The 59,189-nt window shown below is 45.4% G+C and overlaps 1 protein-coding gene across 1 annotated transcript; it reads left to right on the top strand.

The window, feature by feature from the left end:
* Positions 1–203: 203 nt before the first annotated feature.
* ACTR5 (actin related protein 5) lies at positions 204–26,386 on the top strand. The gene is made up of 9 exons (XM_012455022.3): positions 204–597; positions 1,707–1,936; positions 4,141–4,310; positions 7,210–7,427; positions 8,086–8,268; positions 19,142–19,258; positions 19,982–20,121; positions 21,276–21,408; positions 25,751–26,386. The coding sequence occupies exons 1-9, from the start codon at positions 223–225 to the stop codon at positions 26,006–26,008; spliced, it is 1,824 nt and encodes a 607-aa protein (XP_012310445.1). The 5' UTR covers positions 204–222; the 3' UTR covers positions 26,009–26,386.
* Positions 26,387–59,189: the final 32,803 nt, after the last annotated feature.

The raw sequence follows: 59,189 nt of genomic DNA on the forward strand, positions 1-59,189 counted from the left end.
AACCATAGAATTTCGCAGCCAGAATGGGTGGGTCTCAGCGATCCTTAAAGCAGCCTGGACAGCCAGAGGCCAGTCAGGTGGAAAGGTTGGCCGGGCTTCGGGAAGGGAGGCGGGATCGAGGCACTTGAGGGCCTGAGCCGCGCGGCGTGACGTCGGGGGCGCGGTTTTGTGGCGTTTGGGCTGACGCTACGCCGAGGGGCGGCGCTGGGCGCGCGCTCCAAAATGGCGGCGAACGTGTTCCCGTTCCGCGACGCCCGGGCGGCACCCGACCCGGTGCTGGAGGCCGGCCCGGTGGCACACGGGCCACTGCCGGTACCGCTGGTGCTGGATAACGGGTCGTTCCAAGTCCGCGCTGGCTGGGCGTGTCCTGGGCAGGACCCAGGTCCCGAGCCGCGCCTGCAGTTCCGCGCGGTGTGCGCCCGCGGTCGTGGAGGGGCACGGGGCGGGGCGGGCCCGCAGGTGGGCAACGCCCTGGGCAGCCTGGAGCCACTGCGCTGGATGCTGCGCTCGCCCTTCGACCGCAACGTGCCAGTCAACCTGGAGCTTCAGGAGCTGCTGCTGGACTACAGTTTCCAGCACCTGGGTGTCTCCTCACAGGTGAAGGGCGGAGTGGGCTGGGTTGGGCTTGAGGTAACAGTCACTTCAGTAGTTCCGATTGTCTTTTAGTGGATCGGATACTAGGCGCTGGAGGTATAGCAGCGAATAAAAGGCTGCTCCTTGTATCTTGGAGCATACATTTGGGCATATATGCTCGTTTAAGAAGCTCGTTTATTAACAAATATGTATTGAGCACTTACTTTGTGTCAGGCACTTTTTAGGCATTTGGAGTACATCTGTGAACACACAAAACTTCCTGTGCTTATGGAGCGATTAATATTATGGAAAGATATTCTAGTATGAAAACGCAGACAGTAAACAGAATTAAGTAGTAGATTCTATGCTAAGATAGGACAGGAGGGGGTTACATTTTTTTCGATAAAATGGTCTGAGTAGGACTCATGGCGAAGGTGATGTTTGAGCAAGGACTTAAAGGACGTGATTCAGGTAGCAAGCCATGTGAATATCTGAAGGAAAAGCAGTCCAGGCAGAGGTAACAGCCAGTGAATAGGTCCTGAGGCAGGAGTGTGCCCTAATCCTAATTGCAAGGCTGCCTGTGTGAGGGAGAGAGTACTACCTAGAAGAGGATGTCAGAGAGGAAGTGGAGAGGCAAGTCACACACCCTATAGGCTTTTACTCTGAGTGAAATGGGGAGCCATGGCAGGGCATTGAGCTGAGAAAAGACCTGAATTATGTTTCAGAAGGCTCACTATGACTGCTGTATGCAGAATGAACTGTCATGGGTCATGGGGTGGAAACAGGGACAAGTTAGGAGGCTATTGCGATAACCCAGGTGAGGGATGATGGTGACTTAAACGAGGCAGGTAGCAGGGAATGTGGTTAGAAGCAGTTGGATTCGAGAGATACTTGGAAGATGGAGCCAACGTGATTTGCTGACAGTTTGGATGGGACCTTGACTTAATAATTTAAATTGACTCTACTTTTGTATTTTCCAGTAAAAATGAGATGAGAGTTTTACAGTTGCCTCTGATCAGGTTTTTGATTAAGAGAACAAAAGCAAATTCAGCCCTGCAATAAGGATTTTGAGTTCTTTTATGCTTCAAAAAGAGTATTCTGTTACCCCTTATCTATTTGTCCTTTCAAAGTAGGGCTGCGTTGATCATCCCATAGTTTTGACAGAAGCTGTGTGCAACCCACTGTATTCACGGCAAATGATGTCCGAGCTTCTTTTTGAGTGCTACAGGATTCCCAAGGTTGCCTATGGAATAGACAGTCTGTTCAGTTTCTACTACAATAAGCCAAGGAACTCGATGTGCAGTGGGCTCATCATTTCATCTGGATACCAGTGTACGCATATTTTACCCATCTTAGAGGGGAGGTGAGTTGCATTTGTGGCATTTGAGTGCTATTTTGAGAAGCATTCAGGAAACATTTATTTAGTGTGTGCTTTAATGGCAGAGTAGAAAGAGCAAGTCCTAGCCTATGAACTGAGCCGTTGGGCTTAGCTTTCAACTACCTCACTGTGTGACTATGGGTAAGTCCCTTTGCCCCTATTTCTGTCCTTTGTGACCTTCTGGAGGGAGTTGGGGTGGATAATCTCTTAGTTCCACATCCATAATTCTATAATTTTATAATTGTGACTTATGGGGAGATAGCTAACATGGTATCTGCAGGTGGTAGGCATTCAATAGAAGTGTTTTGAATAACTTTTTTTTTTCTGAGACATTCTCACTCTGTTGCCCAGGCTGGAGTACAGTGTCTCGTTCTCAGCTCACTGCAGCCCCTGCCTCTGGATTCAAGTGATTCTACTGCCTCAGCCTCCTGAATAGCTGGGACTACAGGCATGTAGTCCAGCTAATTTTTGTATTTTTAGTACAGACGAGGTTTCACTGTGTTGATCAGGGTGGTCTCAATTGTCTGATCTTGTGATCCACCCACTTCAGCCTCCCAAAGTATGGGGATTACAGGTGTGAACCACTGCCCCTGGCCTTGAATAACTTTAAATGAAAAACATCTTTGTGTTCTGGAGTCACTTCTTTTTTTTTTTTTTTTTTGAGACAGAGTCTTGCTCTGTCACCCAGGCTGGAGTGCAGTGGCATGATCTCGGCTCACTGCAACCTCTGCTTCCTGGATTGAATCAATTCTCCTGCCTCAGCCTCCCGAGTAGCTGGGACTACAGGCACTCACCACCATGCCTGGCTAATTTTTTTTTGTATTTTTAGTAGAGATGGGGTTTCACCATGTTGGTCAGGCTGGTCTCAAACTCCTGACCTCAAGTGATCTGCCCTCCTTGGCCTCTGCAAGTGCTGGGATTACAGGGGTGAGCCACTGCACCCAGCCAATTTAAAGGTCTTTAATCACTGTTGTTTAGAACTTTGAGGTACAGTGCCTGGCACATAATGGGCCCTTATTAAATATTTTCAAGTTGAATACAAGGCAAGGGTAGTTTATGTTATATTTAAAAGTTTGTTCCCACTTTATCGTAGAGCTTTCACTGTCTGCTAAGAGCCTAGGCCAGCACTGTGCTTTCCTGAGAAGGTTTCTCACATGTCATAGAGACCTAGCCTTTGGAGCTGAATGCCTGGGTTTGCAGCTCTGCTGCTACTTAACTTCCTCACTTCATTTCCTGACGTGTAAAATTGGGAAAAACTGATTTCTCAGGGTTACCCTGAGAATGAAATGAGATAAGGTAGGTAATAGCACTTTGTAAACTGTAAAGCAGACTGAACATATAAAGACAAATCCCATTGAATGTCTTATGAAGTTTCTGTGAAAATCTGTGAAGGAAACAGTAATTCTTAGGCATTACCAAACACTCCTGATGTATGGAGTTCTCTATTTTATGTAAACATAATATGCAGAAATAAAAAGTAACATGTTATTTTTATGTTACACTGAGAGAAAATTATTTTACCTGAAGGCTGGGAAATTTTCAGTGAATCATATCCTGTTGTATGCCGGCATCTGCTGGTGAGGTATGATACAGCAGCCATATTTTAGTTCCCTCCAGCCGGTGCCTAGTGCTCTGCCACTCTTAATTTCTCACATTAGAAAAGTAAAATTACGCTGGTTTTTTTACAATATACCAGGATGCGTTTGGTTACTTAATGTGTTTGCATCAGTAGATATGGAGTGTTTAGGAGAGGGCTTCTGAAACTCTGGCCCATGCCAGTCACCTAGGGAGCTTGTTAAAATGCAGATTCCTAGGCCCATGCCAGAGCAGTTGTGTCCTGTGAATTGGCATGTTCAACATTTCCCCCCAGCTGATTCTGGGATACTTGGTCCCAGGACTACAGTTTGAGAAATATGTGATGAGACTCATTAAGATCCGACTTTGGAGTGCATCTTCTTCCTATTAGATGGCCACGTGACTATGGTGAACTGGGAATTCCTGCCTAGATAAGAGGTTGCACCAAGGGAACGTTAACGTCCCTTCTTTCCAACTGTCAGGTTTTGTGTTTCTCCTGCTGGTCTCTTTCTTCTCTTTCTGCCTTAAATTATCTTGTTTCTCTCAAAATGCTCCGTACTCTGTCCTTCACATTGCCAGAAATTTCAGTGCTGTTTTCTACTGCTTGGTTATAGATTAGATGCTAAAAACTGCAAGCGCATCAATCTTGGAGGAAGCCAAACAGCTGGTTACCTCCAGCGTCTCCTCCAGCTGAAGTATCCTGGGCACCTGGCAGCCATCACCCTCAGCCGCATGGAGGAGATTCTGCATGAGCACAGCTACATCGCTGAGGATTATGTAGAAGGTAACGAAGAGGATGTCTACCTGCAGCTTTTGGGTTGTCTACTTTGGGGTATTCCTTAAATTACTGCCAGCATGATTCTTTGCCTGTCCACTTTTTAAGCACCCCTTCCCTTTTTGTATTTCTTTTCTTAAACTACTCAGTAAACTGAATAGCTTAGTTATATAGGTTCCCTTCACAAATGGTAGCTTTTATAACTTGCCTGTAATATACATCTTGGGATTGTACAACTTTCAACTTTTTCCAGATAGTAAACATTTAAGTTTTAAGAGTGAGCAGAACATATCAGACTAAAAATATATATATATATATTTTTTGAGACGGAGTTTCACTCCTGTTACCCAGGGAGTGCAATGGCGCGATCTCGGCTCACCGCAACCTCCGCCTCCTGGGTTCAGGCAATTCTCCTGCGTCAGCCTCCTGAGTAGCTGGGATTACAGGCACACGCCACCATGTCCAGCTAATTTTTTGTATTTTTAGTAGAGATGGGGTTTCACCTTGTTGACCAGGATGGTCTTGATCTCTTGACCTCGTGATCCACCCGCCTCGGCCTCCCAAAGTGCTGGGATTACAGGCGTGAGCCACTGCGCCCGGCTTAAAAATATTTTAAATTAGAAAACAATTGAAATTGTTTTATTATACAATTAGCATAACAGCTGTGCCCCAGAAACACCTCTTTCTGTTTTCAAGCTTGTCTTGAACTTTTGGTTGTGTTTTACTTCAAATTAAAGTATGAGTTTTAGTTACTATTGTCTTGTCACATGAATGTGATGAAAATATCTTCCTCATGAATTTTAATAGTTCCTATAAAACCAAAGGACTGTGGACAATGTCACTGTGAATACAACTCTGTTCCAAGAATGGATTTGCTTGTTGTCATTGAAGGTGCTGACTCTAGCTGACCAATAATGAACTCCTGAAGGGCAAAAGCTGCATCTTTTTTTTTTTTTTTTAATTGTGGTGAAAACCACATAACAGCTGGGTGCAGTGGCTCATGCCTGTAGTCCCAGCAGTTTGGGAGGCTGAGGTGGGTGGATCATGAGGTCAGGAGATCGAGACCATCCTGGCCAACATTGTGAAACCCCATCTGTATTAATAATACAAAAATTTGCTGGATGTGGTGGCATGTGCCTGTAATCCCAGCTACTTGGTAGGCTGAGGCAGGAGAATCGCTTGAACCAGGGAGTTGGAGGTTGCAGAGAGCGGAGATTGCGCCACTGTACTCCAGCCTGGCGACGGAGTGAGACTCCATCTCAAAAAAAAAAAAGAAAGAAAGCCACGTAAAATAATTTGCCATTTTAACCATTTTTAAGTATACATTTCATATGTTAAGAGCTGTGTCTTAATTAACTTTAAAAAGCATTTATTAGGCACCTGTTATTCCTGGGATAAAAAGAAGTTGAGGAGACAGATACAGAAATAAATAATTGATAAGAACACTTAGTCCCGAGAATTAGAGGCCAGAAGACACAGCTGAAGCACACAGCTCTCCGTGCTCTCACTTCCTTGTTCTCCAGGTGCTATGGTATTGACTCTTTTGTCAGTCAACTTTTTCTTGTAAAATTCTATGAATTTTAACAAATATACATCTATGTAACCAACACCACAATCAGGATACAGAACGGTTCCATTATCCCCCCAAATTTCCTCATGCTGTCTCTTTATAATCATATTCTGTCTCCATCCCAAGCCCAGGCAGTCTTCCCCTCACTTCTTTTATAGTTTTATCTTTTCAAAATGTCACGTAAATGGAATCAAACAGTATGTACCTTTTGAAAGTTTTCCATTTTACTCAACATCATGCCTTTGAGATTCATCCAAGTTGTTGAGTGTGTCAGTAGTTTGTTCCTGTTTACTGGGGAGATTGTGTTCATTGAATGGATGTGCTGCAGCTTGTTTATCCATTCGCCATTAAGGATCATTTGGGTTGTTCCCAGTTTTTGGTGGTTGTACGTAGAGCTACTGTAAGTGTTCATGTATAAGCATTTGGGTGAACTTGTTTTCATTTCTCCAGAGTAAATAGATTGCTGGGTCACGTGCTTGCATGGCATATCTTTCTGTCCTTTTACTTTTAACCTACCTATATCATTATATCAAAGTGAGTTTCTTAGTAGTTGTATCATTTAAAAAAAAATCTATTCAGTCAACCTCTTGTTTAATTGTTAAGTTAAACCCATTTATAATGCACTTAATTATTTGTATGCTTGGGTTTAGGTTCACAATTTTATTATTCATTTTTGTTCCTTCTGTTTATTGTTCCTCTGTTTCTCTCTGCTGCCTCCTTTTAGGTTATTTGAGGTTTTTTTTTCTTTTTTTAAGTATTTTATCTGTTGTGTTTTTTACTGTACCTTTTTACTGTAGTTTTTAGTGGTTGCTCTAGAGCTTACAATAAACACAACTTTTCATAGTCTACTTAGAATCTGTATTTACCACTTGAAGGGGAACGTGGCAATGGGGTTAGCACTGTACAGGCTCCTTTATTTTGCCCTGTTTATCTTAGAGTTGTCTTATTTATTTCATCTATATACATTGGAAACACATCAGACAGTGTCGTGATTTTTACTTTCAGTTGCCAAATGGGTTTTAAAGAACTCGTAAGGAGATTAGTCTGTTATGTTTAACCAGATTTTGATCATTTCTGTTGCTCTTCCTTCATTCCTGATGTTCCAGGCTTCCTTCTGGTGTTGTTTCTATCTGAAGAACTTTACTTAGCAGTTCTTTTAGAATGGGCCTGCTGGCGTTATGTCCAAGTTAGACAGCTGCTTTTAGTTGATTGAGTGGATTCAGGGATTGGGTGGAGTGTATTTTCTCCATTTGGCCTATATCTGGAGTGCTGGTATTGACTTTAATTGTTGTGTTAATAGTGTTTCCATTTCCTAACTTTCAAATTGTTTCTTTGAAGAATTACACAAATGGCGGTGTCCTGATTATTATGAGAATAATGTCCACAAGATGCAGCTCCCATTTTCCAGCAAGCTCCTGGGCAGCACTCTGACCTCTGAGGAGAAACAAGAAAGGCGGCAGCAGCAATTGCGGCGGCTGCAGGAGCTCAATGCCCGGAGGCGAGAGGAGAAGCTGCAGCTGGATCAGGAGCGGCTGGACCGACTGCTGTACGTGCAGGTAATAGCAGACACCCAGCTGTGTCAACGAGATGGTCTCAGTAGACTCTCGTGTATTTTTCCTTGGCCTTAAGATGCTTTGACTGTTTGTCACCTTTGGGGTCAGGAAGGAGTCCAGGGAAATCATCAGCATAGAATACAGTTTAGAAGCAGCTGTTTCTGAAAGAGCTGTGGACTCCAGCGTTATTTATTTTCACCTTATAAACTCCATTTTTTTTAAAACTTTTTAATTTTAGTGTAGCATACATGATGCAAAATGCACAAATCTTTATGTTTCATCTTGATGGATTTTCAAAGTGAAACTCACCCATGTGTCTGCTGTCAGGTCGAGAAACAGCATTATCAGCATCCCAGAAGCCTCCTTTTATGTCTCCTCTTAGTAACTTTCCTATTTTCTTCCACATGCCCCCCCCCCCCCTAAAAAAAGGTAACAACCTTTTAGACATCCATCACCACCTAATCAGTTTTACTTAATCAGATGTTGCTGGAACTGTGATGCAGTGCTAGCCTAGAGAAGGCTGTGGGAAACTGGAGGGAGCTGGAGGTGTGACCCTGTGCAGGGTAGGCCAGGGGAGCTCTGGAAGCCCTCTCCAGCTGTAGTTTTCTCTGTTTGGCTTTGAAGCTACTTTCCTTCCTGTTTGTGACTGCTCCGTTTTCAGGAACTTCTAGAGGATGGCCAGATGGATCAGTTTCACAAAGCTCTGATAGAGCTGAATATGGACTCCCCAGAAGAACTGCAGTCCTACATACAGAAGCTCAGTGCCGCAGTGGAACAGGCTAAGCAGAAAATCCTCCAAGCAGAAGTCAACCTCGAGGTGGATGTGGTAGACAGCAAGCCAGAGGTAACTGAGGGCCTTGGAAGGAGCAGCCCTCCTTGAGGGAAGGAGTGTCCTGAAGAAGGCTGACATCAAAGGGGTTGTGCCCAGAGTCAGGAGGAGAAGAGAGCAGAGGGGACATGGTGGTGGCAGAGATGGCACTGACCTTGTACCCACTGAAGTTTTACCAGAAGGGATTTCACCCTGTAGATCCCCGACCCCTGAGAGCAGAAAGTGCATTTAACATAGAAAGAACATTCACCCACCAAACCTGTGGTGCTGTCTTGAACCTAAACCAGCTCCACTGATAGTCAGTGGCAGTGATACACATCCTTTAATTTTCTTCTCGTGTTTTATTAAATATATTATGGTTGATTGTTCACTTACCTCCTTTCCATCTTGATTTTCCCTAAGTACAGGGATCATGTTTTCATACATGATTTATGAATTTTTTACAGCAGCTGGTAGTTATACTCAGTAATACATTTATAGATTGCCTTAAGATCAGCCTTTTATTAGTTCCTAAGACCCTTTGAATAAGCTCTTTGATTTTCTCCTTGTCTCTCTTCTGTTTCCTCACCAGTGCACTGTTAAGAAGTGTTTTTGAAGCCGGTCATGTCGGTTCATGCTTGTAATCCCAGCACTTTGGGAGGCCGAGGTGGGTGGATCACCTGAGGTCAGGAGTTTGAGACCAGCCTGGCCAACATGGCGAAACCTTGTCTCTACTAAAAATACAAAATTAGCCAGGTGTGGTGGCACATGCCTATAATCCCAGCTACTTGGGAGGCTAAGGCAGGAGAATTGCTTGAAGCCGGGAGGTAGAGGTTGCAGTGACCTGAGATCACGCCACTGCACACTGGTCTGGGTAACAAGAGTGAAACTCTGTCTCAAAAAATAATAATAATAAGTGTTTTTGTTTGTTTGAGACGGGGTCTCACTTTGTTGCCCAGTTGACATGCAGTTACATGATCATAGCTCAGTGTAACTCAAATTCCTGGGCTTAAGTGGATCCTCCCATCTCAGCCTCCTACGTAGCTAGGACTACAGGTGAGCACCACCATGCCCAAGTCATTTTTAAAATTTTTTGTAGAGGTGGGGTCTTAACATGTTATCCAGGCTGGTCTCAATCTCCTGGCCTCAAGTGAACCTTTCACCTCAGCCTCCCAAAGCACTGGGATTACAGGTTTGAACCACCATACTGGCTGTTAATAAGTGTCAATCTGGCCAAAAGAGCTGAGACCCTAGCAAAGAGCTTAGAGCGCTAAGCTAGCGCCTGTATGGTAGAGGGGCAGCCTGAGGGTCACTCCTCAGTCCAGAAGTCACCAGTTGAGTCTCCTTCCTTTCGAACTGGAACAAAAAGTTAGTAAGTGTACATACTGTTTCTAGATCAGTCATGCCTAGGATTCCAAAACAAGGTAACTTATTCATTGCCTTGAGACATGTTTTAGGCAGGATAAACCAGATTATCCTCTTGTTTTTTTGTTTTTGTTTTTAAATCAACTTTGATTCAGCTGTTGATTACCTATCCTTTTAGAAAAAAACGATACTTTGGAAAAACCCAAGTCAGTGCCATTTGATGCTGGGTGTAGCATGGTGCTCATCAGTGATATCAGAGCTGCCTTTGGCTCAGAAGGAAGCTTGCTTTTGCAATGATGGGCTACCAGCTGGAGGCTCGCTCATAGTTTCTGCTCTCACCATTGCATTCTCTACGTCTCATTGACAGGCTATAGATTATGTGAGTACAGTACATGAGTGTATGCTCTATAGAGTAGATCCTGAGATAGGCTTATGAGATACACCTTGCTGGATCACTAAGATCTTGTGTAGAAGGGGCCTTTACCATCTTCTTCCAACATGGCATCCTCAGTTGAATCAGTGTGCCTTTTCCATTTTGCTACTCTTGGTTTTCAGGTCTTTATTTCAGATTTGAGCTTTTGTTTACTGAAATTCAGAACCATGCTGTTTGTTATTTATTCATCCATATTTAGTTTTTATCATGCATGACATGTTAGCAGGACATACTCTTCTTTATACCAAAGCAGTACCACTAAGCCACATGCAGGCGAGGGATTTCAGATTTCAGAAGAGAAAAAAAAATAAAAAGCGGCTGTGAAGATATGATTCTTCAGCAGTGGGAAACTAGTTTTTCCTTTTCTTTGTTCATTTGTCTGCATTTGTTACATGCTGTGATTCACCACCCATTCCTCCATTCTTGCAGCAGATACTTAGTAGGCACCTACTTCATTTTAGGCTCTGGCACACACATTTAAATCTCCTTGAGTTGGGGGATTTTGAAATGTTGGACTTCAAAAGATTTTTCTATATGCACAAATTTGATGATCAGTCGGGCTAGGCACGGCGGCTCACACCTGTAATCCCAGCATTTTGGGAGACTGAGGTGGGCAGATCATCTGAGGTCAGGAATTCTAGACCAGCCTGGCCAATATGGTGAAACCCTGTCTCTACTAAAAATACAAAAATGAGCCAGGTGTGATGACAGGCGCCTATAGTCCCAGCTACTCAGGAGGCTGAGGCAGGAGAATTGCTTGAACCGGGGAGGTGGATGTTGTAGTGAGCTGGGATTGCACCATTGTACTCCAGCCTGGGTGACAGAGTGAGACTCCGTCTCCGAAAAAAAAAAAAATGATGATCAGTCACCAAAGCGTTAATGGTTAGTCAGCATTTTAGGGTCATTCTTAATGATTAAAGTCAATTACGGTCACATTTATGGGATAGATTTGACCATGACCCTGGCTAGCCAGTTCTACCTTTCAAAAAGTATTTTCTAACAATGTAATTCATTTAGAATGAATTGAATGGATATATGTGAACCAAAATTCATATTGAAATTCCACTTAAGCAATAATGGCTGAATTGAATTAATACAGCTGGAATTTTACTTATAGTGGTACCAAAAATCTATTTTTTCTTATAGGCCAATCTATTCTGGCCCTTGTTATTCTGCAGTTATTCCTGTGAGTATGTTGTGAAGGAGCAGGTTTTGTTAGCATTCAAATGAAGCATTTAAACCAGAAGATGCTTGCTTTTCATAGCTACAAGCACAGCATAAGAGGGTAGGAGGGGGAGAACACAGTGTTTGAGCATCGTCATTTGTTGGAAAACACAATGGGTCAAATATAGAAAGTTCTCTGGCTTTATTAGCCAAGATCAGGGTTGGCCTCTGCTGCTTCTTATTCCGCTCAAGGCTGTTTTAGGGAACCATGCTACATCTTCTGTGATAGGCCTTGGCAAACTGTCATTCCATGCACTTCCAAAAGAACAGTCATAATAGTACTTCTGAACACCACATAAGACTTGGAGACCCTGGCAAACTCTAGCGGAGGAGAAGCCAGCTGTGGCAGAGAAAGCTATTCTCTGTTGGATGCCTGTTCTCTGTGTTGAAATTAACAGCTTCGTTCCTCTCTGTGAATCATATGAATTGGGATAAGTAAATATCCTTTTAATAATTTTTGTGAAGCTAAGAAGTTACCTTAAGATGGTATGCTTTGGAATGAAGCTAGGTGAAGGTGAATATTGATTTTTTTTTTTTTTTGGCAGCTGAAGACACCTCTTGGAACCCAAAACTTTACAATCATCTCTATTCCAGGGAAATTTGAGGGTATATCCCAGGGGCCCACACTCAGTGCCAGGCATAGTATACCAGGGATGCAGAGGTGATTAAGATACAATTCCTGCCTTCCTGGGTACCTCAAAAACAAAAAACGAGGGCTATAGCACCATGCTTAGCTGGTGTGGTGGTAAATGTGTGTGAGAATACACATTTGGTATTTTGGAGAAAGGATAATGTTTCAGATGGCCCTTTAAAGATTATTTGGGCGGGGCAAAAGATTATTTGGGCTGGGCACAGTGGCTCACATCTGTAATCCCAACACTGAGAGGCTAAGGAGGGAGAATCACTTAAACCCAGGAGTTTGAGACCAACCCCTGAGCCACATAGACTCCCATCTCTAAAAAAATTTTTTTTTAATTAACTGGGCATGCATCTGTAGTTCCAGCTGCTTGAGAGGAGTTCGAGGCTGCAGTGAGCCATGGTTGTGCCACTGCATTCCAGCCTGGGCAACAGAATGAGACCCTGTCTTAAAAAAAAAAAAGGAAGATTATTTGATTTCAGTAGGTAGCAAAGGAGGAGGGAAGGACATTTTAGGTGGAAAGAACCACACATGCCGGTATATGGAGTGTGAACAAGAAAGGCTGTGGTGGGCGATGAAGTGGAGGTGACTATTAAGATCTTTACTCATCAGGCTTATGAGCCTGCATATCATCCTTCAGACACCCAGAGCCTTCCAGGGATGTTGAGCAAGGGTAACAAGACGATGAGGTTTTGTTTTGGGAAACTAATTGGCAGCAGTTAGCATGATGGGTTGAAGGGGGAGCGGGGAGGCTGCAGGTGGGAAAACAAAACAAAAAGTGTTGTTTTTACAGAAGAGAGCCAGTGTGGACCTGAAATGTGTCAGCAGCCGTGGGGATGGAGGGTGGAGAAGGAGACACTTGAGATGTAGGATCCCAAGATCTTGCTGCTATTTACAAGCCAAGGTGACAAGAGTAGCAGTGACTGTTGATGATAGAGCATGTGGCATGTGCCGACCCCTTGCTGAGCACTTACACAGGTGTCCTTCTGGTTAGGGTTAGGGTAGGTATACAAGTCAGCATGTATCTGCTATTGTTATCCCCCTTTTACAGACAAGGAAGGATTTGGAGTGAGGTCACGTAACTAGAAGTAGTGCTGGTCAGATTCAAACACAAGCCGTTCAATTCCAGATTCCACTCTTGCAACTCTTAGGCTGTATTGAAAGGCAGTAGGTAGATGGTAGTGCCTTTGACCAAGTTTGGGAAGATAAAATTAGCTCAGTTTTGCACACCATTTTTTTTTTTAAGAGATTGGATCTTGGCCGGGCGCGGTGGCTCAAGCCTGTAATCCCAGCACTTTGGGAGGCCGAGGCGGGTGGATCACGAGGTCAAGAGATCGAGACCATCCTGGTCAACATGGTGAAACCCCGTCTCTACTAAAACAAAAAATTAGCTGGGCACAGTGGCGCGTGCCTGTAATCCCAGCTACTCAGGAGGCTGAGGCAGGAGAATTGCCTGAACCCAGGAAGCGGAGATTGCGGTGAGCCGAGATCGCGCCATTGCGCTCCAGCCTGGGTATCAAGAGCGAAACTCCGTCTCAAAAAAAAAAAAAAAAAAAAAAAAAAAAAGAGAGATTGGATCTTGCCGGGCACAGTGGTGCATGCCTGTAGTCCCAGCTACTCAGGAGGCTGAGGTGGGAGGATCGCTTGAGCCCAGGAGTTCTGGGCTGTAGTGCGCTATGCCAGCTGGGTGTCTGCACTAAGTTCGGCATCAGTGTGGTGACCTCCCAGGAGTGGGGGACCACCAGATTGCCTAAGGAGGGGTGAACCAGCCCAGGTCGGAAACGGAGCAGGTCAAAACTCCTGTGCTGATCAGTAGTGGGATCGCGCCTGTGAATAACAACTGCGCTCCAGCCTGGGCAAAATAGCGAGACCCCGTCTCAAAAAAAAAAAAAAAGGAGAGAGATTGGATCTTACTCTTGCCCAGGATAGAGTCCATGGTGCGATGATGGCTCACCATAACTTCAAACTCCTGGGCTCAATTTATCCTCCCACCTCAACCTCCCTAGTAGCTAGGACTACAGGTATGCACCACCATGCCCAGCTAATTTTTTTTTTTTTTTTTTTGAGACAGAGTTTTGCTCTTGTTGCCCAGGCTGGATTGCAATGGCTTGATCTCGGCTCACTGCAACCTCTGCCTCCTGGGTTCAAGCGATTCTCCTGCCTCAGCCTCCCAAGTGGCTGGGATTGTAGGTGCCCACCACCATGCCCTACTAATTTCTTAAATAGTTTTAGTAGAGACAGGGTTTCACTGTGTTGGCCAGCTGGTCTCAATCTCTTGGCCTCAAGTGATCTGCCTGCCTCAGCCTCCCAAAGTGCTGGGATTACAAGCATGAGCCACTGTACCCAGCTTAATTTTTTGCTTTTTAATTTGTTATAGAGACAGGGCTCCTTGTGTTGCCCAGGCTGTTCTTGAACTGGCTTCAAGCAAGCCTCCCACTTTTGCCTTTCAGAGTGCAGGGATTACAGGCACGAGTCACTGTGCCTGGCCCTGAGCCCCTTATCTTTAAAATCTCTGTGGGACATCAGTTGGAGTTTTTCAGGACTCTAGGGGACATCAGGTGGAGCTATGCGAGGACAGAGTCAATGGGGAGGGAGAAAAGAAAAATGCCTGGAGAATGCCACCACTTGAGAGTTAGGTGACAGAAGAAAAGCCAGGACAGAGATTGAGAAAAAGCAGTTGAGATAAAGGAGGCCAAAAGAATTGATGGGAGAGCTAAGAGCTTGAATGGTCAGCTTAACCTAGGATGACAGATTATTTTTTGAAACAAGGAAGGCTTGAAAGGATAAGAAAAGACCAGGTGTGGTGGCTCACTCCTGTAATCCCAGCACTTTGGGAGGCCAAGGTGAGCAACTCACGAGGTCAGGAGTTCGAGACCAGCCTGACCAACATGGTGAAACCCCATCTCTACTAAAAATACAAAAATTAGTTGGGTGTGGTGGCGCGCTTCTGTAATCCTAGATATTCAGGAGACTGAGGCAGGAGAATCGCTTGAACTTGGGAGGCAGAGGTTGCAGTGAGCTGAGGTCATGCCACTGCATTCTAGCCTGGGCGACCGAGCGAGACTCTGTCTCAAAAAAAAAGAAAGGATAAGAAAATAGGACATGAGGGTGATCTGGCTGTGATGATTGGCAGGGTTGATTCAACTGATCTGTCTGGCTAGGCAGGTGTCCCCTTCTGTCCTCACCACTTCATGTGCATCCCTCCCAAAACTGCACACTTGATCAAAGAGAATGACCATCGCCAATAGAGGAGGACCACTCTTTGGTCAAGGGCATGCGAGTAGCTGCGCTCCCCTGCTAGAACCTTGAAACATGCTCTCAAGGACAAGAAAATAGATAAGGAAGTAGAATGAAGAATTAAGAGGGAAGTTCAGTTTTTGAAGCAACTGAGGTGATCTTTTAAGATTTCCAGGGTTGGTATTAGAAAGGGGATTGTGGAAAGGGACTGTGGGAAAGGGCAGGCACAAAGAAGCTGAAAAGTAACCACAGAATTGCCTAAATAGCACCTGGGGCTTTCTGCACTCCTGCCCCCCTGGAGCGTATTTAACTTTTCTATTGCTACAAAAACCACTCCAAACTTAGCAGCATAAAACAACCACCATTTTATTGTGCTCACAGGTTTCATAGGAGAGGAATTTAGAGAGGATACAGCAGGGATCTCTGCTTCAAGGTGCCTGGAGCCACTGCTGGGAAGACTTAAAACAGTGAGGGACTGGAATCAGGTGGAGGTTTTTTCACTTACCTGTCTGGTATCTGGGCTGGGAGGACTCAAGGGCTGGGTTTATGGGGGACTCTTGACTCAAGCACCCACACATGGCCTCTTCGTATGCCTTGGACTCCTCCCAGCATGGCCACTGGCTTCCAAGAGGGAGCTTCCCAAGAGAGCAGCCAGAGAGTGAATGTTTCAAGAGATGATAAGAAAGCTGCATGACCTTTTAGGACCTTACCTCAGAAGTCACATGACATCATTTGCACATACTTTGTTTGTTGTAGTCCTCACAATTCCCCACAGAGACTCAAGGGGAGGAAAGAAAGACCCACCTCTTTACAGGGAGTGTCAAGGTCACATTACAGAAAAGTGTGTGGGATAGAAGTTACTGTTGTGACCTTCTTTTAAAAATATCTGCTCCAGAGCCCAAGTGGAAAGAGTATGGGGAGGCATCCTTTAGACTGCAGGCTTGTTGGTTGGGTATAACAGAAGCAGATAGAGGTCAAGGAGGGATGGTGGCAAAAGTGATTGGATTCCAGGCCAAGTAGAGAAGGGCATGTGAATCCACAGGAAAGGTCATCACTTGGATTGCGGAAGGCCAGAGTGGAGGTTAGGATGAAGACGAAGAATAGGGTAAAAATGTGGGGTGTAGAGAGGAAGGACCCCAGTGGAGCCCAGTGCTTGTTTTCACCTGTTACTTGGGGAATCACAGGTTACAGGTTTTGTCTGTAGTTATTTTAAATACACAGATGACATCTTTGTCTTCAACCTAGTAATACAACGGAATTATTTAAGGGTCCAAATTGAGTGTGTATTTAAAAGGGAAGAGGAAAGAGTTAGTTGTTCTTTTCTCACCCACCGCTGCCCTAACTGTGTGTCCCACTTACACATAGATGGAGAAGCGGCTCAGAGTATACTTTTCCCAATTCTGCCACTGTGACCTTTTTTTTTTTTTTGAGATGGAGTCTCTGTCACCAGAGTGGAGTGCAGTGGCAGGATTGTGGCTCACTGCAACCTCCGCCTCCCAGGTTCAAATGATTCTCCTGCCTCAGCCTCCCAAATAGTTGGGATTACAGGTGCCTGCTGCCATGCCCAGCTAATTTTTTGTATTTTTAGTAGAGACGGGGTTTCACCATGTTAGCCAGGATGATCTCGATCTCCTGACCTTGTGATCTGCCTGCCTCGGCCTCCCAAAGTGCTGGGATTATTGGCATGAGCCACTATGCCTGGTTCACTGTGATCCTTAATATACCTTTGGTTGCCATTCTGAGCTGGATCAATGTGACTCCAGAGCCTGACCACTTTCTGTTAATGCAATCTTGCCTCCTTGTCTCAGATGACAAAACACCAAATGAAAAAGAACTTTGATGATCAATTTCCAGTCCTCTCCTGGAACCCCTTCGGGGTCATTCCTGAAGAGCTGGGTTTGGTGCCAAGCCAGAATAGACACAGACACTCCTGTGGTAGGGCTCCTTTCTTGTCAGGGGAGCTGAGAGTCTTCCGGATCACAAACTGCAGACGCAAGGGAATGTTCCTTTACTCCTTCTCTGCTGTCCTTGCTTGGACAGAGGAGCCTGCCATTGCCTTCAGCTGGTCTTGCTGCTGCATGTAAAATCTTTCATTCATCTCTTATATTACCTATTCTGACCTTAGGCTAGATCTTTTCCATATTCCTAATGCCCCAGTTGTCTTAGCCTCATGATTTCTAAAACTGCAGCTTAAGGCAGAACAGAGACTTTGGAACTGAGCAGTTCTGCCTCCTCCCACGTGGCCACTGCCTGCTAGTATGATGTGACCTTGGGCAAGTTACTTCACCTCTCTGAACCACAGCTTCCTCACCCATCAAATACAGTAATAAATATCTGCAGTGAGGATTGTGCAGATAGCAGGTGTCCCTCCCCTCTGTGTCTCATTTAGTATTGGCAGGGACGGCTTTTGCTTCCTTCCCTGAGAGCAAGGTTCTTTAGATTCTTGTCACACAACCCATCTTCTTTCCTCCTCAAATTACCTCTGCAAACCAGCCCCCTCTCCTGTACACAAGCCTCTCATGAAGAGACATTCGCTTTCCTTTCCAGGCTTTATCCTCAGGCCTGGAAAATCCCCCTCAAATATTGTAGAATCATCTATACTGAAAAGAATTTCAAGTACATTGTCACCCATCTTGCATGCCATATTTGCCTCATGACTTTTGGTGTGTGGATGTGTGTGGGGTGTTGAGGGGTATTGCCTTATTTGAATGCCAGTTTACATTTGCAGTATATATGAGTAGGTTCTAGAGAAGTATATTTAAGTCCTCTGAATTATGTTGGTAATTTACATACTTCATAAATTCCGAGAGTAAGGAGAGACTCAGAATGCATACTCAGTGGTGCAGTCTCCTCTCAGGCATACTTGGCTATTGGTTGCACTCCGCTTGAACCCTCCCAAGACACTACCTCATAAGACAGTCCATTCTGCAGCAGCTGTCATTGTTACAGCATTCCTCTTTGGGGTGCAACTAAATATTTCTACCTGGAACTTCTCACCACTGAGTCCAGTGACAGATGGCTAAAGACGTCTTTCAGAACCAGCACCATCCCTAACTTATTTTGTACAGGTTAAAATTAAAAGTGCCCTGATTCCTCTTTCGGGAATGGTGCCAGCATGTCTAGACCCCACCCAAGTTCATTGTGGTCATAGAGCAGAACTTGTTCTGCAGGACTCCACAGATAGGAAGCACTCTGCTGCCTTGGAGCCTCTAGTCCCATTCCCAGCCCAACAGGACCTACTAAGGAACAGATTGTTGAGCTCATTAGTGTTGCCACATATATTTATTTATATTTCTGAGCCAATGTCTTGCTCTTTCACCCAGGCTGGAGTGCAGCGGCATGATCATGGCTCACGGTAGCCTCAACCTCCCAGGCTCAAGTGATCTCCCACTTCAGCTTCCCACGTAGCTGGGACCACAGGTGCACACCACCACACCCAGCTAATGTTTGTATTTTCTGTGGAGATGGGATTTCACCATGTTGCCCACACTGGTCTTGAACTCCTGGGCTCAAGCAGCCTGTTTGCCTCTGCCTCCCAAAGTGCTGGGATTAGAGGCATGAGCCACTGCTCCTGGCCGGCAGATGTATTTATAAATTATTAAGAGGCTCCTTTAACTTTGCTTGTAGTCTAGCTGCCTTGTAGGATAGCAGCTGTCACACCCTTCTCTCAGAGTCGCGTGTGTGGTGGTGTGACTCATGCAAGCAGCAAGTCTTCCACGGGGCCAGCCATGAGCTGGCACCATCAGAAGGCTTTAGAGAAGGCGGGGGTTGGTGAGGCTTGTATAAAGTAGGAAAGGTAGGAGATCAAAGCAAAGCCCATTCCTGGCTTTTTAGTCTTCATGTTCATGTGTGCTTTTTTAAAAATAGCTTAGAAAAATTTTCATAGTTTTTATATAAGGTTTTAGAACATTGGGCAAGATCCCAGTTCTTTTTCATGGCACCAAAATGATAGAACTGAGGCCTGCTGGAGGTACAGGTTCTGTTTCATTTTGCTGCTTCTCTTCTTCTCTTAGACCCCTGACCTGGAGCAGCTGGAACCGTCTTTGGAAGATGTGGAAAGCATGAATGATTTTGATCCCTTGTTTTCAGAGGAAACACCTGGAGTGGAGAAGCCGGTCACCACTGTCCAGGTTTGACTCTCACAACCCAGAACATGCTTATTCTTTGAAGGTGTTGACATAAATGACTGGGCTAGTCTGTTTCTTTAGGACTTTTAAAAAGAGAAAAACCTGTTTTAATTTTTTTAGAAAATTGGGTACCAATACTTAAAACATCTGAAGTCAGGGATTTTTTTTTCTCCCAGTGATTGATTGATTGGTTCCAGCGCCAAGATCTGTGAATCTGTGAGAAACAATCCACCCAGCAGAAACATTTGGGAAAGTAATTGGGAACTTGAGATCTGAAGACTGGCTTGTGTGGTTTCATTTATGTTTAAGCCAATGCCAGTACACGTAATCCTCTTTGGAGTGTATGTTTCTGTCACTACAATGACAACCAGATAAACTGTCCTGAGTCTGAGGCCCACCTGGGAGAGAGCTTACATGCAGGGATGGGAGACTAAGCAAGGTGCTGAGCAGGAGACTTGTCCTGTAGGCTGGGCCTTTTACTGCTCTCCGCGAAGTCTCTCCCTGCAACTCAGGGACCATTTCATGATGGAAACATGTACATGTTTATAATACACAGGTTGAAAGAAGGTAGGAAATTGAATTAGCAAGCGGAGAGAGTTGGGAGAGGCTATCCTGGCATTAACAAAGGACAGAAACTTGGGATAAGAAATGCAGTTTGAGGAAACTAGCAACTGGAATGTTTGTCATTTGGCCTAAAAATATCTTTTAAACCTTGGGTTTTTAAAGCCCGTGTTTAACTTGGCAGCATATCACCAGCTGTTTGTTGGGACAGAAAGAATTCGAGCTCCAGAAATTATTTTCCAGCCATCTCTCATAGGAGAAGAGCAGGCTGGGATTGCAGAGACTCTGCAGTACATTCTGGACAGGTGAGACAGTGAATCTGCTTTTCCTTATGTTTCCTGAACCATTTCCTCGGATTTTTGCATTGAATGGTAGATTTGATGGTCAGGCACTTGAAAATGCATCTCACTCTTCTTTTCATTGATTTGCTATGCTCAGATAGATTTCCCTTAACATCTTATCACCAGGCTGGCACCTCACTGGGGCTCTGTAGTTGTTTTCTGAACCTGTAAATGCTGGGTAGACTTGAGGAGCTTTAAGAGTGTCTTTTAAGTTTGAACAACCTGGTAACATGCACCCTGGTTTCTATGTAAACCTTCACATTATTAAAGACTAGTGATTTTTGAATGCCAAGTGTCTACTTTGTTCTAATTCTAAAAGTATAAAAGAAAAAAACTAGCGATTTTAAATCACCCTAAAAATATTGCAGAGCTAATAAAAGTTTTTTTCCCTCCTTGCAGGCATTTTACTTATTTAAGAGTTTACATTTCCATAAGAATGCAGGCATTTTACCCATTTGTGTGGGCATTTTTCTGCAGTGTGAGTTTGATAATTCAAGTTGAGCAAGTAGGGAATAGAATTTTGTAGTGCTCTGGCTGTCTTGGCTAAAACAGCAGGGAAACTTGTACCTAGCAAGGAAAAAAAGCCGCTGCAGGTACTTTGTTTGAGTGGCTTTGAGCTTTGTCTTAACAGTGGTTGGGAAAGTGATCAAATATGTGTTAGATAAAGCTGTTATTAAAAAAGATAAAAAGAAAGCACAGATAGATAGATGGGCCCTCAAAAGGGAGGCATGGCTTTTGTGAATAATGGAAATGTTTTGTGTCCTGATTGTAGTGATAGTTAGTGGAATGTATAAATTTGTTAGCCTTTATCAAAATGTTTGTAAATTTATCCTCAATAAAGTTTATTTTTAAAAAAATTTATTATAAAGGTATAAAAATTCTAATCGTGTTAAGAAAGTAAGTTGACCATTCAAATTATGGTTTTGACTGGCTGTTTGGAAACATTGGGCTGGCATTCTGTAGAGACGCAAATGAAAAATGAAAGTTTTGTTTCTTTTTTTTTTTTTTTTTAGCTTTTTGTGTAGATTCTGTTTTGTACTGAGAGCTTACATTTCTGCATCCGCATTTCGTTCTGATTCGAGTTAAGGGACTATATCAGGAGTCGTTTTCTTTCCTAGGTACCCAAAAGACATTCAGGAAATGCTGGTTCAGAACGTTTTCCTCACTGGCGGGAACACGATGTATCCTGGGATGAAAGCCAGAATGGAGAAGGAGCTGTTGGAGATGAGACCCTTCCAGTCTTCTTTTCAGGTACTGATTGTTTGGGTAGCCAGGTATTTTGAAAACAGCATTACCAGTTTTCTGTTTGTAAAAGTAATAAAGCGTAAATTATTTTGTAACTCCATCATGCAGAAATATCCACTGTTAACATTTTTGTGACTTCTAGTCTTAAGTCTATGTTTAATTTTTCAAGCAAAATGGGAATCATGTTTTATATACTATTTGTGGTTTCTTTAAATTGGAAGGTGAAGACATGCATATAATTCTAAGAGTACCAAAGAGAATGTACATCAAGAATAAGCCTTTCTCCCTACACAGTCCCCTGGCTCTAGAGGCACAGCTTGTGCATCTTGCATTTTCTACACATGTGAGTGTGTACTGCTTTGTAAGCTGAACTGAACCTGTCATGTACATTTTCCCATGTCATTATTCTTCTAAAAGACTATCTTTATTACTGGTGTGAATGCCCCACAATTTATCTACCAACTCCCTGATTACCAAGAAACATGGTCTGATGAGCTCCCATCATGTACCAGGCACTATGGGGATGTCCTGAACATAGCACCTGGCTGCAAGGACCTTGCTATCTGAGCGGCAGGAGCCAGGCAAATTGGAGCGTAAGGGACGTACAGGCATGGGCACCTGGCAGTCTCCATTGGCTTTCAGAGAAGAAGGCTCCATGGATCTGGATCTTCTCAGGATGAATAAGCATTTGCCATGTAGAAGGTGTGGGGCATGGGGTACATTGGAGAGAGCATCCCAGACAGAAGGACTAGCATGAGCAAGGGCACAGGTCCAGAAGCTTGTTGAGGGAGTGAGAAGTAGCTGAGTGTTGCTGGAGTGGCCGATAAAGAGAAGTGGAGGTGGGTGAGGTCGAGAGGTCAGCAAAGCCCACACTGTGCAGAGTGCACAGAACCTGTGCATCCTACTAAGGAGCTTGGCCATGGTCTCGTCTGCTGCATGATGTAGTGTACATTCAGGGGGGCATCTCTGGGATTTGGTCGTGACTCCATCACCACCGTTACTGAATTGTGCTAAACTTTGGCTTTCTCAGTGATAGGAAGTGGGTAATCAGTATCTGTTGCTGGGATTCGGTGTACTGGTGTACGTCAAGCGCCTAACAACGGGCCTGCACATAATAAACTCTCAGACCCTAGCTGTTGTGCTGAGGGTTCCTAAGACCGTTCCAGGCAGGATGATTCTCTGGGAGGATTCACAGGACTCAGTATGTAATCACATTTATAGCTGTGACTTACTATGGGAAATCAGCAGAGAGACAAGGTGCCCGGGGGAAATCTGGGAGCAACCAGTTGTAAGCATCCGAGGCCTCTCCCTGTGGAGTCACACAGGACATAATTTCTCCAGCAGCGCGTTGTAATAGCACATTAGGTGTTGCCAACCAGGGAAGCTTGTAGGAGACGAAGTGCCTAGGATTTGTATTTGGGGGGCTGGATCACATAGGTACCCCCTGCTTGGAGTAGACCCAAATTCCAAGCTCACAGAAGGGAATCATGTGTTTGGCATAAACCATATTATTTGTATGAATGGGCGTACTGACCCACTCTTATCAGGTGATGGTGGGAACCCTTCCAAAATTCAAGTTCCCAGATGCCTGCCAAGGCCCACACTTGTAAGTGTGCCTTTCTAAGGTCACAGTAGGCTGGTCCTGTTAACTCTTCTGCACAGCTCGTGTCTTTAGGCCACAGTGATGAACCATAAAGGATTCTAAGCAGGGAAGTCATGTGATCTGATTTACGTTTTAGTAAGATATATTTGACACTGATGTGCAAGATAGAGTATTAGGAGAAATATTGGAAGCAGACCAGGAGGCAGCTTCCCAGCCTCTAGGAGGAAGTCCTCACTGTACTCGCCAGGGTTTCCAGGGTCCCTTGTGTTCTGACCTTGAAGAACTGTCCAGGGTTCTCTCATCATTTCCCCCTCCACCCTGTACTTCAGCCACAGCTAACTACTATTAGTTTTCCAGAGCTGCCATGTTTTCCTGCCTCAGGGCCTTTGCACATGCTGGCTCCTTTTGCATAGAGTACTCTTTCTAGCTTATCCAACCCTCTCAGTGGCTGGTTTCCTGGAAATCACTTCCTCCAGAAAGCCTTCCCTGTCCTTCCTTCTGTTCACAAGATCCACCTCTGTTAGGGAAGAGACAGCCACTGTCTTGTGAAATGTGTTCTAAGCCCTTGGCTCAGTGTCACTTGGTAGCTATGCAGGAACTATGACAGCAGTGGCAGAGGGAGAGGAAGAGAGGGAGTTGATGTGAAAGAGGCTAAGGCAGTGAAATTGTCAGAGCTTAGTAGTAAGTTGGATCTGATGAGGGAAGTGGGACCTAAGACAACTCCCAAGTTCTAGGTGGAGCAACTAGTTTGCTGAATAAGAGAGTAACTGGATGAGGAATAGTGAGAGGAAGGACAGGCTTAAGGGAGAGGATTGTACATTCTGTTTCCGGGTGGGTTGAGTTTCCAGTGGACACACAGGGAGAGATGGCCACAGTTAGCTAGGTGAGTGCTTGGTGGGGAAGGCAAGAGGGTAGATTCACACCCTCCCACCCACCACAAGCATAAATGTGCTCCGGGCACTCTTTGGGAGGGTAGGTGATGTTAAGGATGAACCCCTAAAGAACACTAGCATTTAAGAGCCTTAGGACACCCATGAGTCTAAGAAGGAGGTGGAGGAAGAGGAGGGGGAGCAGGAGACAGCTGCAGCGCTGAAGCCAAGAGGTGAGAGCAGGGTGTGTGAACATGGGGCTGGGTCATGCTGGCAGCGGCAACTTATGAAGAAATAGTGGAGAAAAAATTGTAGAGGATTTTCAAGATCTATTTCTTGGTAATTTCCAAATTACTCTGTGAGTGTTCGTTGTAGGAATGCTGCTACCAGCCAGAGCTTTTCCCAGCCTTGTCTTTTGCTGTTCTGGTCTCACCTGGACCAGCCACAGCTCCCCTCTCCCCTCCTGTTTCTGCCCTCTTTCACATTGCTCATGTAATGAGTGTGTCACAATCAGTGTGTCACACCATCACTAAGCCCTGATGTTCCAATTTTAGATTATGTATTCAGCAATGGCTCAAACATACCAACCACCTAAGGCCCTCCATGATCATTAGAAGGAAGAGAAATTTACAACTTTCTTTTAAGTTTCTGTTTTTTCTTAAACAGCAGAACATTCTTAAACATCATAAAAATATCAGACAATTCAAACCAAAATGAAAACCAAGAAAACTGTAGTTTCATCCTCTGCAAGCAATGTTCTTTGTATGCTGTCTGGTTGCTTTCATCTCGTGTATGGTTTTAACCAAAAATAGATTGTTGATAGCTTATTTTGTAACCTGTATTTTTTTCACTTTCAAATTATTGAGTTTTTCTATATCAATAGGTACATTTCTAGAGCATCCTTTTCATGGCTGTATAGTCTATTAACCATCTATCTTGCTGCATTTTTTGTTAGTAATGACAGCTACCCTTTATTGAATACCCCACTAGGCAGCATCTACCATATGCCTTATACTTATGCTGTAAGTCCCTCTAAGCCAGGGGGTGGGGCCTCTGGTTATCCTAGTGACGAGGTCCTCATTCACAGGCCCTTTGCCTGCATGGCGAGCCCAGCAGCTAGACTCCTGAGCCTGCACTTTCCCATCTCGGTTTGTGCATGCTGATTCCACCGTTACTGCCTATGCCCTTCACTCCCGAAAGTTCTGAAATCACCATTCCAACCTGGAACTCATGGGATTGTTTTGGAGTGGGGAGGTGAGAGGGAGGTAGGATGTGAGGCAGGTAACTCCAGAACACAGGAGGCCCAATGGGAGCTGCAGAGTGTTACCATAATGATCAGGTCAGCCTAGCCAAGGGCCCTCTCAGAGCTGCTGATCCCCAGCCCAACTCCAATGAGAAGCAGGGGAAACTAAGCGCTGGCAGCCTCACCGAGAATGACCAGGTCACCCCTCTCTGCTGTCATTTCTCCTGAGGCTGTTTTGCTACCCGGGCTAGAGCTGCCTTGCAGCAGCCTGTTTCCCTCTGCTCAGAGTGGGGAGCAGGGCTAGGAAGGCCTTTTCCCCAGGTCATGGGTCTCCACTTCACCTCTCCCTGACAGCTTGTGGTTGACAGCATCGTGCAGCAGGAGGCTGGGCCACGGTCCCTCTTCGAGTGGCAGGTCTTTTGTTTGTAAACCGTCTGTTCTGGAGAGTCTGACATTCCAGCTCAGCTTTGTTTACAGGGTGTGGGACTAGCCCTGAACTGTCTTGGAGTGCACTGGGCCCACCTATGTGTATATTTCTGGGAATAAAATGCTGGGGGCTATAGCTGAGCCAGGCGAACGTTCACAGCTGGAGCCCTGGTGGAGGCATCCTGGTGAATCATTTTTGTGTTTCAGGTTCAACTTGCATCAAACCCTGTACTGGATGCCTGGTATGGGGCTCGTGACTGGGCCTTGGACCACCTAGATGACAATGAAGTTTGGATCACCAGGAAAGAATATGAAGAAAAGGGAGGAGAGTACCTCAAGGAGCACTGTGCTTCCAACATCTATGTCCCCATCCGCCTGCCAAAGCAGGCCTCCCGCTCCTCAGATGCCCAGGCGTCCAGCAAGGGTTCTGCTGCTGGTGGAGGTGGTGCTGGCGAGCAGGCGTAGCCCAGGCCCTCCAGGGACACTGCCCTGCACACCATGCCTTGGGCCACGTTGGCAGCATGACAGGACTGTGATTGTGCTAGGTGTGTCCGCCCAAGTCTGCTGGTCACATTTGGCAGCAAAATGGATTTCTCCTGGGGAGAACAAAGTTAAAGGACACTGAGAACTGCCCTTCAGAAGCAGGTTCACTTGGGGGCTTCTGCGGCGAAGAGACTAACTGGCCTTCTGATGTCTTTGTTCAACTGTGGCCAGCCGTGGCATCAGTTTCCTGTAGCAGTAAATGAAGACAGAATGGAGGACACAGATGTACAGAATACACAAGACTGATTTCTTACCACATTTTAGAGTCTTTTTTGTTTTAAAAAAATCCTTTAAAATTTATCTTGTCTGTGTAGATACTTTATTCTTCTGGATATATTCAGAAATTGCATGAATGCCCAGCAAGGGGAGGTCTTTCATGTATATAAAAAAAGGTAATGTTTATTGCTGGGCACAGTGGCACATGCCTGTTAAGTCCCAGCTACGTGGGATGCCAAGGCAGGAGGATCGCTTGAGCTCAGGAATTCGTGGCTGTAGTATGCTGTGATCGCACCTGTGAATAGCTACTGCACTCCAGCCTGGGCAGCATAGCAAGACCTTGTCTCTACAAAAATTCTTTTTTCATATGCAATAAAAGCAGTCACCTCAGAAGCTGGAAATATTTCCTTCCTCCTATTTTTTTTCTTTCAGATAAGGAGAAAAGGCCCAGAAAGTTACCAACACGTGAGGTCACTCTGCAAGCCATGGACTTGTTGGTGCCCTCTTCTGAATGGGCAGGAATAGAGCCAGTGGCCCAACTTTGTTCTTTCTCTGCTGGAAACTTTACCACCATAAGGCCTACAGATGCTTTATTTCTGTCCCTCTGAGTTTGTTGGCTCCTTAACCTTTTCAGACTCTTCAGAACAAAGATTGGAGGACATTTATCCTGTAGTCTTTGCAGTTTTGCTATAACCTCATGTGTCCTGTACCTTCCCACTTCTGTCTTAAGTGGACAGATAACCCCTCCCTTTCCCTTTTACAGAAAATTTTAGCTCAAAGTCACCCAAGTATTGATCCCAGAAGGCCCCTGAGCTAATACCATTGTCACCAAATTTCTACCTTTAAATCCCATGGAGCCTCTAGCCCACCCCTCTGATGAGGCCATCTCAGAACCTGTTTGCTTATACAGTTTACCAGGGGCCATCACCTGGATTTCCAGCTCTCAAGGGCTTAGAAACTGCAGACCAGGACGGAAGGGGTAGTGGTGATGGAGAGAGTGGAAGACTACAGCTGACCCTAGAAAATGAGGAAAAAGGAAAGGTTATCACAAACCTAAACAGAAGATGCACAGGGGGATGATACTCCATTGAAAAGAAATAAAAAAAGGAAATAAAGTAATAGATAAGGAAAAGAGGCAAAGGAAATTAAATTGAATATAGTTGAAGAAGAAAATTTGACTATATTGAGTTTGGTGGTGCCGGTGGTGGTGGTGGTGGTAAAAACGACGTGAAATAAACTTTCCCATCTTAATCATTTTTAAGCGTCCAGAACAGGGGTGTCAACTCTGTGCACATTGTTGGTCAAAAAATCTCTAGAACTTTTCAAATTGTGAAACCACACTCATCCATCAAACAACTCCCTTTCCCTCACCTCTGCCCATCACTGACCCTTGGCAACCACCATGCTACTTTGTAAGTGTTTTTCTTTAGATACCTCACATAAGGGAAGCCGTATAGTCTTTGTCTTTTTGGCCTATTTCGCTTAGCATAATGTCCTCAGGCTTCCTCCATGTTGTGGCATGTGGTCAGAATTTCCTTCCTTTTTAAGGCTGAATAATATTCCATCGCATAGATATACCACATTTCTTTCTTTGCCTTTGATGGACATTTAGGCTACTTCCATTTCTTGGGTATTGCCGATAGTGTTGCAGTGAACATGGGCGTGTAGATATCTCCTTAGGTTTCTGCTTTCAATCCCTTTAGCTATATACCCAGAATGCTGGATCATATGGTAGTTGTATTTTTAATTTTCTGTGGAACACTCGTACTATTTTCCATAGCAGGTGACCATTTTCCATTCCCACCATCAGTGCACAAGAGTTCCAGTTCCTCCACATCCTCACTAACTCTTTTTTTTTTATATAGTTTCCACATTAACTATCTTTCATCTTTTTGATAATAACCATTCGAAGTGGGATGAGGTGATATTTCACTGTGGTTTTGATTTGCATTTCCCTGATGATTAGTGATGCTGAGCATCTCTGTTTGCTTCTTGACCATTTGCATGTCCCACTTCTAGATATTAACCTCTTACTAGATACATGGTTTGCAAATATTTTCTCCCATTCTGTAGGTTACTTTTTCACTCTTACTGTTTTTTTTTTTTTTTTTTTTTTTTTTACTGTGTGGAAGTTAAGTTTGATACAGTCTCATTCGTCTGCTTTTGCTTTCATTGTCTGTTTTTGGTGTCATATCCAAGAAATCATTGCCAAATTCAGTGTCGTGACACGTTTTCCCTAAGTTTTCTTCCAGGAGTTTGACAGTTTCAGGTCTTATATATAGGTTTTATCAACTACATTAAATTTTATGTTGAAGAAAAAACAATGGAACAGAAGTAATGTTTAAACTGGTAATAAAAGTTTCTTCTCCCACAAAACAAACCACCCTGAATATAGACACTGTAAGGACACTCGGTGTGCTTGGGAAAATTGACTCAGGAGTCTGAGATCCTAGTGAACCAATTAGATTTCAAAGATAAAAGAAGTGCTCTCGGGCCAGGGGTGGTGGCTTACACCTGTAATCCCAGCACTTTGGGAGGCTGAGGCAGGCAGATCACTTGAGGCCAGGAGTTCGAGACGAGCCTGGCCATCTCTACTGAAAATGCAAAAATTAGCTGGGCCTGGTGGCGCACACTTGTAATCCGAGCTACTTGGGAGACTGAGGCAGGAGAATCACTTGAACCCAAGAGGCCAAGGTTGCAGTGAGCCAAGATTGCACCACTGCACTCCATCCTGGGCAACAGAGCAAGACTGTCTCAAAATAAGTCCTCTCAGCCTCCATACAAAAAGACAAATGACTTAAACACAAGAAAGGAAATTTGGATGGTGTCAGACTTTTTAACAGCACTAATACTAGAAAGTTAAATAACTTGAATAACTAGAAAACAAAAATGATAAATTTGAAGAAGGATGGCAAAATGTTTAAACTACTGGAAAATCTAATTAATGTAGAAAGCACAAATGCTGTAATAATCAAAAAAAATAGGCTGGGCTCAGTGATGCACACCTTTAATCCTAGCGCTTTGGGAGGCTGAGGCAGGAAGATAGATCACTTGAGCCTGGGAGTTTGAGACCAGCCTGGGCAACATAGGAAGACTCCACCTCTACAAAAAAATTTAAAAGGCTGAGTGAGCTACTTGGAAGGCTGAGGCAGGAGAATCGCTTGAACCTGAGAGGTGGAGGTTGGAGTGAGCCGAGACTGCATGCCTGTAGTCCCAGCTACTCAGGTGGCTGAAGCGGGAGGATTGTTTGAACCTGGGAGGTCAAGGCTACAGTGAGCCATGATTGCGCCACTGCACTCCAGCCTGGGTGACAGAGGAGCAAGATCCTGTCTCAAAAAAAGTCTTTAGCACTAACCTGCAAGTTGGCCCTTTCCAGTACAGGAGAAAGGGGATGGAGGGAGGTCATTTCCTTGGCGCTAGTCTCTCAGCTTGGACATTCCTCTCAGGAATGCTTAACAGGATGAGGGAGGGGGCTTCGCCTCTGGCGCCAGTGCCCAGCTTAAGTTGCCTTTTGGAAAAGTTCCAGAGGACATGGAGTGGGATTCTTCAAGCAGCCATTCCTCAGCCTAGATAACCCTCTGGTTCCACAAGAATTGGGAGATGAATTCGGCCGCCTGCACTTCCCAGCCTGCATCAGGTTTTGATGAGCAAGTGGCCAGGAGTAGGATAGTGCTGTCCACCCGATCCCCTGCCTGGGCAACCCCCTGAGGACTGCCTGGGGTTGAGATTGATTGTATGCCCCAGCCTGGACAAATTTCCAGAAACCCTTTTGCTTTAGTCCTGGGGAGCAGGGCTTTACCCACTAATACTCCCCAGCTTGTAATGCTTCAGCAATAGTTTGGACTGCGTTTCATCACAGGTGGTGTTAAGTCTCCAAGGCTGTACAGTTGGACCGTGAATAACCATGCCCTGGTCATCAATAGAAAAGGGCATTCTAAGAGTGAACTAGGTCCTGGTGTTGATGGTGATTCTGCCAGCCTTTGCTATAGGCATTCCTTTAGCCATTCAGAGAAGATAAGGATACACTCAAATGCTACAGTATACTCTAAGATATGAATAAAATGGACCAGGATATTTTCCAAGGTCCCCAAAGGAGAGGATGACCTGCCCTCATTTTCTTGACAACTTTTCTCACATATGGGCCTGTGCAATAAGGAAGCTCTTACAAAACTGCTGAGACACTCTGGGAAATCTGGGGTATTCCAATCACATCCAGCCAGTCCTGGCATTCCTCGGTGTGTGCCAAGCTAGGGGTTATGGGAACGGGGTGAGTGGGTAGATCCTTTGATGCCACTCCACAGCTTTCTGGGGAGCACCAAAATGACAGGAATGCAAAATCTGAAGACTCTTTTCTGAATCCCTGGCTGACCCTGGAGGAGGGCCAAGCTTAAAGAAATGGCCCAAGGATCCTGGTAGGGTGATGAAGGTGAGAGCAGAGGCGTGTCTCAGGGTCATGCGGCATCTCGGCTTTGGCTCTTTGCAGGCTGTAGAAGCAGAATCGTAAGACTTCTTTCCATTTCTTGACTTCAGTTCTCAGTCTGCTCTTCTGGCTCCCTGCTGTCTAATGGAATTCCAGAGCTTGACCTTGAGAATGCAGATTCTCCCAATTGACAATTTCTAGTGAAGGGAATCTCAGAAAGGGGAAAAGGAGATGTTTCCTCTTCCCCTGCAAGAGTGGAAAAGCAGACACTCTCCCGAGAGCCTCATAAAGCTGGTGAAAGCCTGTTCTCATAAAGCACCCACGAGATCATTCCTCCCGCCCCCTGCTCCCAGGACAGGCACTTAGGTGAGAATGTGTGACTCATCCAGTTCTGATACCTGCTGCAAATGGTGTATGAAACAAAGGAGTCTTTTAAGCCACGTGGGTTTCAGAGAAATATAACTATGTACCTTTTTTAAAAGATCTGCTTTTAAGTTGGTAACGTCGCTTCATTATACGTTGCCCTGGTAATAACCTTGTAATTGACATCTCTTTTAAAAAATGAAGGTATACTTAGTCTGTATTGGCCAGAAGAACTTCATAAGTTTCTTTGTTCTTCTTTCTCCCATGACTATGATTTTCTTTGAACAAAGAGTTTGAGAGGCCTTGCTTCACTTTAAATGAACAATACATACTTTGCATATTTGACTTGGGAATTGTGTATATGTTATACACAATTATAAAACAAATCAATTTCAATAAAAATAAGAGCACAATCCTTAAAATCAAAGCAAAGTGAAACAAGTGAACCTCATTATATATCAAGTTGGTGGTTTACTCACACAGAGAGGACTTATTTTAAGTGACTTTAATTAGGTGACTTTATTTTAAGTGACTTTCCATGGTAGTTGAAAAAAAGGAAACCACAGTGGTTGACTATATATCTTTAGTGGGACATATTCTAACAACAAAAAACCGCACAGAAGTCTTACTGTTTTCAGTAATTATGTTGTTAGTAATGGCATTGGTATGATTATTCTGAAGATATAAATATGTGTGTGTATAAATTCAAATATTTATGTTAACATTGTTAGCATCCAAGATTTTCAGTATAACAAGATATAAAAATATAAAATAAAAACTGAAAAATCCTATAATCCTAAATTTGAATTGCACCTATCAGTAGGAACACATGATGTATTTTCTCTTTACAAATATTAATTTATTGGTCTAGAAACAACAAACAGCCATAACAAGGAATATACCTCTAGTGACCACACTGTGGCTTCTCAATACCATTTCCCATTCAAAGGAACCACTGCTCCTTGGAGAAATGGCTGCTTCCAGTCTCGGGCAGGAAATCTATAAAATGGGCCTGTAATTTTTTTTTTTTTTTTTTTTTTTTTGAGACAGCATCACCCTCTGTTGCACAGGCTGGGTGCAATGGCACGATCATGGCTAACTGCAGCCTCAACTTCCTGGGTTCACATGATCCCCCTGCCTCAGCCTTCTGAGTAGCTGGGACTACAGGTGCATACCACCAGTCCCAGCTGAGCCTGGAATATCTTGTTGCACCAGAAAGCAAGGAAACTATCCAAGACTCCTTAAGACTTTTGAGATCATATCAAAAGAACTCAAGGTCAGGGTGCGGTGGCTCACACCTGTAACCCCAGAACTTTGGGAGGCTGAGGCAGGAAGATCCCTTGAGGCCAGGAGTTAGAGGCCAGCCTGGGCAGCATAACAAGGTAGCCCCATCTCTACAAAAAAAATGTTTTTAAATTAGCCAGGTATGGTGGCTGGCACCTGTGGTTCTGGCTACTCAAGAGTCTGAGGTGGGAGGATGATTTGAGCCAGGGAGGTCGAGGATGCAGTGAGCCATGATTGCACCACTGCACTCAAGCTTGGGCAACAGAGTGAGCCCTATCTCTTAAAAAACAAACAAACAAACAAACAAACAAATGGCTGGGTGCAGTGGCTCATACCTGTAATCCCAGCACTTGGGGAGACCAAGGCAGACAGATCACCTGAGGTCAGGAGTTTGAGACCAGTCTGACCAACACAGTGAAACCTCGTCTCTATGAAAAATACAAAAATTAGCTGGACATGGTGGTGCGCACCTGTAATCTCAGCTACTAGGGAGGCCGAGGCCGGAGAATCGCTTGAACCTGGAAGGCAGAGGTTGTAGTCAGCCAAGATTGCGCCACTGCAGCCTGGACAATAGAGTGAGACTCCGTCTCAAAAACAAACCCTCAAAATTCAGGAGTCAACTTGAAGGGGCTCCCGCTGGCCTAGGAATAGGACAATTTGAGCATCTGAAAAAATAACGATGAAAGGTTGAAACATATTAAAATCCATGAATGCGTCCTTGGTCACCTTTGGAAAATGCTAGGGACCAGCTCATAATTGTGAAACTAGGAAATAAAGGACACAAGTAGGTATTGATCTCACCTTTCTTGTAGAAACTGTACCTCATGGCAACCAGACAGATAAGGGAATGTTTTTTCTTTGTAGAGGATTTCCAGCTAAATAAATGAAGACAGAATGATGAAATACCACCATTTTCTTTTTATTTGTTTTTTGTTTTCTTTTGAGACAGAATCTGACTCTGTCACCCAGGCTGGAGTGCAATGGTGCGATCTTGGCTCACTGCAACCTCTGCCTCCAGAATACCACCATTTTCTAGCTCCTGATAAAATAATGGCAAGAGACAAATGTTCATCAATGACAGCTAAAAACCACTTGGTGAAAAGTTGATGGAAGGTTGGGCGCAGTGGCTCACACCTTTAATCCCAGCACTTTAGGAGGCTGAGGCGGGTGGATCATCTGAGGTCAGGAGTTCGAGACCAGCCTGCCAACATGGTGAAACCCCATCTCTACTGAAAATACAAAAATTAGCTGGGCGTGGTGGCAGGCCCCTGTAGTCCCAACTACTCAGGTGGCTGAGATGGAAGGATCGCTTGAACCCGGGAGGCGGAGGTTGCAGTGAGCCGAGATCACACCTCTGCACTCCAGCCTTAGTGACAGAGCAAGACTTGCTCCAAAAAAAGAAAAAGAGAAAAAGAAAATTTTAAAGAATAACAAATATAAAGCATGGACCTTGTTTGGTTCCTAATTCTAATAAGTCATGTTTGATAAAATAAACTTCTGAGAAAAGCTGGGAAATGTGGATATTTAATAATATGAAAGAATTATTGATGGTTTTTAAAGATGTGGTTGTGATTTTTGTAGTTTTGTGGAGTAAGAGAGAGAGAAGAGCGAGTGAGCTTATCTTATAGAGATACATACTGAAATGTTTGCAGGCGAAGTCATATTTGGGATTTGCTCCAAAATAATCAGGCAAGGACTTACAGAAAAAACAAGAGTGAGTGACTATGTGTTGATTGTCACTGAATATGGGGGAATAGGTACACAGGGGCTCATTATACTTCTGTTTTTGTGTGTGTTTGAAACTTTCCATTAAAAACATTAAGAAGTTGGTCCAGGCACAGTGACTCATGCCTATAATCCCAGCATTTTGGGAAGCTAAGTTGGGAGGATCCCTTGAGCCCAGGAGTTTTGAGACCAACCTGTGCAATGTAGCAAGATCCCTGTCTCTACAAAAGCAAATAAAAATTATTGAGGCATGGTGATCTCAGCTACTCAGGAAGCTGAGGTAGGAGGATCACTTGAGCCTAAAAATCCAGGCTGCAGTGAGCAGTGATTGTGCCACTGCACTCCAGCCTGGGCTACAGTGAGACTGTCTCAAAAAATAAAATAAAAAGTAACGACACTCTTGTCTAGCCTTATTTATCATATAGCAGTATTTCTTGGATATCACTCAGTAGCAGTGCATAGTGAGCTGCTGCTTTAAAAAAAGAAAAACAGGCATCTCACTATTATTGCTCAGGCTGGTCTCAAACTCCTGGCCTCAAGCAATCCTCTCGCCTCAGCCTCCTGAGTAGCTGGAATTACAAGTGGGGATGCTTCTTTCTTGTCTCTTTATAATGTATGTCTGTATAAATTATATGTGTCACAAACATGATAACACCATGGACATTCAATCAGCATATCTATGACATATACATATAAATTTTACCTAAATGGTAGCATATTACAGTATAACAGTCTCTCTTGGAGATCACTCCATAACAATACAAACCGAGCTTCCGCTTCTTTCCTTTGTCTTAATATTATTATTATTTTTTAGAGATGGAGTCTTGCTCTGTCGCCCAGGCTAGAGTGCAGTGTCACGATCTTGGCTCACTGCAGGCTCACTGCAAACTCCACCTGCCAGCTTTAAGCGATTCTCCTGTCTCAGCCTCCTGAGCAGCTGGGATTAAAGGTGCCCGCCATCACACCCAGCTAATTTTTGTATTTGTTTTTAGTAGAGATGGGGTTTCACCATGTTGGCCAGGCTGGTCTCGAACTCCTGACCTCAAGTGATCTGCCTGCCTTGGCCTCCCAAAGTGCTGCGACTTCAAACATAAGCCACTGCACCTGGACTCCTTGGCTCCTATATCTTAAGAAATTAATAAGAATTACAAACATTTTCCCATGATGGCATTTGTCTTTTAACTTTGTTGGGTTATTTTTCCACTCAGATTCTTTTTGTGGACTCAAATGAAGCAATCTTTTAAAATTGCTTTTGGGTTTTATGTCATACTTAAAAAGCACTTACTCATTCTGAGATAATGAAAAAACACGTTATGTTTTCTTTTCATATATATATATATATTTTAAATCCTTTTTGGTAAAACACACATATAGTGACATAAAACATAAATGTACACCCAACAACTGTGGCTAAATGAACACCTATATGACTATGACCACTACCTGCTGTGGTCAAGAAATAGAATACTAATCCCAGCACTTTGGGAGGCCAAGGCAGATGGATCACGAGGTCAGGAGATCGAGACCATCCTGGCTAACACAGTGAAACCCCATCTATACTAGAAATACAAAAAATTAGTCGGGTGTCGTGGCACACGCCTATAGTGCCAGCTACTTGGGAGGCTGAGGCAGGAGAATTACTTGAACCTGGGAGGCGGGGTTGCAGTGAGCCAAGATCACGCCACTGCACTCCAGCCTGGGCGACAGAGCAAGTCTCTGTTTTTTTTTTTTTTTTTTTTTTTTTTTAAAAAAAAAAGGAAAGAAAAAGAAATAGAATACGGGTACCACCCTAGAAGCCTCCAGTGTGATCCATCTTCCCTTATCAAAATCCACTCCTTCCTCCTTAGAAGAAGCCATTGTACCACTGTCAACAGTATTCTATTCCATGTTCCTTATAGTGTTACTACCTCATTAGGCATCTCTAAGCATTCTTTTGTTGCTGCAGTTTTGAGACGGAGTCTTACTCTGTCACCCAGGCTGGAGTGCAGTGGCACAATCATGGCTCACTGCAGCTTCCAACTCCTGGACCCAAGTGATCCTCCTGCCTTAGCCTCCTGAGTAGCCAGGGCTGCAGGCATGTGTTGTCATGCCCAGCTAATTATTTTATTTTTTGTACAGACAGGAGCCTCCCTATGTTACCCAGGTTGGTCTTGAACTCCTGGGCTCAAGCAGTCCTCCTATCTTGGCCTCCCAAAGCTCTGGGATTATAGGCATAAGCCACTGAAACTAGCCCCTAAAATTTTATTTTATATATTTTTTGAGATGGAGTCTCACTCTGTTGCCCAGGGCAGTGGTGAGATCTCGGCTCACTGCAACCTCTGCCTCCGAGTTCAAGTGATGCTCCTGCCTCAGCCTCCCAAGTAACTGGGACTAAAGGTGTGCACCACCGCACCTGGTTAATTTTGTATTTTTAGTAGAGATGGCGTTTCACCAAGTTGGCTAGGCTGGTCTCAAACTCCTGACCTCAGGTGATCCACTCACCTTCGCTTCCCAAAGTGCTGGGATTACAGGTGCACCCAGCCAGCATTGTTTTTAAGATTCATTCATGTTGTGTGTAGCTGTGGTTCATTTTCATTGCTGTGTAGTATTTTATTGTTTGCATGTACTATAATTTATTTATCCACTTGGAATTTATCTTGGCATAAGTTTGCAGTAAGTCTCCAGCTGAATTTCTTTTCAGACGACTAGTCAGTTGTACCAACAATATATATTGAGTAATCCGTCTTTTCTCCACTGATGTAAATGTCACTTTTGTTATTTATTAAATGACCTCGTATATTTTGGTCTACTTCCAGACTTGCTCGTCTGCTCCATTCATCTTTCTATTTCTGAATTTGCAATGAACTGTTTATTATTGTCACTTTGTAACACACCTTACAATCTGGCAGAGTTTGTCTCCCACATTTCTCTCTTTTTTTTTTAGAACTTCTCTTGATTTTTCCTGCATAATCTTTGGAATCAGCTTGTCAAGTTCCAGAATAATCCTGTTGGTATATTTGTTTGCATCCCATTAAAATTATAGATGAAAAGATAAAAAGATGGCATCTTTCCTTTATTGACTGTTCTAGCCAAAAATGGTTATGGCTTTTTCCCTTATTCCAGTCTCATGGCACATAGTAGCCTTTTAAAGTTTTAGTCATATAGTTCCTGCCCATTCCTTGGGAAGTAACTCATTCATTTAAACATTTGAATAGCATTCTATTATGTTTCAGTCCATGGTTTATTTGATCATTCTATCTTTGAAAGGCATTTGAGTAAATCTGTTTCCAAATTTATTCTATTATAAATAGCACTGCAAAGAGTATCCCTGCAAAAACATGTATTTGGAAATGGTGTTACTATAAATGAAGTTGATGGACCAAAAGATTTTAAAAATATAAAATAAGAAGATAATAAAGGTCATGCTAATATAAAAATAAGAAATTAAAGGACAGTGTGCTATTGGCCAGGTGTGGTAGCTCACACCTGTAATCTCAGCACTTTGGGAGGCTGAGGCGGGTGGGTCACTTGAGGCCAGGAGTTTGAGACCAGCCTGGCCAAGAAGGTGAAACCCCACCTGTACTAAAAACACAAAAAATTAGCCAAGCATGGTGGTGCACGCCTGTAATCCCAGCTACTTGGGAGGCTGAGGCATGAGAATTACTTGAACCTGAGAGGCAGAGGTTGCATTGAGCTAAGATGGTACCACTGCACTCCAGCCTGGGCAATAAAGCAAGACTGTGTCTCAAACAAACAAACAAACAGTGTGCTATCACAGAAAAAACAAAAGAATATGAGGATAAACAACATATACCAAATTACACATAAGGGTAAAATACGTGTATGAAGTAGAGGATCACAGCAGGAAAGTAAAAGGTTTATTACACTACTATTACTATTACCCTGGTCTTGACTGCAAAATCATTTCCTGCTTGTCCCCAGGCTGGAGGTCAGCAATGGCCAGGCTGCCACCATTACTCTGTTGAGGTTCTGCTTCAGGGCTTTTCTTCACTGCAGTGGACATCTGGAAAGCCTCCACTACAGGGACACTGCCAGGCAAGGGAATGGAAGCTGCCCGAAGCCTCCAGCTGCTCACTGAGTTAACACGTGGAAGGTGGACCACAGCAATTGTGTGGGGATAACCTGGCTGCACAGTGAATCCCAGAAGAATCAAGCAGAGCCAAGCACTGAGTAACACAGCGCCCCAAGGACATCATGTGAGACCCTGGATCCAGCCTTACCCGAGGATGTGTCAGAGCAGAGTTCTCTAAGGCGCAAGCCACAAGTGAGCATAGCTGTATCAAGGCCCAAGGGGGCACCAGAACTGGGGAGAGGGGCTTCGTGCCTCAAATATTGACTGCTTTGGGAACTGTAGGAGTGCTCGAGGGGTGGATGCTGGCAGCAGCCATGAGACCCCTCAAGAAGCCTAAGAAGGGTGCTGGAGCAGAAGGTAACACACAGCAGGGGATCGGGTATCTATTGCTGCATAATACCTACCCCAAAACTTAGCCGCTTAAAGCAATAAACTGTTGCATTTGCTCAGTATTCTGTGAATCAGCAGTTTGTGCTGGGCTCAACTGGGCAGTTCTTCTGCTACTCATGCCAGAGTCAGTCACATGTCTATAGTCATACAGAACTTAACTGGGGCCGGTGGTCCAAGGTGGCCTCCCTTACATGTCTGGGTCATCAGTAGGGGTTCCTGGAACAGATTGAGTGGCTGGATCCTTCTGTGCATGTGGCCTCTCATCCTTAAGAGTCTACTCCGACTTTATTCACAAGGTGGCAGTGTTCCTAGAGAACCAGGCCCTGTGTATATGTGTGTTTTCAGCTCCTGACTGTATCATGTTTGCTGATGTCCCACTGGCCAGTGCAAGTCACATAGACAAGCCCCAAGTCAGTGTGGGAGGGGGCTATGCATAGGCGTGGATGTCAGGAGGTGTGGTCCATTGGACTCCATTAGTGTCATGGCGTTGCCATGTAATATACAAGGCATGCTGGGCCCTCAGCCTATTTCTAAACTCAGGTGAGACCTTCCCTGGGACAGTCCAAGCATAAGCAGGTGAGCCTGGCAGGTGGGACTAGAGCTAGTGCAACCTGCACTACTGAGGGGATTGGAGCTTTGACAGGATTAAACCGGGGACTAGCATAGCACAGAGGAGGGGCCTAACCAGTGCCAGGGCTTTCAGAGGCCCAGTGGCTACAGGTGACAAACACAGGCTCTCAAGCCAGGCAGACCTGGGTTTAAATCTTCACTCTGTCATTTGCTTGTTCTATGGTCCTGGGCTAGTAACTGCCCTACTCTGACTATCAGTTTCTTCATCTGTGAAACTGACCTCACAGGGTTGCTGTGAGAATTAAAGGAGCTCAAAGGAGCTTAGCCTGACATAAAGCAGCAGTCGATAAATGGCAGTGCCAGTGATCAGTGTGACAAGAATGATAGTAAACATGATGGTCCATGAAATTGGTGATGAGGAGGGCCATGGATGTTCTGGATGAGCAGAGAGCTCTGGATGGGTGACTAAGAGTGGCTTGTTAGAGGAGGGCAGGGAGGGCATCCCAGGCAGAGAAAATGGTGCATCCAAAGGTATGGAGGTAGGAGTGAGAATGATGTGCATAACCAACTGTGATACCACTGGCGTGTGTGGTGTGCCTCGAGGACAGGTGCTGCGGCAGACTGCATTTTCCCAAGACAGATATCACCTATATCACATGATCGTCTGACAATGTGGCTGTTAGGAGCAGAATCATGTTCCCACAAATATGTACGTTGAAGTCCAGTATCTCAGAATGTGACTGAATTTGGAGATAGGACCTTAAAAGAGGTGATTAAGTTAAAATGAAGCTGTTAGGGTGGGGCTGTAATCCAGTATGACTGTATTCTTACAAGAAGAGGAGACCTCACCAGGGTTGTACCACGCAGAGGAAAAACCATGTGAGAACCCAGTGAGAAGACAGCCATCTGCAAGCCCAGGAGGGGGTCCTTAGGAGAAACCAACTCTGCCGACACCCAATCTTGGATTTCTTGCCGCTGCAACTCTGAGGAATAAATTTCTGTTGCTCAGCTCACCCTGACTGTGGTACTTTGCTATGGCAACTTAGCAAACGAATACATTGACTTTGATGTCCCTCCCATCAAAGGGTGTCCTATTTCTTCTCTCCTTGAAACTCACACTTGAGCCCAGCCACCTTGCTATGAGGAAGCCGGAGCTAGCCTAGCTGCTATGTTATTCCCGAGCTAGCAACCATGAGAAAGCTCAGGCTGGCCCAGCTGCCATGCTGTGAGGAAGCCTGAGCTAGCCTACACAGAGACCACGCAGAGAGAGACCCTTGGTAGCGGTTGCAGCTTACAGCCATCATCAATACCCAGACATGTGAGTGAAAACACTTCCGGATGATTCCAGCTCCCAGCTATTGAGTCACCTCTCCACGCCCCCACCCCTAGCTGGTGAGTCACCCCCAGCCAACAAGTATTTTCACCTGAGGCCCCAGACTTGTGGAACAGACAAGCTGTCACTGCTTCACCTTTTCCAAATTTAAGACCCACAGATTTCATGAGCATAATGAAATGGTTGCTTTACCCTTCTAAGTTTTGGAGTAGTTGGATACACAGCAATAGCAACTCCCAAGGGCTCTTCTAGATAGAGCAGCTACCCACAGCCTGGCTCTTTCAAATAAAAGCACAGATCGCCTAGCACAGATCCCTAGCATTCCCCAACTTTGACAGAGAGCTGATATTGCCACCTGGTGGCCAATGGAAACTATGCCAGACCCGCTGTTTCTCCCTTTCTTCTTCCTTATGAGTTTATTCACATTCATTCATTCATTCATTCCACATTCACAATCCCTGATGGTGGCAGATCAAGTGTAGTTTTAAAAAGCATATTCTAACCTTACTGTGTTTTTGTATGCTTTCATCTTTGGTCATGAAATTTCATTTACACATCTACAATCCCTTACACTCTTCCAAAATCCAAAATTCTCTGCAAACTCAGTGTTTGCATCGGTTTACAAAAGCTTACTTAGTAGCTAAATCTAATCCGAACTGGCTTAAGTCTATTTATAGTCTTTCATTAACATTTCACAGGTGTTTTTTTGAGACAGTGTCTTGCCCCATTGCACAGGCTGGAGTGCAGTGGCATAATCTCAGCTCACTGCAACCTCCACCTCTCAGGTTGAAGCAATTCTCCTGTCTCAGCCTCCTGAGTAGCTGGGATTACAGGCACCCTCCACCAAGCTTGGCTAATTTTTGTATTTTTAGTAGAGATATGGTTTTGCCATGTTGGCCAGGCTGGTCTTGAACTCCTGAGCTCAGGTGATCCACCAGCCTCAGCCTCCCAAAGTGCTGGGATTACTGGTGTAAGCCACCACTCCTGGACCACAGTAGAAATATTAATGTTTCACTTGGGGGTGCTGCTCTAGCCCCCTCTAAGGATGTTGTAAAATAGCAGTAGTTCTCAAAATGGGGTTCTGAGACCAGCTGCATTGGCATCAAGTGGGAAATGGAAATGGAAATGGAAATTATCAGGCCCCACTTCAGACCTACGGAACGAGTGAGGCCCAGCCTTCTGTGCTTTAACAAGCCCTCTTGGAGATTCTGACTCATGCTCACGTATGAGAACCACTGATATAGACTCTATGCACCCACCACATTACATTTATAAAATTCACAAAATTCTGAAATTCCAAAGCACATGTAGTCCCATGGTTTATGATAAAGGGTTGCTTTCAGACCTGTATTTTGGAATTTCAAGTAATATTAAGGGAAGTCATGAGATTTTAATGTCTAAAAATGGGGGAAGGGGCCGGGTGCGGAGGCTCATGCCTGTAATCCAAGCACTTTGGGAGGCTGAGGCGAGTGGATCACCTGAGGTCAGGAGTTTGAGACCAGCCTGGCCAACATGGTGAAACCCTGTCTCTACTAAAAATACAAAAAAATTAGCTGTGCATGGTGGTGGGCACCTGTAACTCAGCTACTTGGGAGGCTGAGGCCGGAGAATTGCTTGAACCCAGGAAGCGGAGGTTGCAGCGAGCCAATATTGCATCTTTGCACTCCAGCCCAGGCAACAAGAGCAAAACTGTGTCCCAATAAATAAATATATAAAAAGTATCACACTATGGGTGTTCATTTGCACATTGCATTTTTTTCCCAACTCATTTTATTTTTCAGATTTATCTATGTTGATACAGGCAGCTTTATTTCTGTTCATTTTCTCTGTTGTTTAGAATTCCATGATATCAAAGTACTCCTGAATCCATTTATCCATTCCACCATTGGTAGGCATTTAGGATGTTGCTTAGTCTTTTGCAGATAAAGGCCTAATGAGTAGCCTTAGATGTGTCTTCTACACAGGTGGAGGTTTTCTCCTCGCTGGATATTCCTAAATGTGGAGCTGCTCTATTACTGGACGTGAGTACGCCCAAATAATGCTGCATTTCCCAAATAATGGCAAATTTCCCTCCAAAACGGTTGCACCAGTGTTTGGTTCCTCCCACCCTATGGGGTTCCAGTGACACAGTATTAGCCCACTGCAGTATTAAGAGACTTGTTTATTTATATTTATTTTGCCTTTCTGATGGATGTGACCTTTATCTCCAGGCTGTTTTATTTACATTTCCCTGATAATTCAGGAGTGGAGCATCCCTTCAACCCATCTGTTGTATGGGGATAAACATTTTGCCTTTCTGCTTTAGGCTTTGCCTATATACGGTTGACCCCTGGGCAACACGGGTTTGAACTGTGCAGGTCCACTTAAACACAGGTGTTTTTCTTTTTCTTTTTTTTTTTTTTCCAATAAATGCAGTAGGTTGCCCATATAGATGGGTTCTGCATCTGCAACCAAATGCAGATGGAAAATAGCTTATTTGCTGGAGTCCTGTAGGACTCCCAAAATTTGATGCACCCATTTTGGGAATCAGTCCCCTGCAAATACAGAAGGATGATGGTATCTTCCAAACCTAGATTTCCAGAATTCCAAAGCCTGGATTTCTAGAATTTCAAAAGACCTTCCCTCTCTTATTCCAGGCAGTAACACATGAAAAGCACTTTGGCTTTCAGGCTGCCCCCGGGCTGTGGGTGTTCCAGGCTCACTTTTGCCACTCAGGTCTGAGTAATAATTTTGTTTGCTGTCAATGGCATCTGTCCTTCCCGAGAGACAAAGAGTGACAATCACTAGATGGGTGAGAGCTGAGGGCAACCACAGTAGCAGCACAACAAAACAAAAGCAGAAGGGAAGGAAACCTAACCCCCGTTTGTAATTTCCAAAATATTATCTTGCTGCATTTTCAAGCTCTGTTTATTAAAGCCCTGATGTTTGCCAGGAGTATATTTCTCTACTCTCTAAACAGTCCCACCAGCCTCCAAAAACAGGGTCACTTCATCTCTTCAACAAATTCTTGCTGCCAGGCACAGTGGCATGCACCTGTAATCCCAGCACTTTGGAAGATCCAAGCAGGAGGGCTTGAGACTGAGTTAGAAGCCAGCCTGGGCAACATAGTGAGACCCTATCTCTACAAAAAAAAATTTTTTTTAATTAGCTAGGTGGCTGGGTGCGGTGGCTCATGCCTGAAATCTCAACACTTTGGGAGGCTGAGGCTGGCAGATCACTTGAGGCCAGGAGTTCGAGATCACCTTGGGCAACATGACAAAACCCCATCTCTACTAAAAATACAAAAATTGACTGGGCATGGTGGTGCATGCATATAGTCCCAGCTACTGGGGAAGCTGAGGCATTAGAATTTCTGGAACCTGGGAAGTGGAAGTTGTAGTGAACTGAGATCATGCCATTGCAGGTCAGCCTAGGCCATAGAGCAAGACTCTACCTAAGGAAAAAAAAAAATTGCCAGGTGTGGTGATGGCACCTGTAGTCCCAGCAACTTGGGAGGCTGAGTCAGGACGGTGGCTGGAGCCCAGGAGTTCAAGGCTACAGTCAACCATGATGCTATGATGGTACCACTGCACTCCAGCCCAGATGACAGAGTGAGACCCTATCTCTATAAAATCAAGTAAATAAGAAAGTCCTTGTTCTTCCTATGTGCCAGGCTGATGTTAGACACTTGGAATCCATGTTAAGTAAAAAGTCTCCTAGTGTCTGATTGGGCGCTGGGTGGCACTTACCAGATCAATGTCCTGGGGCTCCCATAACAAAATACTACAGACTTGGCAGCTCAGACAGCAATTTCCTCACAATTCTGAGGGGTAGGAGTCTGAGGTCAAGGTGTCAGCAGGACCGGCTTCTTTTTCTCTCTCCTTGGCTTACAGGTGCTGTCTTCCTCCTGTGTCTTCACAGCGTCTTTTCTCTGCCTCCAAATCTCCTCTAATAAAGACACCAGTCCTACTGGATTAGGGTCTACCCATATGAACTCATTTGACCTTAGTCACTTTTTTTTTCTTTTTTTGAGGTGAAGTCTTGCTCTGTTGCCCAGGCTAGAGTGCAGTGGTGTGATTTTGGCTCACTGCAATCTCCTTCTCCTGGGTTCAAGTGATTCTCCTGCTTCAGCCTCCCAAGTAGCTGGGATTACAAGCACCTGCCACCATGCCCGGCTAATTTTTGCATTTTTTAGTAGAGATGGGGTTTCGCCATGTTGGCCAGACTGGTCTTGAACTCCTAACCTCAAGTGATCCGCTCGCCTCAGCCTCTCAAAGTGCTGGGAATACAGGTGTGGCCCACCACACCCAGCTCTTTAGTCACCTTTTTAAAGACCTAGCTCCATATGCAGTCCCATGCTGAGATACTGGGGGTTAGGACTTCAACATAGGAATTTGGGAGTGGTGGAACCCAATTCAGCCCAAAACACTGTCTAATGGGAGAATTAATATTCAATGCCACAACTATGTGCAAAATGACAACTGTGATCCCTGAGGTTATGAGAGTTACTACCAGGGGGTTTGGCTGAATGGACTCTGGGAAGCCTTCCCTGAGGAAGTGATAGTTAAGCTAAGACCTGAAAGAGGTTGGGGGCTAAGCAGAGGGAGGGAACAGCAGGCCAGGTGGAGGGATGGGATGTGCTGCAGGGCTGGCAATACCCCAGCAGGCATATGAAGACCAAAAGGCAGTGAGCGGCACAGGTTGCTGGGGCTACTTCTGGGCATGATGTTGGAGATGGTGGCACCTTACCCCAGGTAAAAATCATCTGAGCACTCTTTAAAAAATACAGATCTGGCCGGGCACCGTGGCTCATACCTGTAATCCTAGCACTTTGGGAGGCCGAGGTGGGCAGATCACTAGGTCAGGAGTTCGAGACTAGCCTGATCAATATGTTGAAACCCCGTCTCTACTGAAAATACAAAAATTAGCCAGGCATGGTGGCACGTGCCGGTAATCCCAGCTACTCGGGAGACTGAGACAGAAGAATCGCTTGGACCCGGGAGGTGGAGGTTGCAGTGAGCCAAGATTGTGCCACTGGACTCCAGCCTGGGTGACAGAGCAAGACTCTGTATTTAAAAATATATATATATATATATATATATACAGATACCAGGTCTGCTGAATCAGAAGCACCAAGGGGAAGGGCCCAAGAATCTGCATTCCCTCCCAATTTTTCTTATTTTGAAAAATATCAAACCCAGAGAAGTGGAAAGAAAAGTACAAAGATCTGCTCAGATGTACTTTATTAAAAAAAAAAAAAAAAGTACAAGGAACACTTGAATCCCCTTCACCTAGATTCACCAATTGTTAACATTTGGCTCATTTTTGCTTCCTGTCTCTGCCTCCCTCACCCTCTCCTCACCGTATTTTAGGTCCCTGTTTTTAGGGACCTAGGCCAGGTGTGGTGGCTCACACCTATGATCCCAGCACTTTGGGAGACTGATGTGGGAGGATAGCTTGAGCCCAGTAGTTCAAGACCAGCCTAGGCAACATAGGGAGACCCTGTCTGTACAAAAACATGTTTAAAATTTTTTAAAATTAGCCAGTTGTGGTGCCATGCGCCTGTACTCCCAGCCACTCGGGAGGATGAGGTGGGAAGATTGCTTGAGTGTGGGAGGCTGAGGTTGCAGTGAGTCGTAATAGCACCACTGCCTTCCAGCCTGGGTGACAGAGTGAGCCCCCGTCTCAAAAAACAAACAAACAAAAGGACCTTTTCCTCCATAATCGCAACCACAGTACCACTGTCATATTTAAGAAGAGTAATGTCAATCCAGTAATGTCATCTAATGTACGGATATTTAAATACCCTAGTGGTTCACAACGGTTCTTTTTATAGCTATTTACCTGTTTAAGAGCCAATCAAGGTGCACACATTATGCATTTTTATTGTGTCTTTTTAATCTCTTTTAATCTAGAATGAGTCCCCACCACTATAAAAACATGATACTAATTTTTAAAAAGAGAGTCTAGGCTTGTAGAATGGCCCACATTCTAGATTTGTCTAAATTTTCCTCATGATTAAAATTAGGTTAAGTATTTTTGGCAAGAATGTGACATAGAAGATGCTGAGTACTTCTTATTGCGTCACAGTGAGAGCGAACAACGGCAGGTTGTCCCACTAGTGGTGATGCTGTGTGATCTCTCGGTTAAGGCGGAGACCACTGGAGCCTCTGTTGTAAAGGTACGTTTTCCCCCTTTTAACTAGTAAATGATGGGTGCCATGACGTTTTGAAGACTGTGACTACTCTGTTACCCAATACTTTTTCACTCAATGGCTGTAGCATCTGTGGATGGCTGTTGCTCCCTCAATCAATTATTACTTTGGTAACTGAAAAATGGAATCTGCGTTTTTCTTTTTTCTTTTTCTTTTTCTTTTTTTTTGAGATGGAGTTTTACTCTTGTTGCCCAGGCTGGAGTGCAGTGGTGCAATCTCGGCTCACTGCAACCTCTGCCTCCTGGGTTCAAGCAATTCTCCTGCCTCAGCCTCCTGAGTAGCTGGGATTACAGACGTGTGCCGCCATGCTCCGCTAATTTTGTATGGAATCTGCATTTTTGTTTTATATTATTTATTTTGAGACAGAGTCTTGTTCTGTTGCTCAGGCTGGAGTGCAGTGGCGTGATCTCAGCGCACTGTAACTTCCACCTCCTGGATTCAAGCGATTCTCCTGCCTCAGTCTCCCGAGTAGCTAGGGTTACATGGGTGTGCCCGGCTAATTTTGATATTTTTAGTAGAGATGGGGGTTTTGTCATGTTGGCCAGGCTGGTCTCGAACTCCTGACCTAAGGTGATCCACTAATCTTGGCCTCCCAAAATTCTGGGATTACAGGTGTGAGCCACCACACCCAGCCAGAATCTGCATTTTTAATAAGCGCCTCAGATGACTCTTCTTTCCCTGGAATTGTAGAAACCTCATTTAAGTCAACATAAAGAATACAGGAGAACGAGGCATTGCTACCAAGGCAGCTGAAGACATTAGCTAAGGCATGTTGTTCATTAGAATCTTGAAAATGCATATTCCTAGGCCCCATCCTACACCAAAGAATGAGAAAGGAGTGCAAAGGACAGGCCCAGGAAGGAGAATTTTAACACTATCTCTCCCCCACCATCCTGCCACCCGTGGATATGGTTTGTTTGTTGCTACCAAAATTCATGTTAAAATTTGACCCCCAGTATGAGGGTTTGGGGAGGTGGCACCTAGTGAGAGGTGTTTGGGTAATGGAGGCAGATCTCTTAGGAATAACTTGGTGCTGTTCTCCTAGTAGAGAGTGAGTTCTAGCTCTGAGGACACTGGATTGGTTTTTGCAGGAATGGTTTCTTTCCCACAAGAGTGGGTTGTTTTAAAGCCGGGACAGTCCTCAGGTTTCCCCTCTTTGCACATGTCTGCTTCCCTTTTGACCTTCTCTCTTCTCTACCATGCTGTGATACAGGAAAACGCTTGCCAGAAGCCTGGGCCATACCCTTGGACTTCTCAGCCTGCAGAACCGTGAGCTAGATAAACCTCTTTTCTTTATCAATTACCCAGTCTCAGGTACTGTGTTACAGCCGCACAAAATGGGCTAAACCACCTCTCCCCTTCCCTACCCATTTTGTGATCACCAAAATTGGTGAAACAATGACTTAGGCGGTGACTCTTAACCCTGGCTAAGTGAAGTTGCATTTTCAACCCACCTTGGGAGTTCTTTTGATCTGTATGTGTTTAAAAATAAACCTCCAGGACAGGCACGGTGGCTCACACCTGTAAATCCAGCACTTTGGGATGCCAAGGCAGGTGAATCATTTGAGGTCAGGAGTTTGAGACCAGCCTGGCCAACATGGTGAAGCCCCGTCTCTACAAAAAATTCAAAAAAATTAGCCAGGCTTGGTGGAGGGCGCCTGTAATCCCAGCTACTGGGAGGCTGAGGCATGAGAATCACTTGAACCCAGGAGGCGGAGGTTGCAGTGAGCCGAGATCATGCCAGTGTACCCCAGCTTGGGCGACAGAACGAGACGCCATCTCAGAAAAAAAAAACCTCCAGAAAAATTTAAAATGTCTTAGTGATTCCAATGTACCACCAAGACTGAGAGCCGCTGCAAGAGATTCTCCGTAAATTGAATATAAAAATGAAAGCCAGTGTGTCCCACTCTTAGTTACCCCTAGCCTCACAGTATCACAGGTTGAACTCACCGCTAGCCCTAAATGTCTAGGGCTCCTTCCACCTACTTATGGGGCTCCTACTGTGTGCAAACAGCTCTTGAGGAGCTTACAAAAGAAGTGAAACAAAAGTAACTTCCCACAAAAGCATGAGGACGTGGGAAAAAACCACACATACAAACACTTGCAAATATTATACAATCAGAATTGTACAGACCAGGAAACCGACATTCAGAAGAGGAAATGACCGCCCAGCGAGTTCATGCCAGAGCTAGAACTCTTACCTGGGATGCCTTTCTCCCTCTTGGCTCATTTTTACTTGAACCCAAGTTGAACCCTCTGCAGTCCTTGCTCTTCTGTTGGTTGGGCCTGGCCTGGAGCCATCACTGTCATCATCAGCAGTAGCAGCATAGGGACAAGGGCCACCTATCAAGGCTAACTCTGGGTCTAGCATTAGACTAAGTATCTGTTGAATGAATGAATGAATGAAGGCAGCCTAGCACCTGCCCACAGGCTGACATTAAGAACCATGGGTTCAGGCCAGGTGCAGTGGCTCATGCCTGTTATTCGAGCAAGATTGTTTGAGCTCAGGAGTTTAATACCAGCCTGGGCAACAAAGCAAGAGCTCATCTGTACTAAAAGTAAAATAAAAAAAATTAGCTGGACATGGTGGCATGCGACTGTAGTCCCAGCTACCTGGGAGGCTAAGATGGGAGGATCCCTTGAGCCGGGAGGCCTCAGTGAGCTATGCTCATGCCATTGCACTCCAGCCAGGATGAAGAGTGAGACTCTGTCTCAGAAAAAAACACAAACAAAAACCTTTATTCAGCCTGGGTGTGGTGGCTCACGCTTATAATCCCAGCACTTTGGGAGGATCACGTGAGCCCAGGAGTTCGAGATCAGCCTGACCAACACTGGGAAACGCTGTCTCTATTAAAAATACAAAACTTAGCCGGGCATGATGGTGGGTACCTGTAATGCAAGCTACTCAGGAGACTGAGGCAGAAGAATCGCTTGAACCCAGGAGGCAGAGGTAGCAGTGAGTCAAGATCGCACCACTGCACTCCAGCCTGGGTGACAAGAGTGAGACTCTGTCTCAACAAACAAACAAACAAACAAAACACCTTGGTTCAGATAAGCTCTAGAATGAACCCCTTTAAATGCTGGAATCAGTTCATTTTTCCCAGACTCAGTTGCCTCATAGCAACTGTATAATTCACCCAAATTCTACCTTCTTTGTAATTTATATATAACTATGAATTGACTGAGTTGCAGTTGACCAGGTGACCTAGAGTTATGTTGACATTTAACTCTATATTTTTAAACATCAGTGTTTTAGATTTTGTATATTGGAGCCCATTTATTTATTTGCAGGCCCTCTAACATGTTCCCATAGCCTCACAGAATATTCAGTGGCCTTGGACTGTCCCTTAATGTCTTACCATAGATGGTACCACAGATGGCCTCCAAAATAAAGGAAGGGACTTTCCTCCCTGTGGACAGGAGAGAGAGGTGTGGAGGATGAGAGTATAGTTTAACTTTTTTATAAAAACTTTATTAAAAAAAATTAAAATTAAGAACAAACTACCATTCACAATTGCTACAAAGAGAATAAAATACCTAGGAATACAACTAACAAGGAACGTAAAGGACCTCTTCAAGGAGAACTACAAACCACTGCTCAACGAAATAAGAGAGGACACAAACAGATGGAGAAACATTCCATGTTCATGGTTAGGAAGAATTAATATCGTGAAAATGGCCATACTGCCCAAAGTAATTTACAGATTCAACGCTATCCCCATCAAACTACCAATGACCTTCTTCACAGAACTGGAAAAAACCACCTTAAACTTCATATGGAACCAAAAGAGAGCCCGCATAGCCAAGTCAATTCTAAGCAAAAAGAACAAAGCGGGAGGCATCACACTACCGGACATCAAACTCTACTACAAGGCTACAGTAATCAAAACAGCATGGTACTGGTACCAAAACAGAAATATAGACCAATGGAACAGAACAGAGGCGTCAGAGGCGACACAACATATCTACAACCACCCGATCTTTGACAAACCTGACAAAAACAAGCAATGGGGAAAGGATTCCCTGTTCAATAAGTGGTGTTGGGAAAACTGGCTAGCCATATGCAGAAAGCAGAAACTCGACCCCTTCCTGACACCTTGCACTAAAATTGACTCCAGATGGATTAAAGACTTAAACATAAGACCTAACACCATAAAAACACTAGAAGGAAACCTAGGGAAAACCATTCAGGACATAGGCGTAGGCAAGGACTTTATGACCAAAACATCAAAAGCATTGGCAACAAAAGCCAAAATAGACAAATGGGACCTAATCAAACTCCACAGCTTCTGCACGGCAAAAGAAACAGTCAACAGAGTGAATCGGCAACCAACAGAATGGGAAAAAATTTTTGCAGCCTACCCGTCTGACAAAGGGCTAATATCCAGAATTTACAACGAGGTAAAACAGATTTACAAGAAAAAAACAAACAAGCCCATTCAAAAATGGGCGAAGGATATGAACAGATACTTTACAAAAGAAGACATACATGAGGCCAACAAGCATATGAAAAAATGCTCATCATCACTGGTCATTAGAGAAATGCAAATCAAAACTACATTGAGATACCATCTCACGCCAGTTAGAATGGCGATAATTAAAAAATCTGGAGACAACAGATGCTGGAGAGGATGTGGAGAAATAGGAACACTTTTACACTGTTGGGAGTGTAAACTAGTTCAACCATTGTGGAAGACAGTGTGGCGATTCCTCAAGGACCTAGAAATAGAAATTCCATTTGACCCAGCAATCCCATTACTGGGCATATATCCAAAGGATTATAAATCGTTCTACTCTAAGGACACATGCACACGAATGTTCATTGCAGCACAGTTTACAATAGCAAAGACCTGGAACCAACTCAAATGCCCATTGATGATAGACTGGACAGGAAAAATGTGGCACATATACACCATGGAATATTATGCAGCCATCAAAAACGATGAGTTCGTGTCCTTTGTAGGGACATGGATGAACCTGGAAACCATCATTCTCAGCAAACTGACACAAGAACACAAAATCAAACACCGCATGTTCTCACTCATAGGAGGGTGTTGAACAATGAGAACACATGGACACAGGGAGGGGAGCACTATACACTGGGGTCTGTTGGGGGGAGTTGGGGGGACAGCGGGGTGGGTGGGGAGTTGGGGAGAGAGAGCATGGGGAGAAATGCCAGATATAGGTGAAGGGGAGGAAGGCAGCAAATCACACTGCCATGTATGCACCTATGCAACAACCTTGCATGTTTTTCACATGTACCCCAAAACCTAAAATGCAATTAAAAAAAAAAAAAATTAAAAGGGCCGGGCGCGGTGGCTCACGCCTGTAATCCCAGCACTTTGGGAGGCCAAGGCGGGTGAATCACGAGGTCAAGAGATCGAGACCATCCTGGTCAACATGGTGAAACCCTGTCTCTACTAAAAATACAAAAAATTAGCTGGGCACGGTGGCGCGTGCCTGTAATCCCAGCTACTCAGGAGGCTGAGGCAGGAGAATTGCCTGAACCCAGGAGGCGGAGGTTGCGGTGAGCCGAGATTGCGCCATTGCACTCCAGCCGGGGTAATGAGCGAAACTCCGTCTCAAAAAAAAAAAAAAAATTAAAAATTAAAAATTAAAAAAAGAAGAAAAATACCAAATAAAAATAAAAAACAAAACAGAAAATGAAAAAAAAAGAAAAAACAAACAAAAACAAAACAAAAAATTAAAAAAAATTAAAAAACAAACAATAAAACAAAAACAAAAAAACTTTATTGAGATATAATTCACATGCCATACAATTCACTTGCTTAAAGTATATAACTCAATGGTTTTTAATATATCCATAGTTGTATGATCATCATCACAATCAATTTTAGAAGATTTTCATCACTCCCAGAAGAAAAACTGGTATTCTTTTTGAGTCACTCTTCCCCCATTTGCCTCCAACAACTCCCTCCCAGCTCTAGACAATCACCAATCTGATTTCTGTCTCTATAGATCCGCCTATTCTGGACATTTCATACAAATACAATATGTGTGTGGCCTTGGAACTGGCTTCTTTCACTCAGCACAAGGTTTTCAAGGTTCATTCACATTGTGGCATGTATCAGTGCTTCATTCGTTTTCATTGCCAAGTAATAGTGCCTTGTACCGTGTTTGATTTATCCATTATCATGATGGAAATTTGGGTTATTTCCACTTTTCAGCTGTTACGAGTAATGCTATGATGAACATTTGTGTACAGGTTTTTGTGTATGTATGCTTTTATTTCTCCTGAGCATAAACCTAGGAGTGGAATTGCTGGGCCATCTGGTAACTCTATGTTTTAAATTTCGAGGAAACATACTGGTTTTCAAAGCAGCGGCACCATTGTACATTTCCACCAGCAACGTATGAGGTACCCAGTTTCTCCATCTCTTTACCAGTGCTGGTTATTGCCTGTCTTTTGGATTATAACCGTCTTAGTGGGTATGAAGTGGTATCTCATTGTGGCTTTGATTTGCATTTCCTTGATGGCTAATGATGTTGTCTTTTTTTTCTTTTTGTATTTTTAAAAAACAGAACATCTATTGCATGACTAATCGTTGGAATTCTTAAGATGAACTGAATTCTTAAGCCCTCTTGGGTTTAGGCGTTGTTCCTTCATGGAATCCATGCCTGAATCTGTGGTATACAATTTTTAGGTGCCTCATTCGACCAGTCCCGGTGGTATTTTGTCTTTTAGCCTTGGCACCCCAGTTACACTTTCTCTTGTGCTTGGCGGGGTAGCCACATTTGCCACAGGTCGACTTCTGAAGGTGGTAGGCCTTAGAGCCACAGCGGCAGTACAACATCTGCATCTTATCGCAATGCTTTCCAAAGGATGACGTTCCCTTCGTCACCTTGCTTCTGCAGCTGAGACCAGAGTGATGTTGAACATCTTTTCATGTGCTTCTTGGCCATGTGTATATATATCTTCTTTGAAGAAATGTCTATTCAGATCCCTCACCCATTTTTTTTTTTTTTTTTTTTTTTTAGACTGAGTCTTGCTCTGTTGCTCAGGCTAGAGTGCAGTGGCACGATCTCGGCTTACTGCAACCTCTGCCTCCCAGGCTTAAACAATCCTCCCACCTCAGCCTCCCAAGTAGCTGGGACTACAGGCCCATGCGTGCCATCATGCCCAGTTAACTTTTTGTATTTTTAATAGAGACAGGATTTGTGCCATGTTGCCTAGGCTCCTTGCCCATTTTTTACTGAGTTATTTGTCTTTTTATTATCGAGTTGTAAGAGTTCCTTGTACATTCTAGATATAAGTCCCTTGCCAGGAATATGATTTGAAAAATCTCCTCCCATTTTGTAGGTTACTATATTTATTTGCCAAGGCTGCCATAGCGTAATACCACAGACTGGGTGGCTTAAACGACAGAAATTGGCTGGGCGTGGTGGCTCACACCTGAAATCCCAGTACATTGGGAGGCCGAGGGGGGCGGATCACTTGAGGTCAGGAGTTCAAGACCAGCCTGGCCAACATGGTGAAACCCTATCTATACTAAAAATACAAAAACTAGCCTAGTGTGATGGCAGGCACCTGAAATCCCAGCTTCTCGGGAGGCCGAGGCAGGAGAATCACTTGAACCTGGTAGGCAGAGGTTGCAGTGAGCCGAGATCCTGCCACCGCACTCCGGCCTGGGTGACAAGAGTGAAACTCTGTCTAAAATAAAATAAAATAAACCTCAAAATTTATTTCTCACAATTCTGAAGGCTAAAATTCTGAGATCAAATTGTTGGCAGGTTTGGTCCCTGGTCTGCCCCCCAGGCCCGAGTCCTCTCTCCTTGGCTCGCAGTTGACTTTCTTCTCCCTGTGCCTTCTGCCGCTGGTCTTTCCTCTGTGTGGCGCATCTCTAGTGTCTCTTCCTTTCCCCGTCCCCCTCCTCTAGTGTCTCTTCCTATGAGGACACCAGTCATTGGTGAGGGCCCCATCCTAAGGGCCTCAGTTTAAGTTGATCACCTCTTTAAAGACCTTATCTCCATCGACAGTTACACTCTGAGGTTCTGGGACTGTAACTAGTACAGTTCAGCATATGAATGGGGGCATACAATTCAGCTTATAACAGTTATTTTTTCACTTTCTTTTTATTCTTTTTCTTTTTAATTTTTTTTAGAGACAAGGTCTTGCTCTGTCATCCAGGCTGGAGAACAGTAGCACGGTCATAGCTCACTGCAGCCTTGAACTTCTATAGGCTCAAGCAATCCTCTTGAATAGCTAGGACTACAGTCATGAGCCACTACATCTGCCTAATTTTAAAAGAATTTGTAGAGACAGTGTCTCGCTATGTTGCCGTGGCCGGTCTTGAGCTCCTGGCTTCAAGTGATCCTCCTGTCTTGGCCTTCCAAAGTGCTGGGATTATAGGTGTGAGCCACCAGGCCCAGCCCTATCTTTTCACTTTCTTGATGATACCCCTGAAAGCATGAAAGTTTTAAATTTATCTATTTTTTTTCTTTTGTTGCTTGTGCTATAGGTATCATATCTAAGTAACCACTGCTTAATCCAAGATCATGAAGATTTAAGCTTATGTTTTCTTCAGAGTTTTGTTTTGTTTTGTTTTTTTGATTTTGTTTTTGTTTTTTTTGAGACAGAGTCTCACTCTGTCACCAGGCTGGAGTGCAGTGGCGTGATCTTGACTCACTGCAACCTTCGACTCCCTGGTTCAAGCGATTCTCCTGCCTCAGCCACCTGAGTGGCTGGGATTACAGGCATATGCCACCACGCCCGGCTAATTTTTGTATTTTTAGTAGAAAGGGGGTTTCACCATGTTGGCCAGGATGGTCTCAATCTCCTGACCTTGTGATCTGCCCACCTTAGCCTCCCAAAGTGCTGGGATTACAGGCATGAGCCAACCCGCCCGGCCTCTTCAGAGAAATTAATAGCTTTAGCTCTTGTGTTTAGATCTACATTTTGCACGTAGTATGAAGCAGGGATCCAAATTCATTCTTTTGCATGTGGATATCCAGTTGTCCCAGTACCATTTTTTGAAAAAACTATTCTTTCGCCATTAAATTGTCTTGGCACTGTTGTTGCAAATCAATTGGCAGTAAATGTAAGGACTTCTGTCTGGACTCTCAGTTTTACTACATTGGTCTACACACCCATCCTTATACCCATACCACACTGCCTTGATTACTGAAGTTTCCTAGTAAGTTGTGAAATCAGGACACATGAGTCCTCCAGCTTATTCTGAATTTACTTTAACTTTTGGCACAAAAGACTGTGTGAGAGGTGAATGAACATTACAGCATTGGAGTTGGGAGCCCCCTCCCTCCAAGGGCCTCATTTTAGGAACCCAGGCTCCAAGTTCCACAGGAGCCTTGGAGAGATAGATTCCCATCCTCACAGCCCACAGCTCTTCATTATAAATCAATGGAAACATTCTGCAAAGAACAATGATCCCCTTGGGTTATTTTAAACATCACTTTAAGTCTTCCCCACCTGCTCTGCTGTCTAATTGCTCTTCCTGAAACAATATCATTCACAACTGGATTATTAATGAACAGAGAGGGAGCCAGGGAGCCAATGAGGGCTCCTTGCAGAGTTCCTGGGGGCCTGGAACAAGTTCAACCAACAGATTTTCTCTCCCCCAAGAAAGGTGACTGAGCAAACAAGAAATCACTAAACTCAGGTGATGCTGGTGGCCTCCAAAGAACATTGCTAGTGAAAAAAAGGATTCAGGAGAGTTTCTCAAACATGACAGCTGAGAATTAAATTAACTGGGTGCCATCCCCAAACTCCCCAGACTTAAACTCTCTCTTTCTCCTAGCTGACTGGCCCTGGGGGTGCCTAGGGCCCTCATCTGTAGGCCGAGAAAGCTCCGGAAACAAGGCTCTTTGTGGAGAAGAGAAACCTATTGTTCTAAGGCCAGTGTTCAGCAAATGTGGATTCCAGAGAATGTTTGGGGTTGTTTTCTCTGCTTTGTTTATGAACTTTCTCTTCTCTTCCTGGGGTGGTGATGGTGGGGGATGACTCTCAGCAACTTAAATAGTTAAACCTATTGTGGTGTAAAGAAAGGCTGGTGCGCTGAGTGCAGAGGCCTTCAGCCCCAGAAAGAGGCTTGAATGAGGTGACAGAAGCCACCGGGTATGTTTTGCTTTGTATTTTTAGCTTTAAATCTCAGAGAAGCAGCCCCTATCTTCATCCTGCACAACTCGAAGGGAAGCAGATGTCAGCAGAGGTACGACCACTTCCTTCCTCCAGCGCTTCACCTCCCTTCGTTCCAGAAAGAGGAAATGACGCGAGTCCACGCCGCAGGCCACAGCCCCCATGTCTTGCCCCCCGCCCCCATTTGGGGGACCTGGCCCCACAGACCTGTCCCCATCGCAAGACCTGGGACGGCCCCTAGACCCGCGAAGCCTTCAGACTCAGGCCTAGCAGGCCTTCAAGGTAGGAGCCCTCAGTTCCTGACCCTGGCATTAATTCTGAGTGACTTAGAGCAGGTTATCACTCCTATCTCTGCTTCAGGATTCCCGTCTGTCGAATGGGAGCAGGGATACAGTCCTTGGCTTCCCTCTTTTCACAGTGGCGGGGGCGGGGCGGGGGCGGTTAGGAAAACTATTTGGGAGGAGGGGGCAGCATTAGGAAAGCTATTCCGAAGCCTGGCCGCGTCCAAACCGGTTTCAACTTCCTGCAGCTCAGAAGAGGGGTCCCCACCCGAGAGCGCCGGGACCCTGTTCCGCGCTGCCTCCCAAGCCGGATCGGGTTGAGCGCGCCCACCCCAGTCCCGGGAGCTCAGGCCCCGCCTTGGGGGAGGAGCCGAGAGGCGGCGCGGAGGCTGGCGGCCGAGAAGAGCCGGCTCCGTAGCCGCTCGAGCAGCTGCGTCTCGCGAACCCACAGACAGAGCCGGGGTCGGGAGCCGCCCGGGGCAGGGCTCGGGAGAGCGGGTGAGTTCCCCGGCGGCGCCGCCTCTCTCCCTGCGCTCTGCGGCTTCGCGGGGCTGGGGATGAGGATGGGGCGGGGAGGTGGTCCCAGCCTCCGGTCACCTCGCTGGGGGCGGGGGCGCTTTGGCCAAGGGCCGGGAGCTTAAGATAAATGGGGGTGTGGGGACTCTGGAAAGGCGGATACCTAGAGCGCCGGGTCCATGAGTCGGGCTGGAGTGAGGACGTTTTCCCCGGGCTCGCGCTTCCTTGATGAGGCCAGGGGAAGGGGCGCATTGGCAGGTCGTTGGCTGCGGCCGTCGTGGCCCGATCTTGAGGCGGGGAGGTGGGGTCCTCGGCCGGTTCTGGACTCGTGGGCCGCTGTCTCCCGGGGGTGCAATGCTGGGCGGCGGGAGCCACAGCGGACACCAGACGCGCCCCCGCGCCCACTGTCCTGGCTGGGCATGGGAGTGCCGCCCCCTCGCGTGGCGGCGCTTGGTCCCCGCGGGCAGCGGCAGGGCTCAGAGAGCGCTCCTGCCTGGGCGGGAAAGGTCCCCAGGGCAGGCGCCTCAGCCTGCAGACCCGCCCCGCCTAGGGATCCGGCTGACAGCGCCCGCCAGCCCGGGGAGACCCCGCGCGTGGTAGTTCCCCGGGAGGGGCGCGCCCGGCCTCTCCCAGGGCCCCGCGCGCCGGCGGCTGGGTCCACCGCGTCAGGAGTGCTCCCCTCCGGGCTACTCCCGCGCACCGATTCCAGCCGGGAGGAGCGCCCCCGAGCGCCGAGGATGGGCGGAGACGTGCAGCCGCCCCGGAGAGGTCGCCCAGAGGGGTCTCCCCAAGGTCACCCGGAGTGCCCAGGCTGAGCTGCCCCGACCTCTCCGGGTAGAGAGCCGTGAGGGGGAGGCGCTTGCTGCCCGCCTCCTTCCCCCATGCAGACTCCCTTCCTCCGCTCCCCCTCCCCGGCCCGGCCTCCGGCTTCACTGGAGATGCTGATGATGCAGCTCCCAGCCCTGGGCGGATAATTGAGCCTGGGAGAGCTTCGAATCTGGCCCTCCCGAGTCCAGGGTTGCGCCGCCGCCGCGTGCTGGGCCTGGGTCCCGGTGCTCCCGGGTACCTCAGGAGCGGAGGGAGAGGGACGTGGCTTCATCAGCGCTTCTCGGAACCGAAAACCGAGCTGCCTGCGCGCCCATGTGATTGCATTTCACATAAAGGGCCCCTGTTCTCTCTGTCAGAAGAGCCCCCCAGCTCTTCGCAGCTCTGGGCACCAGGTGCCGCCTCTGAATCACCCTCTGTGAGGACCCGGGGCCCGGAGTACCAGGCGTCCTTTCCCGCAGGGCTCTCCGTGGGAAGGGCCTGCCGATGGCGGCCTCAGTCCGCAGGGGTACTTCCCTGTGTACCCTGCCATTTCCTGCGGCTAGTGAAGCACCAGAGAAAAACCCTCCATCTAGGAGGCCTCCTCCAAGGCTGGTAATAAAGCTTCTCAGCTCAGCCGGCAACTAGCTGTCTGCTCGTGGGCAAGGCACTTGGCCTCTCGTGCCTCACTTGCCTCTAAGAAACGGGACTAACAGCCACGAGGCTGTGGGGAGGTGAGGGAGAGGCTGGGTGCAGCAGAGCGGGAGGATGAACACTCCTTGGCCAATACTGGCCGCCCTCGGGATTGGCTTTGAGTGGGGC

This window comes from Aotus nancymaae, unplaced genomic scaffold, assembly GCF_030222135.1.
Source record: "Aotus nancymaae isolate 86718 unplaced genomic scaffold, 86718_ANA_hifiasm-v0.15.2.pri h1tg000029l, whole genome shotgun sequence".
In the NCBI taxonomy this organism is placed as follows: Eukaryota; Metazoa; Chordata; class Mammalia; order Primates; family Aotidae; genus Aotus; species Aotus nancymaae.

Bases quoted from the DNA above. Each gene is read 5' to 3' on its own strand.
- ACTR5 (XM_012455022.3), top strand. From the start codon at position 223: ATGGCGGCGAACGTGTTCCCGTTCCGCGACGCCCGGGCGGCACCCGAC. The intron at 7,428-8,085 runs GTAATAGCAGAC...CTCCGTTTTCAG, and splicing joins ACCGACTGCTGTACGTGCAG to GAACTTCTAGAGGATGGCCA. The intron at 19,259-19,981 runs GTTTGACTCTCA...GGGTTTTTAAAG, and splicing joins AGCCGGTCACCACTGTCCAG to CCCGTGTTTAACTTGGCAGC.